This window comes from Malus sylvestris, chromosome 16, assembly GCF_916048215.2.
Source record: "Malus sylvestris chromosome 16, drMalSylv7.2, whole genome shotgun sequence".
NCBI lineage: Eukaryota > Viridiplantae > Streptophyta > Magnoliopsida > Rosales > Rosaceae > Malus > Malus sylvestris.
Genome location: NC_062275.1, coordinates 21,586,545 through 21,658,633, shown reverse-complemented (window position 1 = coordinate 21,658,633; position 72,089 = coordinate 21,586,545). Strand labels below are relative to the sequence as shown.

At 38.1% G+C, this 72,089-nt stretch overlaps 3 protein-coding genes across 4 annotated transcripts; 1 reads left to right on the top strand and 2 right to left on the bottom strand.

The window, feature by feature from the left end:
* Nucleotides 1-7,289: 7,289 nt before the first annotated feature.
* Nucleotides 7,290-9,180, bottom strand: LOC126606829 (uncharacterized). Its single transcript, XM_050274215.1, has 3 exons — nt 8,651-9,180; nt 8,227-8,379; nt 7,290-8,016 (listed from the first exon to the last, which is right to left on the bottom strand). Exons 1-3 carry the CDS (start codon nt 9,081-9,083, stop codon nt 7,334-7,336), a joined length of 1,269 nt encoding a protein of 422 aa, XP_050130172.1. The 5' UTR covers nt 9,084-9,180; the 3' UTR covers nt 7,290-7,333.
* Nucleotides 9,181-43,706: 34,526 nt separating this feature from the next.
* LOC126606830 (uncharacterized) lies at nt 43,707-46,494 on the top strand. 2 transcript variants are annotated; one of them, XM_050274217.1, is made up of 8 exons: nt 43,707-43,917; nt 44,458-44,853; nt 44,950-45,022; nt 45,118-45,198; nt 45,366-45,429; nt 45,863-45,950; nt 46,054-46,138; nt 46,241-46,494. In XM_050274217.1, the coding sequence occupies exons 1-8, from the start codon at nt 43,850-43,852 to the stop codon at nt 46,277-46,279; spliced, it is 894 nt and encodes a 297-aa protein (XP_050130174.1). In that variant the 5' UTR covers nt 43,707-43,849; the 3' UTR covers nt 46,280-46,494. The 2 variants fall into 2 exon arrangements, with proteins under 2 accessions (XP_050130174.1, XP_050130173.1); XM_050274216.1 differs by having other exon boundaries at nt 44,453-44,853.
* An 836-nt stretch (nt 46,495-47,330) lies between these two features.
* LOC126606827 (pre-mRNA-processing factor 19-like) lies at nt 47,331-56,703 on the bottom strand. Its single transcript, XM_050274210.1, has 18 exons — nt 56,548-56,703; nt 56,330-56,415; nt 56,106-56,177; nt 55,823-55,885; nt 55,182-55,268; nt 52,193-52,337; nt 51,985-52,103; nt 51,668-51,784; nt 51,079-51,174; nt 50,932-50,991; nt 50,386-50,460; nt 49,822-49,926; nt 49,243-49,359; nt 49,093-49,170; nt 48,911-49,004; nt 48,541-48,592; nt 47,919-47,989; nt 47,331-47,820 (listed from the first exon to the last, which is right to left on the bottom strand). Exons 1-18 carry the CDS (start codon nt 56,558-56,560, stop codon nt 47,705-47,707), a joined length of 1,566 nt encoding a protein of 521 aa, XP_050130167.1. The 5' UTR covers nt 56,561-56,703; the 3' UTR covers nt 47,331-47,704.
* Nucleotides 56,704-72,089: the final 15,386 nt, after the last annotated feature.

Here is a 72,089-nt window from a genome sequence, read left to right as displayed (position 1 = left end):
GTCTTGATCTCGCTTCTCTTGCACGCCTCCTTTGCACCACATCCTCCTTCTCCGACTGCCAAAAATATTTAGAATTTTGAGACATCCCTTCTAAACGCGTGTTCATAATGTCACGATCTCGTTGCGCAATTCTTTCTTCTCTAAGCAACTCCATTTCTTGCCTAAGTAGCTCTCTTTCCCTCTGTTCAGCTTGAAATGCTTGTTGAATAGCTGCAGCTTTTGCCTCATCTCTATCCTTTTCAGCCTCATATATCGCCAATTCCTGCGCCAACGTCAATTCACCTTGACGAGCAAGTTCTTGCATGTACTTTCCATAATCATTCTTGGAAGCACTCCCTTTCCTCTTTGAAGCCTTCTTACCTTGAGACCTAATTGGATAACGGGTCGACCCCGACGCTTGTTCAGGAATGGGCGTTTCAGTCACTTCTTCTCCATCTTCTTCATCAACATGGGAGCCATGATCGGGTGTAGAGTGTGGAGGGGTGCTGTGTAGAGGGGTGCTGTTCATGCATACTTCTGGACCAACAGGCACAACTTTGAATTTAGGACAATCTTTAACAATATTCCAACATTCCCACCGGTTGAATGATTAGTTTCTTGATTTGATTTTGGCAGCATACCATGCTTGTGCTTGAAGTTGCTACAAATGAATAATAATGAAATTATTAGGTAACAAATAAATAATACAAACAAATAATAATAATGAAATTATTAGGTAACAAATAAATAATACAAACAAATAATAATAATGAAATTAGGTCACAAATAAATAATACAAACAAATAATAATAATGAAATTATTAGGTAACAAATAAATAATAAAAACAAATAATAATAATGAAATTAGGTCACAAATAAATAATACAAACAAATAATAATAATGAAATTATTAGGTAACAAATAAATAATACAAACAAATAATAATAATGAAATTATTAGGTAACAAATAATAATAATGAAATTAGGTCACAAATAAATAATACAAACAAATAATAATAATGAAATTAGGTAACAAATAAATAATACAAACAAATAATTATAATCAAATTAGGTAACAAAATAATAATACAAACAAATAATTATAATATATTCTTACCTCATCCGCATAATTTGCCCCACTTCGAACATTACTACTAGCTTGTGTCAAGGCATCTCTCCACATACTAAAGGAATGGCTAAGTATTTTCCAACGACTGGACATCGATTCTTTGGTTCTTTTCCCACCCATTTGCTCAAGAAATTTGGTATGAATTAAACTCCACATTTCTCACAACTGCATCTCATTACCCGTAAGGGAATTATGAGTAACTTCAACCCAGCTAGTGCACAACGCAACATCTTTCAGAAGCCACCAATTCGTACCTGCAGCAATAGTCATTTTGTGGAAAAAAAATTAGATTGAAACTTTGAGAGAAAGATAGGAATTTGATTGAAAGTAGTTGAGAAAATATGAAATTGTGGTGTAAGGTAGATGGAGAAGAAGTGGTATTTATAGAAAAGTAAAAACAATTTTTTACAAATTTTTTTCAGATTTTTTACAATTTTTTTTTAAATTTTTATTCAAATAATTAATCCCTGCCGTTAGATTTTAAAAAATTTGAATTCAATACTCCAGATTGTGCCATGTGTCACAACGGTAATTTTTCTTAATTTTAAAACTATTTTTTTAAATTTATAAAGCAGATTAATATCAACTGTTGATCTCAGATCGAACGGTTGATATAAAATCAGCTTTTTTTTTTTATTACCGTTGCACATCAGACGACTCGTATTAAAGAGCCGTTGGGATCGAACGGACCGTGGGAAGCCACGTGGCTTCCCAACGGTCATTGGGTTTTCTGAGGCGCGCGGGCCCGTGCCCTGAAATCCAGTCGAGCGACGCGCCCCCACTCGCGAGTGAGGGGCACGCGCCTAACATAAAAAAAATAAAATAAAAAGGCCGGACCCAGGCCTTGCGTCAGCCTGACGTCACAGGCCTCAAGCAGCAGGCCTGTCAATTTTCCACGGGCCTGCAACTCGGGCTCCCACCCTCACTCGAGTCCTCCAACGCTGGACCTCCTCCCACCGGCCCTCGGGTCCTTTCCTGGAGTCTGTCCCCCAAGCAACCACCATGGGTGGAGTTGCTCTAAGACAAAGCTTCCTATATATGAAGAAATAGGTGAAAAGATTACGAATTTGATACAAAAGTACCAGATAAAAGTATCACGACTTACCATGCAACAAATTAAGGGAGGTTAATTATTTTAATATTCCTTTACCCTTGCTATATTTTTGGTCCCTCTCGACTCTTTCATGGTGAATATTTTAGCTGCCAGTTCCGCTACTGTAATGTGTTATAGGCTTCTTAAACGTCGTCGTTCTGATATACAAGACGAAGCCTGCACTTTGAACCCTCAATCCTCGATTCCTCGGTGGTCTCTTCCCATTGAAGCCTACGACACCCAACTAATACAACCACGAAGAGGCTATCGCAGACTACCTCTTTCTGTTTCCAAATGACATGTCAAGTAGATCACGAAAGAATCTAGGAGTACCACATTATCAGGGTTGGCATTTCTCTGCACGTTGAGAACTGAAATGTAGGCACATAAAGCATACTGGTTCTTGCACCAGCTACCATAGTCTTTACACTTTTAGAGGAAGAGGAGTAACACTAACAAAAGAGCTTCATGTGTTTCCTCAACAGACAATCCCCGCATTTAAAACTCCTATACTTGATGGAAGTTTTGGCAGTAATTGAAGCTTGCCACAATTAATCAATTGAGAAAGTTGATAGATGCTTTCCGATATGCTCAGAAAACAATTTCCACTTAAATCTAAATGCTGCAGTGAGCATAAGCAGCCAAGATCATCAGGTATTGCAGACAGATTGCAATCACTTAGATTTAATATCCCCCAAAGAGCATACTGATGGAAACAAGCAACAACTGAAGAGCAAGCACCGCTAATCAGGCTACTTATAGCCTCATACCGTGACTTCGGGCGAGATTGAGCCGTCTACAATCATCAATTATGGCTATGCATCATTGCTTAAGACACCCTTCTTTTGAATATCTTAGGCATTTATTTCCTTCTTTATGTTGTTCATATGATGGGGGTAAGGCTAGCCGACATTCACCTCCATAAATGGGAGCAGCCTCTCCATAAATGGGCCTCTCCATAAATGGGGGTAAGGCTAGCCGACATTCACCTCTCCCAGACCATGCGTAAAGCGGGAGCCTTGTGCACTGGGTACGACCTTTATGTTGTTCATATGATGAGACTTGTTTTAAGTGTGAAATATGTGTATTAGCCAAAAGCCATTGTACTGTTTTTCCCTTGAGTGATAATAAGGCTATTCAGCCATTTGATTTGGTACATGGTCCTGCTAAGATTACTTCAAATGGGTTTCGTTGGTTTATCACATTTTTTACGATTGCACATGTTTAACTTGGGTCTTTCTGATGAAGCCTAGAAGTGATATGACATCTATTGTACAAGAATTTATTGCAATGGTATCTAGCTACTTAGTTTTAGACCAAAGTCAAAGTGCTCCAGTCTGATAACGGAGAGAGATATTTGAATACTACCCTGAGCTTTTTCTTTCATGAACAATGTATTATTCATTAGACGACTACTCCGTTTACAAACCAACAAAATGGTGCGTTTGAGTGGAAAAATCTTCATTTACTTGAAGTTGCTCGCGCTTTGCTCTTGGGAATGTCGGTGCCTAATTACCTTTGGGGACATGCAGTTTTAGCTGTGTGTTATTTGACCAACCGGACTCCCAGCCAAGTCCATGATTTCCGTACTCCTTTTGAAGTTTTACAAGAACACATCTCACCAGTTGCTGTCTCCAAACTTCCTCTCATGGTGTTTGGATGTGTTTTATATGTATATATTTATTCCCATCGATGGAGTAAGCTTGATCCATGTGCTATTCGATGTGTGTTTATTGGTTATTCGAATACCCAAAAAGGTTACAAGTGCTATCATTCTCCTACTCAAAAGATTTATGTTTCCATGGATGTCACGTTCTATGAAGAGGTCCTGTATTTTGCCTCCTCTTCTCTTGTCTTTCCACTTACTTTAGGGGGAGAGGGTGAGAGGTTGAGTGAAGTGTTAAGTCAAAGAGAATAAGAGTACAGTAAATTATAGTGATATTGTAAGTCTGCTCGAGCCGACTGGTCACTCTTCTTCCACCGACCAGTCGCCATGTACCGGTGAAGAAGTAACATGCTCTGATAATGAAATTGTGCCTGACAATGTTGACGGAGACTTAAGCAGTAGTATTCCAACCCCCCCTCTCCCCTACCCATTGTCTCAATCAACTAGTGAAGAAGAAAGTGAAACAAATGAGGTAGTTTATACTAATTTTTTTATATCTACTTATGAGTTGCCCTCACGAGTTAATCGTGGCAAACCTAAAGTACATTATTCTCCTGATATACATGCAAAGTCCAAATATCTCATTAGTAATCATGTATCAACTCATCATCTTTCTCACATTAGTCATATGTATATCAATTACTATTGTATTTGTACTGACTAAGTTACAAGATGCCTTATCTGACACTAAATGGGTGGAAGCCATGGACATTGAGATGAAGGCTCTAAACAAGAATTCCACCTAGAATTTGGTGCCCTTGCCAAGTGGAAGGAAGACGGTTGGTATCGATGGGTGCTTACCTTAAAGCATAAAGCACATGGTTCAATCGATCGCTACAAAGCTCGATTAGTAGCGAAGGGTTATACACAAACGCATGGAGTGGACTACCAAGAGACCATTGGTCCAATTGCTAAGCTTAATACTGTTCATGTCCTTTTATATCTTGATGCTAACTGGATTGGCCCTTGTGGTAGTTTGATGTTAAAAATACTTTCTGCATGGTGATCTCAAAGAAGAAGTGTATATAGATTTACCCCTTGGTACTTCTATTGGTTCTCATAAGGGTGTTGTGTGCAAGTTACGAACAGTTTTGTATGGTTTGAAGCAACCTCCTAGAGCATGGTTTGGGAGGTTTACTGCGTCCATGAGAAAGTTTCATTAAAGTCACTTGGATCATACCTTATTTTTGAAACACCAGAAAGGTAAAGTGATGATATTGATCATATATGTTGATGACATGATAGTGACAGGTGATGGTCATGAAGAGATTAGTTCTTTACAGGAATATCTTGTTTCTGAGTTTAAGATGAAAGAGTTGGAAAGTTGTATTTTCTGGGGATTGAAGTTGCTTGATCCAACCATAGTATATGTCTCTCACAACGAAAGTATGTTTTGGACCTGTTAGCCGAAACTGGTATGGTAGACTATAAACTTGTTGACACTTCTATGTAACAAAATCATAAATTGGGATTAGATTCTGATAAGGTTCCTAAAGGAGCGTTATCGGCGACTTGTAGGAAGATTAATCTATTTATCTCATACGCGTCCAAATATAGCCTATGTTGTAAGTGTTGTGAGTTGGTTTATGCATTTGCCTAGTGAGACTCATATGGATGTTGTTGTCCATATTCTCAGGTATCTTAAATCGGCTCTTGGTAGAGGTTTAATGTTTGCCAAGAATGGTCATTTGAATGTTGAAGGATACATAGATGCGGATTGTGCTGGTTCAGTGACAAATCAACGCTCTACTTTTGGCTACTTTACTTTTGTTGGTGGTGATCTCATCACTTGAAAAAGTAAGAAACAAAAGGTTGGCTGAATTCCGTGGAATGGTGCATGAGGTATGTGAGTTACTTTGGTTATGTAAATTATTGAATGGAATGGGATTCAAATCCAAGAAGGCCATGGGTTTACACTGTGATAATAAATCTGCAATTGAAATTGCTCAGAATCATGTGCAACATAACAGTACAAAACATGTGGAGGTTGATAATGCTAGAGTTATTGCTTTTCCTTTTGTATCGTCTGAAGAACAGTTAGCCGACATGCTCACTACAACTGCCTCTATTAGTGCTTTCTCCAACTCATTCGACAAATTGAGTATGCGAGATATCTTTGCTCCAACTTGAGGGGGACTGTAGCGATTGTTCTACATAGAGATAGCGATTTTATTTGATTAGCATGATATTAGGGATTGTATTTGTTTCCTTGTGTAGTTGATTTACTTGTATAAGACCCCTTGTAAACCTATATATACATTCATTTCCGAGAGGAATAATACACAATATTTGCCCATATACAATTTGACTCGAACATTGTCATATCAAACTCTATAATATCAATCCTTAAACATACATGTTTGGTTGGTGCCACGGGACGGGCTGGTCAACTGGAAGAGGCAGAAAGTGCTGCACTCACAGTTTGACAATGCCGTAAGGATTGTGAAGAACCGGGAAAGCCAATAAGGATTGTGAAGAATTTGAGGATCTGCAGGGATTGCCATGAGGCCCTTAAGGTTTTTTTCTGGAGAGTGTTGGAGAGGGAGATTATTGTGAGGGATTTAAACAGATACCATAGATTTGTAAATGGTAGTTGTACTTGTGGCGATATATGGTAGCCTGGTTAGGCATTTTATGTAACTATTTGAACATGAAACACGGATCACAATGTCTGAACTGCCTCCTTTTACTTCTGTGCATCCTTGTCAATTTTCATACCCAAAAAATCCAATTATACTGGAAACTAAGTATATCATGACAATTCAAGAACCGCACTTGACAAAATTACCATTCATAAACTAGAATTTAACAACAACAAAAAGAAGTGGAGGCAAGGGGACCAACGGAGAAGAGCAAGAGCCTCCGTGAGCGGCTGAACCAGGGCGGAAGTTAGGGTTTTTGTTTTTACTTGAAGGCGGGGGGAGGGGGAGGGGAACCGAGGATGCTGGCCTGCTGCAACTCCAACTCGTTCAACTGCTGCTCCCGATCCATGGCTATGATGCTGCAACTCCAACTCGTTCAACCGAAGATCCTTCCCCGTGCTCTTCGCCAGGACAAAAACACCACCCCCTATCCCATCACCCCTGATTTGTTATGCTAACCTCCATTTTTCTACGGACCAAGACACAAAAACACCCCATACCCCACCATCCCCATCTCACATGTTCCTAATCCGACTTCCCCACACAAGACCCTCTCCCTTCAAAGTCATCCCCAATAGGCTTGCGTACAACCCAAGAAATCTTTTAGCCATTTTTGAAGTTCATACACAATATTTACAGAGTGGGGTGCAAACTCAAATCCTGCATATTTTCTCTTCGTCATGGCATTTTTGAATCCATACATTGAATCTGGTGAGTTATCCCATGTTTAACACCAGGCAAGGCCAAAGTAACGACAAACTGATGAATTGAATCCGGAGGTAAAACTGTGAAGAAATTTAGGTAGGTATAAACTTGTCATGAAATTAATCAACAAGTATAAAACCTCTCTTTATATATTCAAAACAGGAGAATGGTAAGTTTAGTACATTTTCCAATTCAAATGATTTGGATATCAGAGTCTCCATGATCACATCCCTGTTGCAATCCCCACCCGTAACCACAAAACCTCTGCACACGACCAGAGAAGAATTGCACACCCACGGAACTGAAACTGTAAAACCCAAGCCAGAATCTTTCCCTCCCACTACCACGTCCTTGTATGCCTGGCAAACCCTCGAGACGTACTTTCCCATTGGCAAAGTTTGCTGCAGAACGGATGGTGCAGAACCATCAGGGTTCAAGATATCAGAATCTGAATGAAGGTTCACCACAACTGTGCCATGATCCGGGTGAAGCCGGCTGCTGAGGGCTTTTAGAAATGGGGAATGTGGATCCCATAACTTGCGTGGGAATATGTCTTCCCCATCATAAGCATCAATGAAGACCATATCATACTGAATGGTGGTGTTGAGAATGAAATCCTCGGCATCGGATTCATGGAGGAACAGCCTCTCGTGGATGCCTTTCCACATAACGGTATCCATGGTATTGGGTGGCACGGCACGCTTGCCTGATGGAGTCATAATTGAGAAAGCCGGAAATCCCATGGCTCGAACTGAGGCTGAGATGACGAGAGGGTCGATTTCAACTACATCAACAATAGCACCTGAAAAGGAGCAGAACATTCTAGGTTAGGTTCAATACCCAATTATTCAGCTCAGGACTTCTGATAGGATGGCCAAAAACAGATTGGATTCGGAGATCACCAAGAATCAGTATTTGTAAAACAATTTACAAAAAAGGCACATCCTTCATTCCTTCAATTTCCCACAACCATTCACGCTGCCATTAACAGAGAACTAGCAATGCAACCTACCTTGAATTTTACTAGCCAAAAACAACGGTAAGCTTCCGCCACCCTGACCAATGCACAATATACGAATATTTTCGGTCCCAGTCACCGCGTTCATGAGATTGTAATTACAAGATGCTATAGTGGCCAACCCAGCTGCTATCATACTCTTAAGATCTGAAAAAGCAGAATCCATCACACAACAGCTTTAATCTTTTAGAAAAATGAAAGTAACCAAATGTAATGCAATCACTAGTCATACACTCAGAAACACTAGATATAGAAGTTCAATCACCAAACACCATGATTCAAATTTGATTCAACAGTATGCAAATGCTAATTAGAAATTCAATTGGGCATTAAATTAACACAAAACCCACATCAAATTTGATAAAATTTGTAATTAAATGTTGATAGAAATTGAATTGGGAAAAAGGTTTTTGCTTACAAGGAACAGCCAAGCAATGAGGCTGCTGCATTAAGGCGATCGATTCTGGTTCCGATCGCCGATAAGCAGCCAAAACCTTAACGGTGCTCTGGCGGGTGTCATCGTTAAAGCGGAGAGCGCGCCATTGATATCCGAACACTCTGAATCTCTCGTTGTTCTGACGGCACTCCTGTATCTCTTCGTACCTTTGCTGCAGCCATCTCTCTGTCGACGCCCAATGGAGCTCACTGGGTTTTGAGGAAGGATAGGCGATGACTGAGACAACGCCATTGCCTTTGTCGGATGTGGAGCGGAGGACGGTGTGGCCTTCGGATTCTTCCCCCCACCACTCCGAGGCGTAAGACCAGTCGCCTTCGTCCTCGATACGACGTCTTACTGCGGTTGAGAGCTTCCGGAGGTTCAGTCCCCAGCTCAATCCAGGTCTGCGCCACATGGCCGTACCCCGCAGGAAGTGAAAAACCCTAACCGGGCCTTTTGCTGGTTTTCTAACGACTCGGGGCTTTAGAGAATCGATGACTAATCTAAACAAATGACAAAATAATATTTCGTTTTTTAAAATTAAAATCTTGTTAGATAACTAAAAAATAAAAATTCAAACTAAATTTTGAAAAGTCAAAGAATTTTTTTTTAATTTTTTTAAAGCTTAAAAATAAAAGTAGTTATCAAACAAGATTTCATAAAAAAAAAAGCAAAAATCAAAATGATGATCAAATGTCATCTAAATTTAAAATAAAAAAATTGATCTAAATGCACCATATGTAGGGAGAGGATCCTCCTCCTTCCTCTTCTTTCTCTGCACTTTTTTGCCCTCCGGAGTCGGCGTCGTGGGCTCTCCGAAGTTAGTTATCGGCAACGTCATAGTAGTCGTCATCGATTGTGTGGTTTTGAAGTTTTCCGATAACTATTTTTACAGAATCAGTTCAATCAATCTTTGACCATTTTTGCTGAATCAGTTCAACCTGTCTTTGACTATTTTTGCAGAATCAGTTATATCAGTCATCAGCCATTTTTGTAAAATCAGTTCAACCTGTTCTCGACCATTTTTGTAGAATCAGTTCAATCAGTCCTCGATCATTTTTGCAAAATCAGTTCAACCAGTCATCAACCATTTTTGTAGAATCAGTTCAATCCGTCGTTGACTATTTTTGCAGAATCAGTTCAATTAGTCCTTGGCCATTTTTTGCAAAATCAGTTCAACCCGTTCTCGATCATTTTTGCAGAATCAGTTCAATCAGTCTTCGACTATTTTTGCATAATCAATTCAACCCATTCTCGACTATTTTTTGAATCTAAGTAATAATGCCAATTAGCAGAGTCCTGATGCTTCCTTGTACATCTTTGATTTTTCAATTATTATAATTTCAATCAGAGCAATAAAGATGCTCAAGTTTATCTAGTGCATATTTGTTTTGGTACACGTTTGTCTTGGTGGTCTAGATTCTGGATCGGGAGGCTAAAGTTTACCTAGTCGATTGATGCTTGCATAATTAGTGCTTAGTTAAGTTTACTTTGTCGCTGGTTGGTCCTTGGATAAGTTGGTCTTTGTTTTTAGTACTAGCTTGGTTCGTTTTATTTCTAGACATCTTAATTTGATCTTAGTTGTACTCTATCAATGAACGTGTTGGCGATTATTAAGTAATATCAATTTTCTTTCACAATATGCGTATTAAGGGCTTAACAAACTACACTGGTAAGCTAAAACTTTTAAGCAATGCAAGATTCATCATATTTTTCATAAAATATATCTCATTTCATTACACAAAACTCAGATTCATAATACTTACATGCAATTAAAGGATTCGATTCAAAACTGATATTTGACTAGAGTCACCATTCAATAAGAAAACCTCCAACTGGACATGAGGAGAGGTCGGTGATGAACATTTTGCTACCTTGGGCACACTGAAATGCTTGAAGCCTTGGTTGGCTCCCATACGTCAAATATGCGTGACATTGCCACGAATATGATTAGAAATTAAATGTGGGTTTGATCTTAATCACTTGATTCACTTCAAGTACCATCTCATTATTGTAAATATAAAAACTATTAAAAAAAGTGTGGATGTAAGACAAAAGGAGATATAGCTCCTGCTAGAAAATGGTTAAAAACCTGCCTCAACAATTCCTTTTCAAAAAAGTGAGGGACGAGCTCTCTCTCTCTCTCTCTCTCTCTCTCTCTCTCTCTCTCTCTCTCTCTCTCTCTCTCTCTCTCTCTCTATAGAACCTTTCCTCTTTGGCCTTCAGGGAAAAAAAAAAATCCTAGCCGCCGTTTCTTGCTCCGGTTTGGAGTTGGCGCCAACCCGACTCCCACCTCTTTCTAACCTTCCTTCCCTCTTTCTCTTCCTTCTCCATTCTCTGCATATTCTATTTTCTCCCCATCTTTCCCCATCTTTCCCCCTCCTTCCTTTCCCATCCATCTACACTCTTTGCATTTTCTCTCTTCCTCCTCATTTCTTTCATCCTTCCCCATCCTTCCACTTCAAAAGTTTTTTAATTTCTACACTTTTTCTTTTTTGGTCTTTGTTTTGGCTTCCCTTGAGCTTTATTCTTTGAACTTTGTCTCAATTCCCATGAGCTGGTCTCAGATCTGGACCTTCATGGCCCTCTCTTGCTCTGATGCTACTGTACGTCGCCCATCCTCTACTACCAGCCTCTACTACTTGGTCCGTGTGCTTCTTCTCGGGTGTTGGGTGGTTGTTAAAGTACTTTTAGCACTGTTGGGTAGGATTATGGAAGCGCTAACTGCACGGGTGGCTCGCTCACCCCCATTTTCCGTTGATCATGTTGTTCCATTGGTTTGTTCTCTTGGTGGTGATGGTGGCCTTGCGATGGAGGCGTGTAATACCCCGTATTTAAAAAAAAAGTTGGTTATATATAAATATATATATATATATATGGGTGTATGTTGGGTAATTATTTTTACGTAATAATTTTATTTGATTTATTTTTATGCAAGAACCTATTCTCGGTATGTAAAATAGTTTCAATGTAAAATCCTTTTTTCCTACAAATTATTTAAAAAAACTAGCTATTTCATGTTCATAGGTAATTAGGAATATTTTTAGTTTGAATTGGAGAAGGGGATTATGATGAGTTTGGCTAGATTTTTCTCACAAAGGCTAAGTGGCGTTTTGGCAACCATTAGAGAATAAAGGGGAGGGGTTAGTCACTACTCTAAATAGGTTGAGGTGAAGAGTTTGTAGCATTAGGAGTTAATGATTTGGTGATTACTCACCACTCTAAATGTGAAGGTGGAAGTCTACTTAAGGGTGAGTTGGCAAGTTTGTATTCATTAGGAATCTAATAGCTAAATGTTTGGTGATGATTCATCCCTCCAAAGTTCGAAGAGGTGGGATTCATATTCCTTAGAGATGAACGTGGCCTTGGATGCTTGTATCCACCTTGCATGATATTGATTAACTTCACACATGTCTCTTTGCCATTTGAACATATATTAGAGCTAAGGTTTTCCTTAATATTTGTTGTTTGTCTATTGGGCCACATTTCATTGTTAATGATGAGAATAACATTTGTTGCCTTGTGATTGGAACACATTTCATGGTGATGATTAGGTTAACATTTGGTGTGTTTCTATTGGAACACATTTCATGTTTAATGATTAGCACAACACTTGCTTTCTTTCCATTGGCACACTTGTGGAAATTCTTTGGAGAAGAAGATGTCATGCAATCTACATAAAGGAAGGAGAAAAGAAACAACGGAAGGACATAGAGGAAAGAGGAAGAAGAAACGAGAGAGGAAGAAGAAGAAGAAAAAAGAAAAGAAAAAGAACAACTCCAATAAAAAGCCATCCTCCCTTTCATATTATCCAATTACCTTTCTTTTACATATTGTTAAGGCTTTAAGCCATCTTTCATTGTATTTGTAAGTCCCTCATATATAGTGAAATACAATGAAAGCAAACCCTAGTGGATGTAGTCAATTTGGCGAACCACTTAAATCTTGTGTGTTAATGTATTTACATTTTGAGATCTTTTCCATGAGAAGCACTTCCACCAAACTATCGGCAATCTCTATTTATCTCTCTTGAGGATGATGTACAAAGAGTGTGAGACAAATCCCAAAAAAATACATGAGCCTTACCCAACAAATCTCTCAATCAAACTACTATCATTTTCATCTATCAAAAGAAAGATATCCAAGACTAGAAATTCCTCCAGCCTATTTAACAGATCAAAACACCATCATCCATATATTTTATTATAATACTTCCTTCATGAGAGTTGTTCATTTGTCTCTCTACCATGATATATCAAAATTTCAGAAACATCCAATAGTGTGATCATCCATTATGTTTGAAATACCAACTCATGTCTCTAATCCCGCAGAAAACTGGACAGCCATGTTATGAGCACCAAAACCCCATTTTTCGTAACTCGAATCGAAACATTTCCTTCACAAAAGTTGTTTCTTATCATCTCCTCTATAACATATCCAAAAACCACGACAATCGAATATATGTGCTGACTTGTATCCCAGTTCGAACAGCTGATAGTTTCAGCTATATTAAAGAAGTAGAAGTGGTGGGCTAAAATAAAAATAAAATATGATGTTTGGAAAGGGAAAAGCTAGAGACATAATTTCATGCCTTGTGGCATTCGAGACATATATTTCACTCTAACAATTAATTTCTCTAACATGGATGTCTATTCTTTTCTAATAAAAACAGGTTGCCCGACCAAGATGGACGAGACGATGAACAAATATACAAGGAGTGGTCAACGAGCAACATTTTATATGATGTGTTTGTACCATACTTGACCAATCCCGAAACTACTGAGCACTGGTCAACGTTATACTGTCAAGGACCCAGAAGAGTTTCCCTCCAATCAGGAGGCCAATCACAGTGCGACACGTGTCGACATCAGAAGCCAATCACAGCGCGACACATGTCAACATCAGAAGCCAATCACAACACAACACATGTCAATGTTAGAACAAAGATAAAAACTCTTCTATAAAAAGAGATCATTATCCCACAATATTTCCTAATGTCATTTGTACTAAATCATTCACTAGTACTCACTAAAGGAGAGCTTGAATTTATGTACTTGTGTAAACCCTTCACAATTAATGAGAACTCCTCTACTCCGTAGACGTAGCCAATCTGGGTGAACCACGTACATCTTGTGTTTGCTTCCATGTCTCTATCCATTTACATACTCATCCACACTAGTGATCGGAGCAATCTAGCGAAGGTCACAAACTTGACACTTTCTGTTGTACCAAAGTCCTCACTGATTTTGTGCATCAATATTTGGCGCCGTCTGTGGGAACGACACTTATTCCCACTCTCTTCAGCTTTGTTAAGCTGGTTTCCACCATTCGTACACTCTCTTTTAACCAGGCATCCCTTTCTAACATGGGGAGCGAAGGAAGCCACAACATACAAAATGACACCCCTCTTGCACCTGGTTCGAAGCAACGAAATAAGGAACAAAAGAAGTTTGCTCTTCAGGCTAAAGTCGATGAGCTGGAAGCTCAAAACAACAAGATAGCGATGAAGAATGAGATTCTCCAAGAGCAATATGAGAAGGTCTTCAAGATGCTCCACGATGCTAGATATACTAAAACACACGAGCTCATCACCCCTGTGGAAGTCCACCATCAACTAGGTGCCCCCCAACACGGAGGGTCATTTGCCCTCGACATGGGTATTCTTATTGAGGAGCGAGCTACTCATCGAAATGGCGACCAATATGAGACTTCTCTCAACCCAGCTGCTTCGACACGAAGCAAGAGGAGTGGAGGAAAGCTCATCCTTACAGAAAGAGTGGAATGATCGAAAATTATCTTTCACGACTGTCGAGACTTCCTAAAGCAACGTCGAGACAATCCCATCCAGGTACGCTCGAAGATCAATGACCCAAGGGTCTCTGAAAGACTCGATCCCCTCCTATGTCCCTGGCTGGCTACCAATTTGAGGAATGGGCAACAAGTTCTAGAGAAACACGAAGGTATATGGGACTCAGAGATGTTCCGACAGACATACCTTGGAAGTCAGTACGGCGAGTCCAGGGAAAAATCACATGCTTTTGATCAAACCTTTCTACTTCCAAGAGGAGATGGAGATTTACGAAAGAAAGCTCTAGTGGTACATGACTCCACTCAGGACCCTTTTGTCCTACAACTCCTTAGGGAAGTAAACAAGTTGAAGGCTGAACGACAAGCTGAGATACCTGATTGGAACCAACCTAGGCCTGGCCCTCTTATAAGGAGGATCATTGACACCCCCTCCAAGTAAAGACAAAGTAGAAGCTTGGCTTACAACTCTATACTAGAAAAGAGGACCCGATTGAGCACCTTAACCTATTTGAGTCCACCATGGCATACCAGATGCATACCGACGAAGAGTGATGTCTTCTCTTCCCCTCCACTCTCTCTGGCAGAGCTCTAAACTGGTATTGCCATCTTCCACCTGAGACGGTAGACTCATTTGAGGAATTGAGGAAACTGTTTGTTTCTTAACACATTTTCCAGACCGATCGCTTGGACTCTGCAGATGACTTGTACACTATTCGCCAGAAGCCAGACGAGTCATTACGTATGTATGTTAGCCGCTTCAGCCATGAGTACTCCCATTGTACCGAGGTAGACGACAAGATTACCCTCAAAGCCTTCACGGTAGGCCTACGTGACTGTTTCTTTAAGTACATGATCAATGCCAACACTTGGAAGACTTACTCTGAGGTGATGGCGCAGGCTTATAACCATGCCTCCGCCGAGGCAAGGACATATCAAGGGAAACCCCCAACAACCATCCCTTATCAGCAAGTGGACAATGGAAGCCAGACCCACCCAAATGAGAAGACCTCAACCTTCCAAACGACAACAGTGCCTCCCCCTGCCTTACTTAATACTTTGCCAAGTCAACAGACATATCAATCTCAGGGCAAAAGGAAAGATTTTCATCCTCACCAGTCTCATGTTAGTAAAAGGAGTAAGAGACACTATCGCGATAACCAAGGATATTGCCACGATAATGCCCGTCCCCAGGCAGTCAACACAGTGGGTCAAACACGTGTCAGGACAGGCCCTACCTCGAGGTATGAGCCATACACACCTTTGAACATCACATGCGTGGCCATTTACCTCAGCATAGCACACCTGATACTGAAGCCAATGCCGATGCAGTCGGGTTACAAGCCCATGAAGAACACGGGCACGTTTTGCTGTTACAATGAGCATAACGGCCATGACGGCGAGAAGTGTATCACCCTTCGTGATCATATTGAAGCTTTGGCACGTGAAGGAAAAATTGATCAATTCCTCATTCACCCTTCAAGGGGTAACCATAACCAACGCCAGGTGAATGTGATATATGCCATAAGTTGTGGCACACCCATATCTAAGTCTTCTAACATGGCCATGAAAAATAGTGAACGAGCTTTAAGGTCTGGCCACTAAGTGTTTCACATGGAAGACATCAGGGGAGGCAAGTATCAAAAGCCTAACTAGGATCCAATATGTTTCTACCCTGAGGAAGAAAGAGGTATCATCTACCTTCAAAACTACCCACTGATCCTGGAAGCTCATATAGCCAACTTTGAAGTACGACGAATCCTGGTAGACACGGAGGTTTCGGTTAATATCATGTTTTGTTGAAGCTTTCAGGGCACTTAATGTAATTGAACACTTGCTCGATCGCTCGATTTCTCCTCTGATAAACTTCTCCGATGATATCGTGCAACCTTTAGGGAGCATACATTTACCATTCACCATTGGTATAGGCCCTTACACAGCTACCATTACCACTAACTTCTTGGTAGTTGATTGCCCAACAACATACAATGTCATCTTTGAACGCATAGACATTAATGATTTCAAGGCCATGGTATCCACACATATGTTGTTGATGAAATTTCCAACCCCCTATGGCAATGGTTACATCAGAGGAGATCAACTTAGTGCACGGTCATATTACAACACTTCGGTCAAGCAACAATACCTGCCTGTGCCCAAGGAAACCTTTTCTATACATGACTAAGTCATAAAGACCAACCCGAACGAAGCCAACTTGGATTTTCAAGGTGGCAACAGTCAACCTGACGATCCTCGAAATGACTCTTTCACCCAGCAAGCATAACCCACTGAAGAGCTGGAGAAGGTTTCTATATCAAAAGATTATCCAGATCGCAAGGTGAAGATTGGCACCACCTTGTCACCACCCATTCGGTTGGCATTGATATCTTTTTTGCAAGAGAACATTGAGGTCTTTGCCTGGTCATACGAGGACATGCCAAGCATCTCTCCCGATATCATATTTCATCGCTTGTCTATTGACCCTAAGACCAAGCCAATGAGACAGAAGCGAAGATCTTATGACGTTGAATGATACGAAGCAATGAAGGCAGAAGTTGAAAAACTCAAAGGCATAGGCTTCGCCCGTGAAGTCAATTACCCAACATGGGTAGCAAATGTGGTCCTTGTTAAGAAAAATCCGACCAAAGAAAGTATCTTGCTCTAAAAGGTCTTGTGGAGAATGTGTGTCGACTACACCGACCTAAACAAAGGATGCCCGAATGATAGCTTTCCTCTTCCTCTCATTGACAGACTTATAGACTCTATGGCAAGGTGTGAACTCCTGAGCTTCATGGATGCTTACTTAGGATACAACCAAATCCTCATGAACCCTCCGGACCAAGAACACACAGCCTTCACTACTGGTAGGGGACTATATTGTTATAAAGTCATGCCATTCGGCCTAAAGATTGCAGGAGCGACTTATCAAAGACTAGTCAATTCAATGTTCGCTGAACAGATTGGGAAGAGCATGGAAATTTACGTTGATGATATGCTAGTCAAGAGCAAACATTCTGACCAATACATCGCTAACCTATCTGAAACTTTCACCATTCTGAAGAGGTATCAAATGAGGTTGAACCCTAACAAATATGCCTTCGGCGTAGGCTCTGGCAAATTCTTAGGCTTCATGATAAGCCAACAAGGCATTGAGGCTAATCCCAAGAAGATCAAAACAACCCTCGACATGAAGGAACCGGTAACTTCAAAAGACATCTAGAGCCTTACTGGCAAGGTGGTAGCCTAAACTAGGTTCATCTCTAAGGCCACAGACATATGTGCTCATTTCTTCAAAGCACTTAAGGGAAGTAAGAGGTACATTACATGGATTGATGAACGTGTCGAGGCATTCAAGAACCTCAAAGACTACATGAGTAAAGCCCATCTGCTCTCCAAACCTGAGGTTGGTGACACTCTCATTATCTATCTGTCGGTATCGGCTTCAGCAGTAAGTTCTGTTCTCATTCGAAATGATGGTAATGTCGAACGGCCTGTCTACTACGCTAGCAAGGTCTTATAAGATGCAGAGACACAATACTCCAACATTGAGAAATTGGCTCTAGCATTGGTCATGTCTGCTTGAAAACTTCGCCCTTACTTCCAAGCACACTCCATCATCGTGCTTACCAATCATCATCTTCGATAGATACTCCAAAGTCCTGACACTTCGGGACGAATGATAAAATGGGCGATAACATTGGGTGAGTTTGACATCTCCTACCAACCAAAGCCAGCTGATAAGGGCCAAGCAGTGGCGGACTTCATCGCCAACTTCACATATCATGTTGACATTGTTTCTACGCCTAAAGAATTGGTTTCATTACCCTCGGAAGCCCAGAAAATAGAACCAACAGCCCTAGCATGAAGTCTATATGTTGATGGCTCGTCCAACCAACAGGGTTGTGGAGCAGAACTAGTCCTTACAACCCCTGACAAAGTGGCGATGAAGTATGCTCTTCGTTTCAAATTCAAGGCGTCGAACAATGAGGCCGAATATGAAGCCCTTATAGCAGGCTTACGTTTGGACAAACACCTTGAGGTTAAACGAATTGATATCTTCAGTGACTCCCAATTGATGGTTAACCAGGTCACCAACAACTTTGACGCTAAGGATAGCTCTATGGCAGCATATCTGGCACAAACACAATTGTTGCTCAAGCACTTCCACTACCAGATCACCCAAATTCCTCGAGCGGCAAACAATCATGCAAATGCTTTGGCTCGCCTCACCTCAGTGGTGGAAGACAAGATTGGAAGAAAAATTCAAGTCAAATTATTGGCAGCACTAAGAACCATGGATGCGGAAGTGTTCAACTTACAACAAGGGGATAGTTGGATTACCCCGATTTATGGATTCCTTGCTCATGGCACCCTTCCAAATGGCAAAGTCCAAGCTAAGCAGATTCGATACAAGGTTACCCGTTACTTAATCATTAATGACCAACTCTACAAGCGGGGTTTTAACTTACCATACCTAAGATGCCTTATGCCCACAGAGGCGGAAACTGTCCTTCGGGAAATACATGAAGGAGTCTGTAGAGAGCATGTTGGATCTCGATCCCTAGCACACAAGGGTTTTCGCCAAGGATATTACTGGCCAACACTCTACCAAGATGCCATCAGAATATCTCGCTCATGTGATAAGTGTCAACGCTACGCAACTATTCCTTACTCCCCTCCCGAGCCACTCACTCCTATGATCAGCCCTTGGCCCTTCGCCTAATGGTGACTTGATTTGATATGCTTGCAGGGAATGGCAAGGTTCGGTATGCAATCGTTGCAGTTTACTACTTCACAAAGTGGGCTGAAGTAGAACCCTTGGCAACCATTACTGAGGAAAAAATAGAAGACTTCGTATGGAAGAACATCCTTTGCAGATTCGACATTCCTAATGCGATAGTCACTGACAACGGGCGACAGTTCGACAACAATAAGTTTATGATGTTCTGCTCTAAGTTCAACATCAACTTATGTTTTGCCTCTCCAGCTTATCCCCAGTTTAATGGACAAGTCGAAACGATCAACAAAATAAACAAGCAAACTTTGAAAACCAGCTTGGACAAGGCTAAAGGTTGTTGGCCAGAATTTGTACCCCAAGTTCTTTGGTCATACCGCACTTCGTATCGTACATCAACAGGAGAAACCCCATTCTTACTTGCCTTTGGTATAGAGGCAGTTGTCCTAGTTAAGCTTGAGCAAGCAACATTCCGAGTCCAAAACTACGTGTAAAGCGAAAATGACAAATAACTTACCCTCAACTTAGATCTAGTCGAGGAACACAAAAACCAGGCTCACTTGAGGAATGTCGCCTACAAGCAGCGCATCTCCAACTATTATGACTTAAGGGTCAAACCTCGTTCTTTCAAAGTGGGTGACTGGGTATTGAAGAAAAGATTACTCTACGATAGAGCCCTGAGTGATGGAACACTTAGTCCAAACTGGGATGGACCGTTTGAAGTTGTTGGCATCAGTCGCCCTGGCTCCTACAAGCTTAGAAACTCCGATGGCAAGACCCTTGGCCATCCATGGAACACTGATCACTTGAAGTACTATTACAAGTAAACTCACATTGTACAAGTGTTAAGCTTCAGCCGTTCGGCATCCTATGTAACGAAGACTATTTGGCATGAATTCAATACAGAGGTGGTTTAGACAACTCGGTCATAATCATCTTACATTCCTAGCAATGAAACACTCGAGTTCAAAGCTTCAACATGAACGCTTCCAACATGAAACAAAGTCTAAGTATATGTCAACAAGACTATACAAATAAACGAACAGCTTCACAGTATATTCGTTCAATCATACATTCCAACACATTCATACATAAGCCAACTGTGCTTCAAAAGGGTTCAACATACTTTGTGTCATTCGACACTTGCTACAATGTGCCTCGACACCTTGCCCTTATTCTCACCAACCAGGTGATGAAATGTGAAGAAAGAACTTATCTTAATGCCACCAACCAGGTGATGAAATGTACAACCCGTACTCTAATATTATTTGGCAACTTGCCACTCATGCCACCAACCAGGTGATGAAATGTACAACACGTACTCTCCTTCATGCCACCAACCAGGTGATGAAATGTACAACCCGTACTCTAATATCATTTGGCAATTTGCCATTCATGCCACCAACCAGGTGAAGAAGAAACTCATCTTCATGCCACCAACCAGGTGATGAAATATGATGAAAGGTGATGAAGGAACTCACCTTCGTACCACCAACCAAGTAATGAAAGTAACTCACCATTCATTCCACCTACCAGAAGACGAGTGGTACAACTTGTACATGTGAACTCCTAGCATTCACAAATAATCAAAGACCCTCAAGCTTGACAACTCAACTAGGGGAACACTTATGCCTAACAAGAGTTATAGTCACCAACAAAGTCTTATTGCAAGCCAACAACAACTTCAATGCATGGCATATGAAGATCAAGCTATTCAACCCTCTTGCATCTGCTTCAGACATTTCTCCTCTGTAACAATGCAAACACAACAACTCGTAGAAAGTTTCACACACTCTTGATCAAGACAATGTGAAGCAAAACCAATTTATGGTGCCAACATGAGCTTCATCAATGGAGGGCAACCACAATTCTCAAAAGCTTCACACACTCTTGATTAAGACAGTGTGAAGCAAAACCAATTTATGGTGCCAATAAGAGCTTCATCAAAGGAGTTCAACCACAATTCTCAAAAGCTTCACACACTCTTGATCAAGATAATGTGAAGCAAAACCAATTTATGGTGCCAATAAGAGCTTCATCAATGGAGGGCAACCACAATTCTCAAAAGCTTCATACACTCTTGATCAAGATAGTGTGAAGCAAAACCAATTTATGGTGCCAACAAGAGCTTCATCAATGGAGGGCAACCACAATTCTCAAAAGCTTCACACACTCTTGATCAAGACAGTGTGAAGTAAAACCAATTTATGGTGCCAACAAGAGCTTCATCAAAAGAGTTCAACCACAATTCTCAAAAGCTTCACACATTCTTGATCAAGACAGTGTGAAGCAAAACCAATTTATGGTGCCAACAAGAGCTTCATCAATGGAGGGCAACCACAATTCTCAAAAGCTTCACACACTCTTGATCAAGAGAGTGTGAAGCAAAACCAATTTATGATGCCAACAAAAGCTTCATCAATGAAGGATAACTACAACCCGTAGAAAGCTTCACACACTCTTGATCAAGACTGTTCGAAGCAAATACAATTTATATGGTTCATCTAAACTTTCGACTACTACAAGGTGTGGCTTGCATCACAATCTCTTGCTCAACAGTGTGGAAGCAAAATTTGTATATGTTGTCCCTCCCACATTTTCAAATTTCTAATTTTCCCCAAAAAAAAAAATATTGGGAAATTCAACAAATTTCTAGTTTTCCCAAAAAAAAAAGGAAATTGGGAAATTCAACAAAGCTTCATCAATGGATGACAACTACAAATTCTCAAAAGCTTCACACTATCTTGATAAAGATAGTGTGAAGCAAAATCAATTCATGGTACCCAACAAAAGCTTCAACTCCAAAGCTTCACCTACAAAGCTTCAACTCCAAAGCTTTACCTATAAAAGCTTCACCCACAAAACCCACAAAAGTTTGACCCACAAAAGCTTCACCTACAAAAGCACAAAAGATTCACCCACAAAAGCTTGACCCACAAAAGTTTCACCTACAAAAGCTTCACATACAAAAGCTTCACACACTCTTGATCAAGATAGTGTGAAGCAAAATCAATTCATGGTACCCAACAAAGCTTCAACCTCAAAGCTTCACCTACAAATCTTAAATATATATATATATATATTCGGAAATTCAAAAATTCAAAAATTCAGAAATTCGAAAATTTGGAAATTTAGAAATTCGAAAATTAAAAAAAAAATCAAAAAAAAAAAAAACAAAAAAAAGTTGCCTAGGCCTCCTTTTCTTTAGGCCTAACAACTTTCATAACAAATATATATGAAGGAGGAGTTTTGGGCTATCACTTAGAAAGGAAAATGATTTTGTTGCTTTAGAAACTTGGCTACTAGCAAGACACCTTTTTCGTCAACTCCCTCGACCATAGACTTGAGGGACTCCTACCATATGCTACTGCACCTTGATACTCAGAAGTCTCACGACCACTCAGTGACTTGGATTTTTCAAGTCTCCAACCAAGAAGTTTTCCTCACATGGGAAATTAAGGGAACACTACCTTAACCTACATGCTTCACTCACAAAGCTTTAACAAAAGAAAAAATTCAAAGAATTTAGTGAAGAAGGCTTTGGTGTATTTAACACAATACGTTTAAATGAAGCAAAGCTTATTTATTAATATCTCCAATAAGTTACAAATATGTACATATACATGAGTCAAAATAAACAAACAAAAGGGAGCCTTCATAAAGGTTGCTTAGGAGAAATCTCAGCAGTCGGCAGAGCTCCAGAAAGAGAAGGCACCGGAAGGTGATCATTCGGAGCCTCAGTATTAGACAAAACCCCAGAAGGAGGAGGGATCGGAGGTTGATCATTTGAAGCTTCATTACGCGGTACAGCCCTAGAAGACGAAGACAATAAATGTCTTTGGAACAAACCCACAAACCTCTGATGATCAAGTAAAATCTGACCATCAGATTCTTGCATCTGATCAAGCTTCCTCTTCATGTTTGTAGCATAGTCATGTGCGAGCTTGTGCAACTGTTTATTCTCATGCTTGAGCCCTCTAATCTCCTGTTTGAGACTTATCACTTCAGTCGTCAATGATTCAACTTGGCGGTTTTGAGCAAATAGGAGTTGGGCCATAATAGACACAAAACCTGCACACTGAACACTGAGAGCCAGAGCAGCCAACTCATCAGAACGTTTGGAAAGTAGTTTGTTATCTTTGGGAGTGAGAAGGTTCATGGCCACCACCGCAACGGTTATATCATTCTTCATCACATAGTCCTCAACGGTAAGAGGACCTGTAGGGGATAAGAAGGATGAGCGCCATATGTTGTCTTGAGGAGGCATGGCTGCCTCTTCACCAAAGTTCAAGTTAAAACGACGGTCGAATGGGCCAGACATTTTCAGAAATGATGAAGGAGAAATGAGGTCCAATAAATCTCTGAAGTATGAAAATAAAGGGAAAATTCCTACAAGCAATAACTCTCTGACCGTACTTCTTGCACACAATTGGTGCCCTTATAAAAAAAAGGGCGGCAGGGCCATTTGTTCAAAAATCGAAGAGGCACCACTCTCCGAATTTCGAGAAGCAAATTTTCCTGAGTAAAATATGTCGACAATCCCTACACGCAACATCAGCTCCTCGGGTACCACATATAACTTTGCCAAAGATCTCTAACAAAGTTTAGACACATAAATTTTGAAGGTCCAGCTACCCTACCATTACCCACAAGGGTAAAGGAACAACATCACTGCTTGATAACTGGAAAGTCCCTGTGTGTGTCAACCTTCGTGCTTCGTGGCAAGGCAGACTAGCAAAAATGCCCAACCTTTACTCATATTAGAGAAAACACTCCCAACAAGATTTCTTGCTAAAAAATCGAAGAGGCGCCGCTCTCTGAATCTCGAGAGCCAAACTCCCAACATGATTACTTGCTCAAAAATCGAAAAGGCACCGCCCTCCGAATCTCTTGAGCCAGACTCCCACCAGGATTACTTTCTAAAAAATCAAAAAGTCACCGCTCTCCAAATCTCAAGAGCCAAACTCACAACAGGATTGCTTTCTCAAAAATTGAAGAGGCACCGTTTTTCGAATTTCGAGAGCCAGATCCCCGACAGTATTGCTTGTTCGAAAATCGAAGGGGCACCACTCTCCGAACTTCGAGAACCAGATTTCCTTGGATAAAGCTTATTTGTAATCTTCAATCGCAACATCAGTTTTCCAGATACCACATACCACTTTTTCAAAGTGCTTTGACAAAGTTAAAACACGTGAATCTTGTAGCTCCCACTACATTGCTATGACCGAGAAGGGTAAAGGAACAACATTACTACTCGCTGTTGGGACAATTCCTATATATGTCGACCTTCATCCTCCATAGCCAGGCAAACCTGTAAATAAAAAAAAATGCTCAACTTTTCTTCACATCTGAGAAGGTACTCTTAATAGAGTCTCTCGAAATACTCAGCTTATTGCCCCCCCCCCCCGACAATACCTCTGTAAACAAGCCACACCAGAGCCAGAGTATCTTATATCATCAGGGTTAAAAGCAAAAGTATCCCATATCATGTTTTTTCCCTGTCTTTTCCTTTGGCCTTATTCTTACCTGCAAGACAAGGAGAAAGAGAGCAATCAGTTAGCACTTGGAATCAAGCTTCCAATCAGGAACTGACTACCTGGAACTCCTTGCCTAATTACTTACCTGGCATTGCTCTCGAGTACTCATCTTCAACATCTTATACTTTCAGAAAAGATACCACATCTGCCTGAGGAACAGATAGGGCAAGTGAGAAGGACCCAAGGAAGCATGTGGAGACAAGCGCAACAGAACACGTGCCGATTCATCTATTACTTTGTCAACATCAAAAGTATCTCATATCATCAAGGTCGAACGAACTCTTGATTTGATGGACTTGTTTTGACCCTCAAATTCTTGAGTCGACTTTATACTCTAGAGGAAACCAAAAAACCTTCCAGCCCAGTTCAAGAATAAGTATAGGGAAAGTTACTTCTTCAAAAGCAAAAGTATCTCATATCATTTCTTCTCCTTTTTCTTCTCTTTATCCTTCATGCTGCCTGCAAGATAGGGAGAATGAGAACAATTAGCCGGAACTCGAAATCAAACTTCTGATTTGGGGTTGATTGCTATGAGCTTTGATTGCTTACCTTGTCTGTCACCTCTTTCGGCGGATCTCCTAGCTCAGCGACTTGGGAAACTCCTACTACATGGTTTGTATCGCGCTTGACCAAGCCTGAAACTACAAGTAAGCTTCAAGTGAAATTGATACATTACCTTATGCATCTCAACCGGTTAAGGATACCACCCTTGGATGAAGGAAAAGTACTTTCAGAGAAGATGCCACATCTACCTATGAGACAGATAAGGCAAGTGAAAACGATACCACACTTTAGTACTTAGAAGTTTCGTGATTACTCAGCGGCTTGGATCTTGCCAGTCCTCAATAGAGGAGCTTCCCTCACTCGGGAACTTAGGGGAGCACTGTTTGTACCATACTTGACAAATCTTGAAACTACTGAGCACTGGTCAACGTTATACCGTCAAGGACCCAGAAGAGTATCCTTACAATTAGGAGGCCAATCACAGTGTGACACGTGTCGACATCAGAAGCCAAACACAGCGTGACACATGTCAACATCAGAAGCCAATCACAACACGACATATGTCAATGTCAGAACAAAGCTAGAAACTCTTCTATAAAAGGAGATCATTCTCCCACAATATTTCCTAATGTCATTTGTACTAAATCATTCACTAGTACTCACTAAAGGAGAGCTTGAATCTATGTACTTGTGTAAACCTTTCACAATTAATGAGAACTTCCTCTACTCCGCAGACGTAGCCAATTTGGGTGAACCACGTACATCTTATGTTTGCTTCCCTGTCTCTATCCATTTACTTACTTATCCACACTAGTGACCGGAGCAATCTAGCGAAGGTCACAAACTTGACACTTTCTGTTATACCAAAGTCTTCACTGATTTTGTGCATCAACATGATGGATTATAGATTATTATTTTGTTAATATTATGATTATATTACTCTTGTTACTAATCAATTTGATTTATGTTGAAGTTGTTGGCTTGTTGGATAAAGTGTGAGTATTGATATCTATGTGAACATGACATATACATATGCATTGCAAAGCAAGAAAAAGAGTTGTGTTGTGTCAAGTGCTCACTTGTGTAAAGTGTTTAAGTTGGGAGGATATTCAAGGGCTAAAGTTTGCCTTGAATATAAAATAATGAACCGTGTATATGTCAGGCGTAGGGTGCAGGGCTTGAGTATACAATTGTTTGATTATAAAATAATGAAATCTTGTATATGTCAGGCGTAGGGTGCAGGGCTTGAGTATACATTTGGGCGTTGGGGGAAGTGCCTGTTTAATAAAGTGAAAACTGAGAGTTTAATTATAAAAATTGGGTTAAGGGATGAACGGGAGTTAACTCATATTCTAACGTACTCGGAGCAAAGTGGTATAAGTATGGTATGGGATGTGCAGGCTTGGGTGCCTTAGGCATGTGTTGACGGGATTAGAAGGGAGTGAGTACATTCACACATCTCATTGCATACATTTTATGTATTTTCAAGAGCTACTCATTTCAATTATTATTTTAGTTGGTATTTTTGTTATGAATTAATTATGTATACTAATATTTGTTACAATTTAATTATTATTTTGTTAGTAGTTTTTGTTGTGAATTAATTTGTGCATTATTGTTATTCCGATGCGTATTCAATAAATTTTAATTATTTCATTTTATTTTCCACCATATCTTGGTTATAGAATTTATTTCTATAGCTAAGATATGTGTCACAGCCTGTCCCTGGATTTATTGTATTATATTTTCAATGATGTGAATTGACGAGAATACCCCTGAGGAATGTATTGAATCGTTGGAATTGGGCAGATATTCGATTTGTTTTGTTGCCCTAGTTTATTTTGGTCAAGCTTAGACCTAAATAATTTATGATTTGTATGGTGTAATGTTGTTGATGATGTGTGAGTGTGAGGACCGCACACACACCCAAAAAGTACCCTTCTCTCTCTCTTCCATCCCGTGCTCTCTCTCCCTCGGACTCACTCTCTCTCTCTCATCCCCTCACGTACGGACAAGCTTCATGATAGGAGCATATTTGTGCGACTTAGTTAGCTTGTTTTCTTGCATTTTCATAGTTAGTTTGTGTTTATTATAGTGTTTTAAGCTATTTTCGTGTGTTTGTAGGTCCATATGACAAAGTTGGCAAGAAAATGCAATATGGAGCATTTTGAGGCAGTTTTGGGCACCAAATGGATAGTTTATGAATGGAGCAAGATGGATGGACGAATTTGAAGTTCCAGAGGCTAGGAATGTGCTGAAAAGATGAAGAAAATAAATCCAAGACAAAGAAGATAAGGAATCAGCTCAAAAGAATGAACATTATCCAAAACCTTTTCCAACCTTATCTTATCTAAACTAACCTTATCTTATCCTATCCCAATCTTATCATGCCTTAAATCCAGTTGCAAGGGGGACTCCTTATCACATTAGAATGCCTAATATTTGATTCTAGAAGCCTTGAAATAATGCAAATAACTTAATCCTTCTTCCCTCTAGAAATCTGACGAATTTCCTACTCCTTTTCATCCTTGGAATCTGATGAGAATTGTCCTCGTCCTTTGCTGATTTGGAGTCCTAATTCAACCCTTTTTGCTGTGCCTTTTCTCCTTATAAATACATATTTTCTGCCACAATTCAAACCACTACCCTCTACCATCAAATCACCACACCATCCACCATAATTTCGTGCACCACACATACAAGAGCCAAAACATAAGAAAATACATACTTGTGCGCAAATTTGCAAGGAAGGAAGGAGAGGAGACCCTTGGAGTCGTGCCCTGCCATTCAAGCTTTGATTGCTGGACGTTTCTAGGTGTATTCTATCCTTAGTTTTAGTTCAATGTTTGTTTTAATTTGGTTTTATGTTTTCAAAGACATGAGGAACTAATTTCTTTTTAGTTAGAGGTGAATTCAAAGCCATGGACATATGTTTAATATGAATTGATTCTTTTCAGTTTTTGTTTCACAATACATGAATGTGATTTACTTATCTGTTTGATTGATAACTTATTCTTGTATGTTGGTTGAAGGTCGACACTTAATTCACATGCTCGAATCTGATGCTAAATTGTAAAGGACTTTCACCTAATCGTTAGGAACTTATAATTAAAAGTAGTGAAGATTGCTAGTCACAATCGTGTTAAGTAGATTCTTGGTTGGAGTATCATGTAATTCATAGTTACAATAACCTTGTCAATGCTTATGATTTCCATGGAACTTAACGATCTTTGAATGTATCTCGATCATGCTGTTCATATAGGGAACTTGATGAGAATAATTTGGTTGCGATACGTTGTCCATTCAATTCAATGAATTTAGGGAAATCTGAGAGTTAATTAGTGCATTCACGATTAATTTGGGGCATTGTCGTTCATGGTTTAAAGAAACAATACTGAAAATCGATTTATGTTGCATATGTTCATATGTGGAGAATGACCCTCTAACTAGCCTATTTCACCATTCAATTCACCCAATTTCATATCTAGTTTGCTTTAGTTTACAATTTGTTTAATTTAATTAATTTCGTCCAAATCAATCTCCTCTTCAATTAAGTGTTTTAGATTAGTTAAAAAGGTGTTTCAATCTGTCCAAATTAGTGTTTTGAGTCTCATTAGTGTTAAATTTGTCCAAATAGTCCTTAGAACCTGTTTTGAGTCTTTTTAAGTTAGTTTTGCTGTTTTGAGTGTTTTGAGTCAGTTTTGAGTTCTAAAAGTCTAGTCTTGTATTTTTAAGTCTAGTTTAGTGTTTTAGAGTTTAATTTAAGTAGATTAGCAGCCCTAGTTAATTCCCGGTTTAGAACGATCCCTACTTGCTTAATACTACAATTGTTATCAATAGGGTTTAATTTGCGTGTTGGATTATTTCACATCACTTCTAGTATCCATTTCAGGCACATATCGACATTAAAAATGTAATATTCTTGTTCCTTGCAAGCTCCTGAGTACAACTGTACTATTTTTAGAACGTGAAACCTTGAAAAACCCGAGAAACCATAAACTCCGATTTGGTGCACTGTTCATGCACACGTAAATGTGAAGGTTTCAGGTGATTTGAAGCTTGTAGGAAGCTTTAGAACATCCCTACGAAGCTCGAAGAAGAAAAACCAAGCAATTTGGACGTCGGGATCGTTAGTTTCAAGCTTGGCCGGTTTTCTCAAAATTCTCCGGCGAGATTCGGTGAGATTTAGGTCTTAAAACAGGTATGGGAATGTTCTACAAGTTGAGAGCTTTAATTTGGCACTAATTTCATGAAATTTGGATGAAAATCGACCGAGATATCAAGGTTTTAAGTTTTACCCAGTCTCCGGCGCCAGCAACGGTTGTCGGAGGTTCGAGGTTAGGGATGACGGAATATTCCGTCAACTTTGACAGAATATTCCAACGACATTAGTTAACTTTAACGGAATATTCCACGAAATATTCCTAATGGCATCACTGTTGCCGTTGGTGTGCCAAGCACGTGCTCGCGCGTGGGCGGCGCGTTTGGCCGTGCCTTGGCCAGCGTGTGGGTGGTCGGAAATTTTTTCTAAAAATATGGGGATGTTCGTGGAGTTGTGTAGATCACATTGGTATTTTCAAACACCCCATTTGAGCATTGTTTGAGAAGTTATTAGCTAGTTTTGTCTATGTGCTTTAAATAACGTTTTTATAGTTAATTCGCATATAGGTGAGACTTATCCCGAGGATGAGCGCGTTCAAGGGCGACTCAGGGGCTACGACCCTTCGACATACCAGTAAGTGGGCTTTTGGTTTTCAGTATATATTTATATACTTGTTATTTTTCCAGAATCATATGTTTAAATGAGATTATGCCTTGAATGCCATGCATATGAATTTATATTTTGTATATGAATTGGTAGATGATGCATTATATATAGTTGTGGTACTGTGGACGCTCAGGTAAGCTCAGGTGAGTTATGTTTGGTTATGTGAATTATCGATGATGTGATATGTGATTGAATAACATTGACCTCATAAAACTGCACCTAGGGTGATTGTGATTTAGCCAGAGATATGGCACATACCTGTTTATAATGTCACCTCCCACACCAGATGCTCATATTGGATCCAATTTAGGTGCACAGTCTTGTCGTACAGACCTTTACTATGGTTCCGACTCATAGGTGACTAGCGATTTATCGCCCAGCTATTATCTGAAAATAGTATTAAGCATAATTATATTACTCCCAGTATTGTCGTACAGACCTTTTCATTTGGTTCTGACTCTTGGGCAGTATAGTGCCGTATAGGTCATCATAATGACTCCGGCTAGATTGACTTTTGAGTTATGAATTCAGCCATACAGACTACCACAGGGGTTCCAGCTAATATTTCATATTTCTATGAAGTTATTCTCACCTGAATTACTTACTCTGTTATATCTTGGCATGGCATACATATGAATATTATTATGTGAAGCATGATTTGAATTGATATATTTACATATATATTTATGTATATGCTTATATTCTGATTCTAGGAAAAATTATACATGTTTTACAGCGAGGGGTTAGAAATGTTGATAAATGAATTGGTTTTGTAAAACATTTGTTTTTGCCCATTCACGTTTTCTGTTTTACGCCCCTCCAGGTTTTAGGTAAGCTTGTTGTTGGTGGCCTTGAGGACGTCGGCGGTTCTGACATAATAAAATAATTATAGGACATCTTATGGTACTGTATAACTAGAACTTGTCCTACTGGACTGCACCTAGACTTGTTATGTTCTGATTAGGAGTATTTACTTTTGTATCTTACTCCTAACACTTCCTGTTTACTAGTGCACTCTAATAGTTTCGGTTTTTAATTATTCATATATTTCTTATCCTTATTGCTTCCACATTGTGCACATGGCTACGTCACCCTCTCGTGACGGCCAGCATACCTTGATCTCGGTCGGGGTGTGTCAATATGACTCACACCCTAGCTCGTGGATAGTCTTTATTCGCGGGTCAGGGCGTGACAAGGCGCATTTGGTGGCTGCTGGTTTCCATTCCAATCTTAGGATTTTTTTTGTTGTTGTTCAGTTGATCACTTTTGGCCCTATCTACTATATTTTCTTTTTTACTGTTGGGCTTGTATTTAGGTGGTGGGTTGTCTTTTGGGCTGCCTTTTCTTTATACTTGCCTTTTTATTTAATGGAAGCATTTTAGTTTGATTAAAAAAAAAACAATTCCTTTTCGAGGGGCATGAATAGCCAAAACACAAGCACAATTTCACTCTTCGTGGGTTCATGATATCTCAACAATTACCCAATTTATTTTTCTAATGACAGTCAGTTTATCTACATATTGATTTCTATGTTTTTAAATTTTAAAAGAAATGGTTATTAGATATAAAGGGTATTTTGGTAACTTACACTCCAAAAAAGAAAGTCCATGAGGTTTAGGCCTGGCAATTCCTGACACGACCCGATAACCCGACATGACACGACACGAAATTAACAGGTGTTCGGGTCAACACGATAACGAAACGGGTCGTTATCGGGTAACCCGATAAGCACCTGTTAAGATAACGGGTTTGTTCGGGTATACACGTGGGTAACACGATACACGATAAGCAGAATATTAATTTAATAATTTATAACCCTAAAAAAATACTATAATAATTATATATATATTAATTTAACAATTTTATACCCCTAAAAACTATAATAATTATATATATATATATATATATATTAAATTAACTATAATAATTATATATACTATAATAATTATACCCAAAATATTAACTATAATAATTATATATATATATATATATATTAAATTTTATACCCCTAAAAACTATAATAATTATACATACAAAATAAATAGATTTAAATCTACTTAATAAATAAATATATATATATATACACACACACACCATTGAACTTCATGGGATACGAATTATACGAAACTAATTTCAACGATCCAACCGTCAAACATGTTTGTATATACTTCGAGATCGCATACGCCAAAAATTGCAAAAAACAAACATTCAGAGAGCAAGTAACGGGACAAAACTTTTCGACGGTTATAAACGAAAAATCACGATTTAACGGTCATTTTAACTCCGATTTTGATGATTTTTTACAACCACACTCCTTGACCCTATATGAATACAATGATTGAATTCGATCTTCAATTTAAAATATTTACACTAGTGGATACCACAAAATCTTATGTTATACTTAATAAAAGTATGAATAAACTCTTAAGTATTAGTGAATCTATTGTTTTGATGGGATACTCATTCTACGAAACTAGTTTCAATGATCCAACCGTCAAACATGTTTATATATACTTCGAGATCACATACACCAAAAATTGCAAAAAACAAACATTCAGAGATCAAGTAATTGGACAAAAGTTTTCGACGGTTATAAACGAAAAATCACGATTTAACGGTTATTTTAACTCCGATTTTGATGATTTTTTACAACTACACTCCTTGACCCTATATGAATACAAGTAATGAATTCGATCTTCAATTTAAAATATTTACACTAGTGGATACCACAAAATCTTATGTTATACTTAATAAAAGTATGAATAAACTATTAAGTAATAGTGAATCTATTGTTTTGATGGGATACTCATTCTACGAAACTAGTTTCAAAGATCTAACCGTCAAACATGTTTGTATATACTTCGAGATCGCATACGTCAAAAATTACAAAAAACAAACATTCAGAGATCAATTAACGGGACAAAACTTTTCGACGGTTATAAAAAGAAAAATCACGATTTAACGGTCATTTTAACTCTGATTTTGATGATTTTTTGCAGCTACACTCCTTGACCTTATATGAATACAATTATTGAATTCGATCTTCAATTTAAAATATTTATACTAGTGGATACCACAAAATCTTATATTATACTTAATAAAAGTATGAATAAACTATTAAGTATTAGTGAATCTATTGTTTTGATGGGATACTCATTCTACGAAACTAGTTTCAATGATCCAACCGTCAAACATGTTTATATATACTTCGAGATCGCATACGTCAAAAATTGCAAAAAACAAACATTCAGAGATCAAGTAACGGGACAAAACATTTCGACGGTTATAAACGAAAAATCACGATTTAACGGTCATTTTAACTCCAATTTTGATGATTTTTTACAACTACACTCCTTGACCCTATATGAATACAATGATTAAATTCGATCTTCAATTTAAAATATTTACACTAGTGGATACCACAAAATCTTATGTTATACTTGATAAAAGTATGAATAAACTCTTAAGTATTAGTGAATCTATTGTTTTGATGGGATACTCATTCTACGAAACTAGTTTCAATGATCCAACCGTCAAACATGTTTTTATATATTTTGAGATCGCATACGCCAAAAATTGCAAAAAACAAACATTCAGAGAGCAAGTAATGGGACAAAACTTTTTGACGGTTATAAACGAAAAATCACGATTTAATGGTTAACTTAACTCCGATTTTGATGATTTTTTACAACTACACTCCTTGACCTTATATGAATACAATGATTGAATTCAATCTTCAATTTAAAATATTTACACTAGTGGATACCACAAAATCTTATGTTATACTTAATAAAAGTATGAATAAACTATTAAGTATTAGTGAATCTATTGTTTTGATGGGATACTCATTCTACGAAACTAGTTTCAAAGATCCAACCGTCAAACATGTTTGTATATACTTCGAGATCGCATACGTCAAAAATTACAAAAAACAAACATTCAGAGATCAATTAACGGGACAAAACTTTTCGACAGTTATAAAAAAAAAAACCACGATTTAACAGTCATTTGAACTCTGATTTTGATGATTTTTTGCAGCTACACTCCTTGACCTTATATGAATACAATGATTGAATTCGATCTTCAATTTAAAATATTTACACTAGTGGAAACCACAAAATCTTATATTATACTTAATAAAAGTATGAATAAACTATTACGTATTAGTGAATATATTGTTTTGATGGGATACTCATTCTACGAAACTATTTTCAAAGATCCAACCGTCAAACATGTTTGTATATACTTCAAGATCGCATACGTCAAAAATTACAAAAAACAAACATTCAGAGATCAAGTAACGGGACAAAACTTTTCCACGGTTATAAACGAAAAATCACGATTTAACGGTCATTTTAACTCCGATTTTGATGTTTTTTTACAACCACACTCCTTGACCCTATATGAATACAATGATTGAATTCGATCTTCAATTTAAAATATTTACACGAGTGGATACCACAAAATCTTATATTATACTTAATAAAAGTATGAATAAACTATTAAGTATTAGTGAATCTATTGTTTTGATGAGATACTCATTCTACGAAACTAGTTTCAATGATCCAACCGTCAAACATGTTTATATATACTTCGAGATTGCATACGCCAAAAATTGCAAAAAACAAACATTCAGAGATGAAGTAACGGGACAAAACTTTTCGACGGTTATAAACGAAAAATCACGATTTAACGGTCATTTTAACTCCGATTTTGATGATTTTTTACAATTACACTCCTTGACCCTATATGAATACAATGATTGAATTCGATCTTCAATTTAAAATATTTACACTAGTGGAAACCACAAAATCTTATTTTATACTTAATAAAATTATGAATAAACTCTTAAGTATTAGTGAATCTATTGTTTTGATGGGATACTCATTCTACGAAACTATTTTCAATGATCCAACCGTCAAACATGTTTGTATATATTTCGAGATCGCATACGCCAAAAATTGCAAAAAACAAACATTCAGAGAGCACGTAACGGGACAAAACTTTTCGACGGTTATAAACGAAAAATCACGATTTAACGGTTAATTTAACTCCGATTTTGATGATTTTTTACAACTACACTCCTTGACCTTATATGAATACAATGATTGAATTCGATCTTCAATTTAAAATATTTACACTAGTGGATACCACAAAATCTTATGTTTATACTTAATAAAAGTATGGTATAGTACTATTGTTTTATTTTTTTTCATAATCATTTTGGTAAACTTCTCATAATTTGAATGATTTTTAATGTTTGGTTTTTCTATGCTTAGTTTATGCAGAAGATAGTTATGACGTGGAAAACCTTACTGAAAACATCATCAACATAACTCTTGAAGGCAATAGATCAAGCCAAAGTTCCAATGCAATTTCATGATGATCGATGTAAATCGAGGATTTTGTAAATTGAGGTTTAAACTTTTGAGAAAGATTTCACAACCTTGAAAACAAAAACTGTTTCATTTTGCATATCCTTGCACATTTAAAATTTGTAATAGATTAGTAGTGTATGTATTATTTTTTTATTAGGCTCTTATTTTCGAGTGTAGATGTAGTACTTAAACGACAAATGTGTTTTAATGTTTTGAAGTAATATTTATGTGGCAATGTGTGGTATGTGCAAATTTAAGAAAAAAAAAATATTTTTCTTAACGGGTCATAACGGGTCGGGTCACTTTACCCGTTGGGTAAAGTGACACGACCTGTTAAGGACCCGTTAAGATAACGGGTGTGACACGACACGACCCGTTAAGATAACAGGTGTTACACGAAAACGACACGAACACGACTGACACGACCCGTTTGCCAGGCCTAATGAGGTTATCTTCTACATGTATCGATTTTTGTCTCTTCTTGAAATGTTTAAAAAGTATTGTCTCAACATACAATTAAGTATTAAAAGTATGATGTATGTGTAATTTTTCCTTGAAAATAACCTTGTATTGGGAGGAACAAATTTTAGATTACAAAAGAATACACAATGATAGAATTTTAATATCTTGTATATGTCAATTTTCTTCTTAATAGAAAAGTGAAATTTAAATATAGAATTTAAGTTATCTAAAGTCATTAATATATAAATAAGAGGATAATAGCTAAGAAATGTGCTAGTGGTGGTGGTCGTGACAGCAATGATGACTTGACTCAACTTAACCTACTTGATTCAGTGGTGGTGACTTGACTCAGCTTAACCTACTTGATTCAATGGTGGTGACTTGACTTAGCTTGACCTTTTGCAAACTATTCCACCTAAAAACAATATTTCCCTTTAAATGAAAGCGGCTATATTGATCATCTTCTCCTTTGGAATAGTTATTTCTTTGAAGAGTTGCTCCACAACTGAAACCAATTAAGAAAATTTTCTATATATTCACCAACCTCAAAAAGAGGATCCTCAAGATCAAGCTGACGAGTTTTGCTTAAGGCAAATCCTCCAACGCATTCACCATCAATAAAAGATTGGGTTTGCAACCACCATAGACGATCTTTGGTGTGCCACAAATAGCAATCCTCTCACAATCAGTCTTGAAGAAAGGTTTATACCTCCCATGATTGATTTTTATTAGAACAAGGAAAATTCCTGCTCTGATACCAATTAACATAGCATAAGCATAAAAGTAGTGGCGAAGCCACGTGAGGGGGAGGAGTGGCGGCCGCCACTCCCCTCGCTGGAAATGAAGCCCAGGAGCGAGTACCCGCCCCTCCTCTCGCCGGAAATGAAGCCATGTTTTTTGCTGCAGCTGCACAAACGCTGCGCGTGCAGTGGCGAAGCTGTTAAGGCTCGGGAGGGGTCCGCCCCTTCTCTCACAGGAAAACATGCCCAGAAATCATGGTTTGCTGCCCCATAGCACCTCTGGTTTCGCCGGATTGCAACTCACAATTGCTACAACTGCAGCAGTTCTTCATGGCTGCGCAGGGAAGGGAAAACTTGAAAAAAAAAATTAATATTAAAATAAGTGAAACGGTGTGTTTGGGCATTTGGGCTTAATTTGAAAAACAAATATTAAAATATGATGGGAGGACCACCTGTCCCCATTACCTCTCGGCTTCCTCCCCTAAAGTTTTCCTTTTTTTTATGCATGTATGTATGGATGGACCTGTTGGGCAATGCCATTGGAATGGCTAAAGAGCACTTTTAGTTACATCTGCCATAAAAATTTACATCTTTCTAAGTTCTCGAAGTGCTTTTTGTCAGATTATTCTTCAGGAAGTCTTTCACGAAGAAGCATTTAGATATTGAATAAACTAATGAATGCACTTTTAGGCTTTTAGCGTAAACACACTTATAAATGAGCATAACTACTTTTTTACATAGTTCAATTACCAACAAGTCGTATATCGCTAGACTTATGTTGACAAATTAAATCCAAATCAAACGTTTAAAAAAGAATCAACTTAATCAATGATCTAAATTTAAATTATGACAACACATTTTTTTTGTGGTTTGTTAACCCATTTTTCTCTTCTCTTTTCTTTTATTTATTTATTATTTTTGTATGTATTTTTTTTCTCTTTTTAAAACCCCAGCGTATTTATCTTAAACTCTCACATTATCTATAAATGTTGTATTAATTTTTTTTAAAATAATGTAAATATCGTGTAATGCTTATTTTACAATAAAAGACATTTAAATCCATCTAGGTTCCTACCTAAATCTCGCCTAAGCGCCTAATTGGTAGGCCCCAGTCCGCTGCCTGACTAGCGCCTAATGTTTTTTAGAATCTAATTCTTACCAATTTAAGCTTCTTACATGCCTTTGATCTTACCGCTTACAACCGATTTGATGGATAGACTGTTTTCTGTTATGAATATTGATTCAAAACTTTGCCCTCTCCAATGTGAAGGCAACCGTTTCGATTGAACCTTGCACTCTTTTGAATTTAGCCCCTCCCCTCGGCAAATCATGGCTTCGCCACTGCATAAAAGGGTTACAAACTTATGCCTTCGAAGAACCAAGTTTCCTGGAATCCACCAGAGATTGGAATAGAACTGAAATGTCGTTTGATTGTTTCTAAATTGATGCATTACATTGGGAGCCAAATGGCTTAAATAAAATTAAACACAACCTTACAAAGGCTCAAGGGTCTTTGGAAAAAAAACGACATAAATTTGGACAAAAAATTGAAAAGTCTGAAATTTGAAACAAACTGTATTTTGCGGTTTATGAAGTCTAAATGACCTTAGATGGTTAAAATCCATCATACATCATAGCAAAGCAATGAGTTTAAATCTGGACATCACGCTCTTTTTGGAGAGGTGTCATGGACCTAAAACGGGGTTTGGACCCCAAATCTCTAAATTTCTGATGTGGCCTTGTGTGTTCATTCAATCTATTTCTCAAGTAACCCAAAAATCTCAACAAAATATTTTTCTTCCTTATAACGTTGTATTGATATTTGAGTGGAGTTTTTTCTCATGCATCCTAACACACCCTGACCCGGAATGTCTACTAGAACTCCGAATCGAGCTGTGTTGGCCGACACATGGAAGGTGACGAAGTCATAAAGTATGGTGATGTGGAAAATGTGAATAAATTTAAACCTAAAAGTGCCTAAAGACAAGAGTGCGCTGTGAGCGGGAATGAACCCATTTCACACGCGACGTCAGAGCATAAGTAAAGTACAGTAGTGTGGGTAAGGGTCATACCCTCAGAGGTAGCCACCTATACTAAGATTTGCCAAGAATCCTTGTCGATACGAACTTTTAGCAGCTAAAACCTAGAGGGGCGAAAAAAAAACAGAAAAAGTGAATGGGCAAAAATAAAGCTTTTTGAAACCATTTCTCTTTCCAAAAATATAATAACCCCTCACTATAAAACCCGTATAATTTCCCAGAAATTAATAATACATATGTATATAGAAATTAGGCTTAAGAGCAATGAAAACCAAAGTATGTACCATGTCAAGTATCTCAGTAATAAATATGTAAGCCAAGTGTTGTGAATCAATATAAAATGATATGTTAGCTGGAGTCACCTAACGTGACTTGTACGACTGAACCTATAGCTCATCTACCAATTCCTACACACGAGTCGGAACCACTTACTGTGGTCTGTACAACAGGCTGGGTGTAAATAGATACGCTTAAGTGCTATGATCGCGTGAAGGTTGTGCAAAGAATCGCAAGTCACCTACGAGTCGGAACCACCTAATGTGGTCTGTAAGACAGGCTGGCACCTGCCTTGGATCCAAGGTGAGCGTGTGGTGTAAGAGGTGAACAATTACGTGAAGGTTAGGCCCTAGCCTCGGGCAGAGCACTAACACCAAGGTGCAGGATAATGAGCACTAAATGCATCTAAACATAACCATACACACCGCAATCACTATCATCAATATGCACTCACCTAAAACTTACCTGGGCGTCCGCAACGTCATGCAATAATATGCATATCTATACTAATGCATATACTAAAATGTAATGTAATTGACATGGCATTTAAAAACGTAAATCCATTTAAAAGAATTTCTGGGAAAATGGAAAACATATATACGTATATATAGAAAACCAAAAGCACACTCACCTGGAGTCTGCGCTACAACTCCCTAGCACAAGCATCGAGGCATCACGAACGATCGGCGCCTAGAACAATTATCAAACCACATCTCAAAATTCTTATTAATATAACATGCAACTTAACAGATCCCCCAATGACGTTCTAGAATGATTTGTAACCCATTGATCAAAAGTCAACCATTGGTCAATGGTCAACCGGGGGGGGTCCACAACCCTACATAACTCGATCCGGAAGATCTACTACTCAGATTTATGATCCGTATTCCAAAGATCCACATTATGCTTCTATAATAACAGACTAAAATTTCATTATGATCCAACGGTTTGATCTTTGCCAATTGCAAATTCAAGTGTCGGTCAACGTTTTATTTTATGAACTTACAAGTCTAATTCGGAAAGATCCATAAGTCGGATTCCCAATCCGTAAGTTCCTATGGTCTTCAAATATTATGTACTATAATGTATTAAAGTTTGGTGATGATCCAACGGTCGGATCATCGATTACTATTCTAATCAAGTGGCGGACCTTAAAGCTACTTCGCCGGATTTTGCAGATTTTGTAGATTTCCTGAGCAATCTTTAGAGCTCCAAATCTCACTTGTTTCTCAACCAAATTTGAATCATAATATACCAAATTGAAGCTAGAGATGTATATAACAAAATTATAACTGCTTGGAGTCCAAATGGTCGCTGGAGATGGCCAAAAAATGGCCTAAAAGATGGCTATCCGTGGGAAAACAGGGAAATTCGCCAGAATTTCTGGGCAACCTTTCAACGTCCATAACTTTGTCAATACTCAACGGAATCAAGTGATTCGAAAATGAAAATCATAGTTTTCGATGAGATGAAGAGATTGATACCTTGGACGATTGCTATCTCATCGGGATGTGATTGGAAAATGACTCGAAAGTGGCGGAGGTCGCCGGAAACTGGGCAAACTTTAAATTGTTATAACGTTCTCATTTCTTCACCAAATTAAATGATCCAAACATGAAAATTTATCTAATCGACGAGAGGAATCAATTTATACCTGTTTAGAGTTCAAAATATGGCTGGAAGTTATCTGAATCACGCCTAGAAGTCTCGGCCCAAAACCTTGTTCTTTGAACTCGTGTTTCAAGTTTATTTTCAATGAAACAAAACTCAAAATTGGGTTTATGGTAGTGAAGACATGCAGATAATGGTGGTTTTGATTTTTGATGTTCAACAAGCTGAAAGATTTGGTGATGATGGTGGCTTGTTTCACTGGAGAAAGGAAGAGCCAAGAGAGAGAGTTAAGAGAGTAGAGAGGAGCTACGAAAGAAAGAAGAAAAAGAAAGAGAGAGAGTGTTCCAGAAAAGTGGGGGTGGCCCCACGTGGCACTCATCCAACGGTCCGACAAAATACCACATGTTCAATTAATTATCAATTTACCCAAAATATCCTCGACGTTTAAAAGTTCGTAGAATCTTCGTTATAACTCCAAATTACATTATGTTTATGCCCACATGTTCGTAGTGACGAGTACTAATTGAATACGCCAAGAAAATAAACCTTACATGACATGACAAAATGGTCCACAAAAGTCAATATCTTTGCCTCGAAGGGCATTTTTGTAAATTCACATTTAAAAATGATAAAAATCATAATTTTTAGGGATGGGTGGTTACACATCCTTTCTTGTCAATTATAAAGCGCTTACTATTCTTTGCAGTAATTCACACCAATCTTGTCTTACATCAAAATCACTTGTTGATTTTGAGAGAAAGTGGAAGGTTACAACATTTGAGGCATTTTTTGGCTTATATAGTCGGATAGTCAAAGAAATCTTTCGTGTCCTTCCTTTCACACTAGGGGAGAACAGATTTTTCAGTGTAACCATCACACGAGGTGGTATACCACGTGTCCTTATATAAATGGTGGGTTATGTGTGTTAAAAAGTTAATAACTTAAAAATTAAAATTTTCTACCACTTACATAAAAACACGTGGTGTACCATCTGTGTTCCTGTCACAACTAAAAATTTCTCTTAGAGGAGGGAGTGGCTATGGAAGGGATGAGAAAGAAATGGTGATTTTGCCTTTTGGTCTACACCAACTAAGCCACAATGTTAAAATTTCTAAAATTTCGTAAGGATGACATTTGCGTATTTGTACAAAGGCACGTCGCTTAGCCACTTGTTACTTGACGTTTGCAATGGCACATCAAATAACGTATTCAAGGGAACTATTATTTCTCTTTAATTGAGCTGAGGCTATATGAGGAAAATGTCATGTTAGTTAAAGAATTTTTCTCATTGAATCTTGTTTATATGCATCATTTGCCACATCATGTGGTACACAAATGGCAAAAGTAGTACAAAAATGTGGTCTCACTACCTTTATTCTTTATTAAACAAAAGGCCAATTACACACTTAAGGGAAATGACTTACTTACAAGTTCATATAAGATCATTCCTTTTATTGATGTGGAACTCATTCTCAACACACTTTATCATATGTGTCGAATTTCAAGTCAAACACGTGAACAACACAAACAGAGTGACATGAAGTACGTGTGGTCGTTTAACTTTATAACAACTGATGAGTCCATATTATACCATATATTTTACCCTAATCTTATTATTAATTTATTGGTTATTTTGGTAGAACTTTGATACTTTGTTATATATTTTCAATGTAGGATATTCAACTTCCTCTGGAGCAAAAAGTAACCAAACGGATGAATTTTGGAGTGATTCCAATTGGAGGATGTTCGTGAGTCTTTCAAGATGATTGTTCGAAATTCCAAATTTTTCTACCAAGCCATTTGACCGTGGTGAAGAAATAAAGGCCCAGCGCGCAGCTTTTCCAGATTGACGTTTCTGGATGTTTTAGGTATTTTGAAGGTCAAGATGACATATTTTGAGGAAGATTCCTTATGAGGATTTGTAGGGGACGTCTCCAGCTTTCAAAAGAGACATTTTAGGACCAAATCGGAGTTGATTTGGTCAGTCAAAAGACTGATTTTCTAAGAAGTCCGAATTTCAGTTCAAATAGGAAACCTTTTATTTTCTGTTTTATTTTGTTTCCTAGTTTCATTCTAAGACCTTTTAGGGTTTTATTTTGTATTAGTATAAATAAGATATTTAGCCATTAGGGTTAAAAGGGGCGGGGGGAGAGAACGTACATGGAGAATTTAGCTAGGCTTTGATGCTTTGTATTTTCAAGGTGTTTTCTATCCTTTTTCTATTTCTATTAAATTCTTTGTGTTTTATGGTTGTTCGTAACTAATTTACATTTGCTAGGGCGATGCCTTGAGCCTTAACATGAATATGTAGTTTTTATTTAATCGTTTATAATACTATACATGCATACTTTGAATTATTAATCATTGTGCTTTAAATTGTCTCTATATCTTAATGCTTAGCTACCATTAGGATGTTTAGATAAGTAATCGGATGCAATTCAATCGGAATACCACATGTGAATTGAGTATTGCTTCTTGTGATTGATAGTTGTAATTTCACCTAGGATGAATACCACGTCCTAGGGATTGCATGGTTTTTCAAAGGGTTTTCACAAAGTGTAATGAGTCATTCATGTTTATATTTGATCTGAATACCACAAATATATTGCATGTTTGATATACGTTCTAGCTTGAATACCACAAGTAGAATATGTATTAGGAAAACCTAACCTTCAAAGTTGCATGGATAATTCATAAGTAATTAGAAAAATAGCATAGGATTGTTAAGGGGACGGTGGAATCCTAGGCTTTTACAATTTGGTTTTCAAAACTATTTTCTTTTGTTTTCTTTTCTTTGCCAATTTATTTAATTTTTTTTAATTAAATTCGTTTTTATTATTTTTAAATTCAAAATCAAGCTCTTCCCAACTTTGTTTTCAAAAAATAAATTAAGAATTAGTTTAAATACAAATTATTCATTCAATCTCTACAGAAAACGACTTTGTTCTCTTTCAAGTATTTTTAAGTATTTTTATTCCTACTTTTATAGGTGGGAAAAATGCCTATCAACAATCTCTGGCTCTAGTAATATAAAAAAATTTGAAGTTAACTAATTAGCAATATAATAAGTAAAGGAAGGAAGGAATAGAATCCAAGTCACATTGCGGCATTGCCCCACCTCTGATTGCCGTCCTTGCCACCGACGCCACGCGTCCATCTTTTTCCTCCATCACAAAATAATGAAAATCGAAACCCCAAAAGAAAAATGTGAGAGAAAAAAAGGGCCGAGATTCAAACGCCCGCACGTCTGCTTCCTCACGGCAACAATCACACAATGTTTACATTGAAAGACAAAGTTACACAGAAGCTCTCACGTCTCTTTGCCGATGCACCCAACTCGCCGTCTTCTTCTTCTCTTCCTTCCCCACTCGACGACAACGATCATCCTCCTGAGGTAATTTCCTGATCCAATTTTTTATCTTTTTCGTTTTTGTTTATGTGTTTCGTTGGATTGAATGATTGAGCTTGATGGGTGTGCTTGAATTGTTGATGTGATCCTTGTTGTTCAAGAATTTTGAGATCTGGGTTTCTTAGATAACGTAATTTCGGAGTTGGGTTTTTTGGGTAAATTGGTTCTGCTTATAGTTCAGAACTTGAGATCTCATGAAGCGAATTATATTGATACAATTCAAATTTAACTGCCAAAACAACAGAGTTGGAATCATTCAGTTATTGCAGTTATTCTGATGGTAATCTACTCAGAAACTTGGGGAGCTGAGTTTTATGGCCTTTTTGTCTTTGTTTTTACCATGAAGTTATTCAATTGCAGCTTACTCGGGCAGAAGTTTAGCTCCATTTTATAAGTTTGTGCCCTTGTTGGTCCGAAAAATTTATCTTGACCGTGCATGCTTAAATTTACAGTTTTGTTCAGTTGATTTCTTCTTTCATTGTGTATAGTGATTTATCACATTAGGTCTTTCAATGTGTAGGCCAGGCTGTATTCTACAGGGGGTAAATATTTGCCTTCATACTTTTCCTGTCCATCGGTAGGCTTTGGTGGATCCACTTCAAACAAGCATCAATCAACAATTGTTAGTAACGGCAACTTTGAATCCCAAGATGAAACCGTTCATAGATATGAAGAATGTCGTTCCCCACCAGGTGAGAACAAGGAAACAGAAAACAATTATGAAAACGATGACGACCATGCTTCTGGAGGGAGCACCAGCGGTTCTGAGGTATTTGAAGTAGCAGCTGACCAGCAGAGTCTACAGAAGCAACTACCGCTTCTCATGGATGACTCGGTCTTTATTTCCTCAGACCTGCATGAATTCTTACTGTCATCACTTCCTAATATAGTGAAAGGGTGCCAATGGATTTTGCTGTATAGGTAAGCTTCTTGAGGAGTATTCCCTGCATTAGAAGTACTCTGCTATTGTTGCATTTGGATTTCAATTCAGTATCAATTCTTTTGAATGAAGGGCAGTACGGCGAAACATGGTATATCACTCCGCACACTTATCCGCAAAAGCTCTGAGCTTTCTGGTCCTTGTTTGCTGGTATGTTAATGAATATGCCAATGACATTTGAAAATTGATGAATTGATTCGTTTGTAGTCATGTGAAGATAATGTGGACTGTCTTTAAAATTCTAGATTGCTGGAGATAGGCAAGGTGCTGTATTTGGTGGACTTCTAGAGGGGCCCTTGAAACCTACGTCAATGAGAAAATATCAAGTAAACATGCTTTTACCTTAATCAACGTATGTTTACTTTTTGTTTTTTTTATTGATGTTAATGAATATTCGGAAGTTCTCTTGACTATGGTTATTTAAATATCTGAACTTTCTCTTTCTTTATCAGTCCAATATAAGCACATTCTTATGCCTGCCTTTTGGTTATAGGGAACAAACCAAACATTTGTTTTCACGACCATATATGGAGAACCAAGGCTGTTTAGGCCAACAGGTAAGCATTTTCTTCTATTTATTTGTGCTATTTATTTGTGGATGCATGTTTCCTTTTGGAGGATCTGGCAGTCGAATATGGGTGATGTGTAATTTGGGTATAGAGAAGAGATAACTGGTGATGGGCATGCCAAGAACACTGAACACTTGCGTATGTTGCAGAGCTTAAGATAGAGATGCTAAATGATACCTCAGTGGCTGACCTTGCTGCATTGCATGTCAATTCGTTCTTCATATGGACTGGCTTTTTGACATATTTTCTCACAACATATAAAATTGGTACCTTAAATTTGAATGGTAATCGAACAATATGTAACTAAACAGCCTTGTTGATGATTGAAAAGCCATAGATAGATATTCCAAATTTTGTTTTACCTTTTTTCCATTAAGAGAGAAAAAGCCAATGCTGATCCCGGTCTAATTTGTGTGCATAGGAGCCAACCGGTATTATTACATGTGTTTGAATGACTTGCTAGCTCTTGGGGGAGGTGGTAACTATGCTCTATGCCTAGATGGAGATTTGTAAGTTACTCTTACAATGTTATGCTTTGAACATTTTCCCCCTAGTCCGATGGGAAAGTACTTGCAGATTCTTGTCATAATTGTATACTTTTGTTTGAAAAAGGTTAAGCGGAACAAGCGGATCATGTGAAACATTTGGGAACTTATGCTTGGCGCATAACGGAGAATTTGAGTTGAAGAATGTTGAGGTAATCTATTTGAGCAACCCCTTGGGCTTTAAGCTTGACTGCATACTTGCGTATGTTCCTTGCTTGACTGCGTACTCACGTATGTTTCGTTCATATATGCAGCTTTGGGGTTTTACACACGTGTCACGGTACCTTACATGATACAAGACGAAGACGATGTTATGCATTTGTATCTTTGTATCCGTTGGTGATCACATTCTTTATTCTTGTTATAGTTTGCACCATTCAACACAGGAGAGGTTTGATTAACGTGGGATGAAATACTTTTGGAAAGCAATTAAATTTGAAGCTGTAGTTTGGGGTTAAAATTCAATTTGTGCAACAATCAATGTCTTAAAGATCTAATTTTCCCTTAATTATGTAGTTGTACGCATGTAGTTATTGTTTCAGTAGTGAAATACAACACTACGGACAGTTCTACATTTGATCTTTGGGAGGTTTTTACTCGTGGTGGGAGAGAGCAACAATGTGGAGAATTAGATAATTGGTTCCTGGACTTTTGGCACTGTTCTAAAAATCTCCGTCTAGCGCGAGGCTTAGGTGCTATGGAGCTGATTACTGTCCCGATTAATTTATAGGCATTTGAAAAATAAGAAGGGGTCCGTTTAGGTCGCTACTCGTACTTAGACAGAAAATAGATAACTATCATCGTTATGTATCCCACTACAAACTTCCGTTATTATGTATCTCATTGCAATTATGTATCTTTTATAGTATAAGTAGACATTTATTTATAATTTACATATTAAGTTTAATTAAAATTAAAATAAAAACCACCTAGAACCGTCATAGGTGCTAGGGCCTTGCCCGCCGTCCGACTAGCGTCTTGTAAAACCTTACTTTAAGCAACACCGTTTAGGGGTTTAACAGACAAGTAAGGTACTTAAGTTCTAAAACGTTGCTCTCTGTTATGACAAGTTTAAAGATCAATGCTCATGCATTCTTAGTTTGAAGCTCAAAGCTCCAATTGGACTACAGTTGAGAGACTAATGCTCTAATCATCTTGAAAAAAAAACGTGGAAATAGTTGTTCCAGGGACATTGTTTAGTTGGTTCTGAATTAAATCCCTAAAACTTAACAAAACATGCACCATCTCTCATAGCTGTTTGCTTTAGTAAAAAAAATACTGGGATGTGATATCCACACACCGCAAAATATTTAGCTCAAGAAATAAATCTAAACTAGTATGAAATTTCAAAAACCAATATTTCTATAAAATAATAGTAAAGAAAAGATGAAATACCAATATGTTCCATTCTTTTTTCAAGTCTTCATCACCAAAGAAGTTAAGACGAGAGATTTTAAGGCAACATATGAAAATAGTACAACGAAAAGTATGACATGCCAAGATATTCAAAAATCACTTCGGCATTCCTCTATTTTTTTTCCTCGAATATGTTTAACGCTCAGCTGATACTGCACATGGAAACACAAAACTACAGAAATACATTCCGAATGGTAGATTTGCTACAAAGCCGCCAACAAGATGCATTCAAGTAAATGTCGAAATTATCGCTGATTCAGCCAACGGCAGCTACCCAGAGCAAACTGCAGATTATCACCACTTCAGGACTCCATTGCACCATCTACGCCGGGCAGGCCAAAAATGCGAAGGTTTCGGTCCATAGATCCTACTGCAATATAATTTGCATCTGGTCCAAACTTCACACTTGTTGCTTTACCTAAAACGAAACAAGAAAATAATGAGCATCACAGACTAACCCCAAGTCAAGGCCACATGGTCTACAACCAAATTTACAGGCAAGTGAAGATAGATAACCTGTGCCAGACATGTCAGGGAAAGTCTTTATAGTGTTCCATTCACTTTTGACGCTAGCTGTTTGGATGATTCTGCAAAAACACAAGGTCGGTAATCAGTGCTCAAAAGTTTCTTGAAAGCAATACTGACGGAATATTTGTCAAAACTCTGTAGGGCTGACAAAATATACAATGTCATTTCTCACACATTCATTCATGGCAAACTGTGGATACTTGGGGACAACTTCAGCAGTTGACTATTATTATGGGGGATTTCAGTTTTGCTCGGACCACCACACAATGTCCAGTGATTTCATTTCAGTTGACTATAATCTACGCAAGTGATTTCATTTCATTATCTTCATGAATCGAGAAATAGGGGAGGGAGAAGGCAACTGGACACCTTGAGTATTCCATAATTGTCCTTGGAATATTACATTGTATGTTATATCCATCATTAGACGATTGCAACTTGTATACAGCCTCCACAAATACGTTCAGCTTCATGACATTATTAACATAAAAATGAAAATGCATTCTGGTACACCAGATTAGAAAAATGAAAATACAGCATTTTGCTTATATACACTTTTTTTTTTCTTCTGGGTGTCCAATCAGACAAGGTTTAATTTTCAAAAACTGACCTTATATCAGAGCCTGCAGCAGCAAGGTAATTTCCACTGTAGTCAAATTCAACTGCAAGGATCAAAAATAGAGCTTTTCATTATACTCCATTCTACTTTCAAAGACTTCTATCTAGATGTTAAAATTCATTCAAGTACGAATCCTTTTCCAATTTATTATAACTAATTAGAGATTACATAACAATGGAAAATAGTACGCTGGAAGAGAAAGTAAATAGGGTAAACTGGATGGAAATATGACTCAAAATCATCTCTCATCTACCAAAAAAGCCATTTAACTGACTTTGCAAAGTACCGGTATTGGCACTGAAATGCTTGTCATTTTTTTTCCCTAGAAAGAAATCATGAAAATGCTTGGAGATATACATACCACAGTTTGTTGGTTCAGCATCGTAGGGAGTAAATTTCTTGAAGTTCCTCAATTTTCGTAGATCCCACAACTTAATGCCATCACTAGCTGCAGTCTGTTAAATTCAAATGTAAAATAAGAACATGGTATTATCTAATTCTATCTACTTCATGTTTTTCTTAGTAAAAAGGTTCAAAACCTACCGCAAGAAAGTAACCATTCTCAGAGAAGGCGATTGCAGTTATTGCGCCAACATGTCCCTCAAATGTTGCAACATTTGACTGTCAATTAGCAAAAGTAATGAATGTAAGATCAGAAGAACTGAAAAGAGAAGGAAATAAAAACCCACATACCTGACCCTTTACATCCCAAATTTTCACAAGAGCCTCTGAGGTGCCAGTTCCAAGAATGAGACCATCAGGATGAAATGCAACGGATGTATAGCCTTCCGAAGCAGAAGCATCCTCAACCTAGAGAGCCAAATAAACTTCCATTATACCAATATCATCATGGAACATAAAGGTAAATCGAAGTTAAAATAGCTGTTTTAAACCCCCGCCATCCTCTCCAAAAGATTAAAAACTCGTTCTTAAATGCCACAACCCTGCAACCCCCTCCCCTCCTTCCTCCAAAAACCAAAGTTTAAAATATCTTTTAAATGAAGAAGATTTTTACGAACTCAATAAATATAGAAGCACATATGCACCTATATACATGCATCTATTTAAACAGTTTACAGAAACTTTCAACACGATCAATCAGAAATATTTTCCATACAAAATGCAACGAGATTGTTATTAAACACAGTGAAATTCAAGTTCATGCATTTGTAATGTACTGTCGTGTACTAGAAAATGCCTTGAAAGGAATATTACTTGATATAGTATATAGTATATGGCATGTGCACATACACATCAGAGAGCGAGATAGACCTGTGTTAGACATAACCCAGAGGCAATATTGTAAAAGCACCATGTACTATCAAGAGAAGCAGTCACAAAGTAGTCCCCAGTGGCATGCACAGTAACAGCTTGCACCTGAAAATTTTGAGACATGCTACATAAATTCAAATAGAGAGCACATAACTACTATACCAAAAAAATGTTGCATAATAAAGCTCTGTTGCTAAGCAGTACCGTTGAACAAATATCAAAATAAAGTGAAATTTTCAGATAGCAGTTTTTTTATCATGGACATTGGTATAACATTTTGGTTACCAGACATCCTATAACATCAACTATGGATTCCCGAATCCTGAATACAAAGAAACATTACAGAAGTGGACGCAAAAAGTAGACCTGGGGATTGAAGTACATTAATTACAGTCACATTGCTAAAACAGATTAAGTCAAATAGATAAGTGTGTCCGGAGGAGAAACACAGAGGAAGATTCACTGCGGTCCATTTTTGGATTTGCTGCTCATTACATATTTTGTCCACCTAAAAGGGCTTTAACTTTGAACAAATTTTGGAGAACTCAAGTCCAAACCATTTACCTCAGCAGTATGGTCCTTCAAAATGTGCCTACAGTTATAGTTCCCATCATCAGAGCCTTGCCATATGCGAACTGTCTGCAACATTAAAGGGGAAAAATGATGATACAACATCAAAAGATGGAGTACACTACGTTGAATATCTGATTGGTTACACCCTTACAACCTATGCAATAACATCTAAATTGCATGCATGTAAAGTTCTTTATTGACTCCAATTTATCCTCTTTTTTTCCTGATCTCCTTTTTGTGTTGGGTCAGGGAGGTTGATCACCACCCCCAGTTGCATAAAAAGTAACTTCAGAATATAAATTTAAATCCGTGTAGATCCACATAGATGTACATAAAAAGTCCCAAGGTTAAACTTGTAACTGTGAGGTAGGCAGAGTTTAGCAGTGGCCAAGTTAATAATGAATGACAAACAAAGCTAATGACAACTCCAGTAAATAGAGAAGATAAAATAGTAATGAAGAAATAAATAGATCAATGGAGGTATTAAAATTGTCCATGCCAAAGAAACAAGAAGAAAACAAATTTATTGCGGCTTACCTTGTCTGCTGACCCACTTATGAACATATCATCCCGACCTACAAATTTCACGCTTGTAACCTACCAAAGAAAAACATACACAAACTTTAATATGCATTCATGGAAAGAAATCAAGTAAATACTTGCTACAGAATTAATAGTTGAAACCTTCTTTGAATGACCACTAAGAGTAGATATTATTTGCCCTGATGGCTGATCAAAGATTACAGCATTTGTATCAACCCCTCCAGTTGCAATGAGATTCTGCGAGAATAAAGCCAAAAAGTAATACTTGATCAGCAAAATGGAAACATAACTGAGTTCAATGACATAAGGATTTATGACTTTGTCCTTAATCCATAATCCCGTATATACCATGAAGACAAAAGATCAGTGTAAAGTGTGGATTAAGGTAGGAAAAGCATGCAAAAGATCTAAATTCTCATCAAATACCATTACGCAAAAGAACACTAAAACAAGAGAGCTTCAAGGCTCAATAAATTCTAGATTTGTTCCTTCTAAATTCGTTTTCTTCATTTCAAGACATTTGGTTTAGGATCATCCCTAAACCTAAAACTGTAGATATATGAACATTAAAGATCAAAATGCACTTCTAATAGTACAAAGGCAGTATTGAAGAGCAAAATTATGCAACATCCAGTACAAACCTAAGAGTCTTTCACTGGAGTCAAATACCTATATGGAAGTGATGCTTAAACAAAACGATATAATAACAGAGGTAAACACAATCTCATACCTTGTTAGACTGAATATCAATCGATAAAATTCCTGGTTTGCTTGTTCTATGAAGAGGATGACTAGATATCAGAGTATACCTCTCCAACGCATCAACTGGAGCTAATGTTGGGGATATCTGAACACCAAAGCAACAAATAGATAAAAACAATAACTATCAGAACTTATCAAATAAATTCTGTGAAAACAGCTGAACTTTACTAGCAGCTTTTCTCAAGAAAAGATTATGTAAACTACACATGGAAAGTAAACTGTTAAAACTTTGGCATGTGACATCAGACAAATCAGAGAATGCAACACAGCATAAATAAACAGTACCTGCCGCATCTTCCGCTGCTGTGAAAGAGTTACATTACATTCGGTCATTTTCTCTAGGATACTGGCAGATATTCCAGGTCGTATATTGCTCGCACCAGGTCCCTGCTGGTCATCAGCAACTAGAAGAAAAAAAAAAGAGCTCAAATTAATTAGCAAATTAATTTATGAAAATATGGTATATTCTCGGAGAAGCATACAGAGAAAGAACCTGGCGTTCCATTGCTATGGACAGAAGCATTTGCTGCAACTACTGATTGTGCTGCGGGAATTTGTCTCTCAGCTTGAGCAAGTAATGACCTTGCTTCGTCCCTTTCTTTTTTGAGTCTTGCAATAACACGGCATGCAGCATCATGCTGCCAAAATACAGATTACCAAATTAGGTCATTCAACCAAGTCAAATTCCATTTCAGTTCACTAAAATAAGAAAATGAGTATCAAAATGCAAAACACATGTGTTTGTACCATACTTAGGGTCTCCGTATTTAGATCTCGTATAAATACATAGGGGACTCAAATGTAATTATGTAATAAATGAAGGGGTAAACATGTAATAAGTGAGGAGCCCTTATTCTATAAAAGGACTCCTCACTCTCCTCATTAAAGGAGGTCAAGTTTAGGCCATGGGAAGAGAGCACGGAGAAAATAGGCTAGAGAGCACACTGACTCTAGCCTCCTTGTATATTCATCATTCAGAGTGAAACAATATCAACATCAGTGTGGACGTAGCCCAAACATTGGGGTGAACCACGATACATCTTGTGTTCTTTACTTTCTTGCAGATTCATGGTCGGATTTACGTTATTCCAAGACCCCTCCGGTTTTGTACATCAACATTTGACACTGTCTGTGGGAATCGAAAGACTATGTCGGTTCTCTTTCATTTTTTTCATCTCACCACAATCTCCACCTTGAATCTGCAAAACCCAAGAAACCAAAACCCCTCTCTCTGTGGCCAAATTCTCCAAGCAGCCCAGACACAAACCAACACAAACCTTCAGAGACTCCTCCCTCTCTCTCTATCTCTCTCCTTCTCTCTCAAAAAAGCGTGGCGTTCGAAGTGACACTGAGAAAATTATTGGGTTTCTAGATAAATATATAGAAACAGAGAGATATATATATATATATATATATATATATATATATATATATATATATAGGCAGATGGATACATGTGTTTTGGTGGATAAGGACGCAGATTCCGTCTTGAAGCTCTGACTTTCATTCGGGTCCAAAACTGACAACAAGCTCGTCATCACACCATTCCTAGTCAAGGATGATGAACCCTCTCCTCACGCACAGATGCACATACCAGCACCGTCGCCAGCCATCTCCTCCGCCCAAATCCACCATCATGGGTCGCGTCCGCACAAAAACAGTGAAGAAATCCTCCCACCAGGTGATCGAGCGCTACTACTCGCGCATGACCCTGGACTTCCACACCAACCAGAAGATCTTCCCAAATTCCAATTGTTCAAATCTTTCTTCCCCATGAAAACACCCAACCTCCTCCTTATCTCTTTGTCTCCGAGATCAATCAAAAGAATAGGCAAAGCCTAGATCCAACGGCGGAGGACGAATCCCAGGCTGTCAGCCTTCGCATCCAGCAATTGTCCCTGCACCTGACTCCTGATTACACCTAGTGGGGAGTCAAGGATGATGAACCTAGTGGTTTGAACCGGAGCAGTGGGAGATCGAGCACCACGTCCGGGACCCAGTTGGCTTCTGATAGCCTGCGCTTCCGACAGATCCGAAGAGTCCCCAACGACTTCGTCTCAGGGCCGACGGCTTCTGATTGGACGATCGGGTACGATTCCACTGCTGATGAACCTTCTGGAGTGCGGTGATTTTTCGCGGGAAGAAGGACGCGTCAACGGCTCTGTACTCGCTCTGTTCAATCAAAGAGAACACAATTAGAGCCTTACAATCAGAAATCATGAAGCTGCCGGTGGAATTGATGGCGGACTTCGGTTCGAACATGGTGGACAAGTCGGCGTACGTGTTGAGCGTCCTCGTATCGGTATCGGAGGCCCGCGCGGCGTTGCTGGAGGAAGGCGGGATTTCGGTGCTGGTGGAGATCATAGAGGTGGGGTCGCAGCGGGAGAAGGAGATATCGGTTGCGATATTGTTGCAGATTTGCGAGAACAGTGGTGTCCACCATAACTATGCCTTCTGATGCCTTCCCACTGTGGGAGTTTGAGTCAGATATCTTGTTGTCTGGTCTCAGAAGCTCTGACCAAAACTGTATTGATTGGTTTCAAACAGAATGAGCAGGGTAACACCACCAACAACGAAAATGGTGAGAACGTGCTCGAGTTGGAGGACCCCATACTCAAGAAACCAGGGGCGCAGTGGAAAAAGAAAAAGAGAAAGGATGTCTAGAGTGGGAAACAAAAACAAAAGCAAAAGCAGAAAAGAGAAAGGAAAAAGCAAACATAATTACGGTGGTGATGGCATGATTGCACAGAAGGGAATTATGGGCGTGACCCATTGAGCAGGCCCTGCCCCCCGCAACTGCCAGCTGCACATGTTATCCCACTATCCGACCATCTGCCATACCCACCTTCTGCAACAGCTTTTTTGAATGATGTGATTTACTTTTCTTATCTTTTGGAGACGTCTATATAACCACACCAAAGGGTAATCATAAATAAAGAAAGAAGGCAGCATGCCAAAAAAAAAATGTAATTATGTAATAATTAGGGTCTCCGTAAAGAAAGAAGGTATCATACTTAGGGCCTCCGTATTTATATCTCGTATAAATACTGGGGGGACTCAAATGTAACTATGTAATAAATGAAGGGGTAAACATGTAATAAGTGAGGAGCTCTTATTCTATAAAAAGACTCCTCACTCTCCTCATTAAGGGAGGTCAAGTTTAGGCCATGGGAAGAGAGCACAGAGAAAATAGGCTAGAGAGCACACTGCCTCTAACCTCCTTGTATATTCATCATTCAGAGTGAAACAATATCAACATCAGTGTGGACGTAGCCCAAACATTGGGGTGAACCACGATACATCTTGTGTTCTTTGCTTTCTTGCAAATTCACGGTCGGATTTACGTTGTTCCAAGACCCCTCCGGTTTTATGCATCAACAACATGTAAGCTATATATGTAGTTTGAATGAAATGAATAAAACAAAAGAAGAAACTCATAAGAATTATATGTAGTTAGAATATACATTTCCTAGTTACATTACCTGATACAAAGCATGACTCAACTCTTGCCTTGCTGTATGTAGTTGTTTCTCCATTGCAAAGTTGGCTAGCATCAAACTGTCCCATTCCTATAGGTAAGCAAGGGAAAAAACCACTTTGTTAACACTACATATAAAATATACTCACAACAATTAAACAACTTAAAATAAAATAAAATGGTATATCAATCTAAAGAAATTACGCACTATCCAAAAATGTTCTTATTCTCAAGGAAGATTCATAATCAACTTGATATAGAGCCTGAACTGCTATCATGAACAGAATGAATAATAGCTATGTTATGTTGGTAACATAGTAGGAGTCCATTGACGGGGTGATGCTAATGGACTCATCAAAATCTGAATACAAATGCTGAGAATGCTAATGGATCCCTTTTATCATCGGATGCTCTTGGTTGGCTATATAACACATGTATAATAAAGATGGTTTCTCGTTAAATAATTCATAGAACATGACATATTAAGGGCAATCAAAGTTGCATAATGAATGCAACAATTGTTGTAGAGTATAAAGCACAGGTTAATATACAGGATATACGACAACATTCAAAGCTACAATTGTAAGTTCAAACAAAAAAAAGAATAAACTGAATAAAATAAATGAGTATAATCAGAAGACATACAAGCTGGAACATTCCGAGCATTCCAGGAATACTAGCAGCTTGTGCAGGTCGGGGCCTCACTATCTGCATAGGAAGCCATAGAACAAATCAACATAAGAAATTATAGTAATTACAAGACGCCAACTAGCTTATCACAACTCATTGAGACCAATGACTAAGAGGTAATTTTCCATATACCCATAATCGCGTGCACATAAATACGCTTATATAAAGATATAGAAAAATATACCAAAAATTGTACCAGTAATGAAATAAATTAAGTAAATATATTGAAATTCAGTACCTTCCCCGTTTGAACTGGAACGATATCATCAGCGGTAAGTGGTTCACCGGTTACCGGGCATTTCCCATATTCCTAGTGGAATAATTCAACAAGTACAACAACTTAGTCTTCTATCATATGTAGCAATGAAATTGCAACTTAATCAACAAAATTAAGATATCATACATATTGCTAAAACCCAAAGAAAAACCTAGAATGAAGAGAGGAAGAGAGAAGGAACGCACCGAGATATGTCGCTCGATTAAACGCTTCTCGAAGAGCAACCCGGACTTCTTGGAGACCACAGGCTCTTCCGGCACCTCGCCGGATACTGTACAGGCAAAGAGGAAGACAAGGAAGAAAATGAGAGATCAGTTAAAACGAGGCCCTATAGCAACGAATGCTCTAGAGAGGGAGAGATAGATAGATAGAGAAAGAGAGAGAGAGAGAGAGAGAGGCTTACGTGCGCAGTTCATGGTGGCAGAGACCTAGGGTTTTGGTCGGACGGCGGAGCTGCTAGTGACTCGGCCAAGTGAAGAGGGAAGCGCTGTTTCACTGAGCAAGAAGAAGAGAGGGAGAAAGAAACGGAAAGAGGTCGATGGGTTGGATTTTATGATTTCGGGGTACGATCGACAATCAGGCCCACCTTATTTGGGCTTTCTAATAATCTGGCCCAGAAAGTAGATGGACCCGGGCCCATCAATTGCATCGTGATAGATTCTCGTTTACTTAGTGGATGAGGGGATTCAAGTATCGAGATAGAAGAATTTAAAATGCGTTGCATGTTTGGTACAAAATAAAAAACGATTGATTTACAAATGATTTTTTTTCAATTAGTCATCTGCAAATTGTCTTTTTCAATTGTCGATTGTATAAAAAAATCACTTGGGAAACGTGCGGTAAGGTTACTTATTAACATCTTAGCGCAGAAGTCGAGGGTTTCAATCGACTTGATGCCAACCTTCATGCATGATTTCTTCGTGAAAATGACAGATTCTCATGGTTTTTCATAGGGGAGATATCCATGAGCTATACATATGTTTCTGTAAGATTAAACTTATCAAAAATATAAGTTAAGAGATTAAGCTCATGAACCACAAATTTATACAGTATTAAAATCACAATTCGATAAATACAATGACAAACTAACCCGTAAAAGCAGTGGAAGAATAAGCCAAATCAGACTTCAAACAGTGCACCTTCTCCTCTCTTGCAAAACCAAAAGTACTCAAACTAACAATAGGTCTTAGTTCAATATTGAGCGTATGTTTTGTGAGAGCAGTGGCTTATGTTTTTATATTAAACATAGATTGCCCTATTACAATCCTACAAGGAATACAAGACCAAATCCTTGTATAAGCATGAGTTCTATTCTCGAGCCAACAGTAGAGTTTCAATCCAAACCAAAGTTGAATTAACTCTTATAAACACATTAAGACCTCTTTATACCAATCTAAAATAACAATGATTATTACTAAACTGTAAGAATCATACTCATACTCTAACATTCTCCCACTTGAGTATGATTCACAACAGTAAATAATCATCTCAAATTCAATATAAAGGTGATCACAAAAGTCATTCTTCAACCACACTAGTACATAGACACAACCAGCTTACATAAACCAAAATAATGAATTTATAATTGCCTTTGCAACACAATATACAAATTTAACTTACAAATCACAATGTCCAGTTTATGTTCATAGCAATGTATCTAAGCTCAAAAGTAAACCAAGACGTCTACTCCCACTCATATAGCCACCAAATCTTTTGGATAACAAAAGCTTAACCTCACATACAACTTACCTATGCATTTTAAAGTATTGAACTTAAGAATCTTTTCTGTTACATCGCAGAATTAACTCAAAAGTCACAACATACTTAATTTGCACTTTGTAATTATGTGAACCAATATAGCAAAAACCAAACCAATTTGCTCCCACTTATCTAGGCTATACTTAACACAAACAAGTTAAGTATAAGTTAATATCAACTGTATTAACTAATAGTCATTGCAATACACTGAATGTCTTATCAATGTGATCAATTGCCGCAACAAATATGCAAACAAATTCCATGATCACATTCATCCAATTTGTATTTACAACAATGTGATTTTACTTGACCAGAACAAACACATAAATTGATTTGCTCCCACTATATCAAGTTAAGTTTAGTTCCAGCAAATAACACCAAACTTCTCATTACTTAAACAAATTAAGTAACATAAATAATTACCAATTGCTTCAATAAAACCATAATTTGGTTTTCAAGCATCCAAATGAATTATAATGGCCGGCCTAAATAACCTTATGCTTACATTCGAACGTATGATTCTCCCACTTAAGCATAAGCAGAATGTACTGCACAACCAATAAAGAAACCGGAGATATGAACCAATTGATTCCCGATTCCTTACCAATTGCATAATCTCAGTTTAGTCAAATACACCTAAACCATTATGCAAGCAGTCTATGTATCAAAAGATAGTCACAATCCATTCGGAAAAACTTATCTCACATAAACCCAAAATCACTAGTTTCAACAATGATCAAAATCAGAATAGCAAGCACAATATTTTTGCATTCAATTTGATCCTAACTAGTTCAATATCTAGTTCAATATCCATCGAGCAAGATCGACCAAATTTTGATAATGTCTGGATATGTATGACAACAACATGTCTTGATTAAAACGAGATAATCAAGACCACTATTTCTTCTGGAGAACTCGAAGTTCATCTTCCTCCCTATTTGTGATTTCAACCAAAATATAATAGCGGAAGCATGCATCATGAAATCACAAATATACATATACAATAAGCATGCATCGATATATACATGATAAGATTAGTCGACAATAATCCAAATTAAAAATATTCATGCCTTTAATTCATTGTCAACACCGTCATCAATTATATACAGATTCGTAAGCAAGTCCTTGGAGAAAATAACGATAGCCACATATCATTAATCTTATGAATTTCCAATAAGATGACAAAATAATTATTTGCTTTCCGATTCATAATAGAATATATATTTTGTAAATGGCTAAAAGTTTATTTTCACAAGACTCATTATAGGCAGTCAATAAAACATCTACCTTATATTCATCTGTTCATATATTTTCTTGTATGCATGCATGCATCAATATGCATAGAAACTTATGCAAGTTCCATTTGATATATATAAAAACGCATGCCCATAATTACAACGTCTATGCACGAATGCTATCTCCATATATATACAGATTTCATTCAAATATGCTATTATGTATAAATCACAAAGCAATTGGCATCCACTTTATATATGTATTTATTTTTGTCGCTTTATAATACCTCATGACTTGCATATGATATGTAGTCAAATCCATTCCAACCCAAACTTGATATAAATCAAACCAATTGAAAATCAAGAATTGACACTAAGATGTGCATGTGTAGCTCCCCGCAATTTAAATGTATCGAGATTCATACATGAAAAAATGCATACACATTGACTCTTTAATGAAAAATAGAAGAGTATATCTAGACATACACTAATTTATTTATGCAGCAAAGGATGATTCCAGACATCTCACATAAATCACAAGTTGGCATCTACAGGGATTTCGAGTTTAATCATGCCTTCACAATATATATAAATAAACAAGCATACGTGAAATAGCAAAAGCCCTAATTCATTATGCTCCAACTCATCGAACTATAATCACGCATATAGGAGAACAATTAATCATGCATGAAACAGTGAACTGAGTTACCTGAATGCATCATTGGACCCGTGTTCGTCAATCCGATTGCAATTCCTCGGTTCCAAATCAACGAAACAAATTATCCATAAATGCTCGAGACCCATCCATGCAGATTGCCATCACTCCCAATTTCCATGGACCTCATACCATTGCAGATTATCGAAGTAAATCGCCATTGTTACAAATGCGCCGAACCAAAATCATCGCCAAAGCGATGGCCAGAATCCCATCGACACAAATTCACATAAAAAGACAAACCAAGAACATTAAAATCTCTTAGACAAACAAAACTTTTAATGTCGTCAAACCAAGATTTCATCTTTCTTTTATCTTACTAATATTTGGTCTGTACAAGGCATATTTTATGCACATCTTTATAATCAGATTCATTAATTCAAAACAATAAGACCCACAAAAAGCCACGGATTATTGATTACAACAATAATAGCATATGTACTCACATTCCATAACCACCCAATGAATCCTTGATTAATTCTTATAAAAATTCAACATGGAATCCAACGCACAGCAGAAAAATTAATAATTGTACAAGCTTTAATAGATTAATTCTATCAAATTGAGTTCAACATGTAGCCATCATTCGTTTGGCATCTACATGCCAAAGTTACGAGACCGTATGCGGCAAACATGATATTCATTACAAGAAACTCCATTCAAAGTCCAAAATTTCTCACAAACTAAGCCTGAACCTGCTAATTTACCATCACGTATTTTGCACTTTTAATTTAATACTTTCAATTTGAATTCACGAGCAAAAATCTTAGGCTCTGATACCACATGTAAGATTAAACTTATCATAAATATAAGTTAAGAGATTAAGCTCATGAACCACAAATTTATACAGTATTAAAATCACAATTCGATAAATACAATGACAAACTAACCCGTAAAAGCAGTGGAAGAATAAGCCAAATCAGACTTCAAACAGTGCACCTTCTCCTCTCTTGCAAAACCAAAAGTACTCAAACTAACAATAGGTCTTAGTTCAATATTGAGCGTATGTTTTGTGAGAGCAGTGGCTTATGTTTTTATACTAAACATAGATTGCCCTATTACAATCCTACAAGGAATACAAGACAAAATCCTTGTATAAGTATGAGTTCTATTCTCGAGCCAACAGTAGAGTTTCAATCCAAACCAAAGTTGAATTAACTCTTATAAACACATTAAGACCTCTTTATACCAATCTAAAATAACAATGATTATTACTAAACTGTAAGAATCACACTCATACTCTAACAGTTTCGTCATAGAGGATTTCCTTTAATTGCATTGTGTTTCTCACTTAAGTCATTTTGTCACACTTCTATTTATTTGACTATTTATTTGAGAGGTTAACTAGTTTGTATCAAAATTGTCAAAACATATGGAAAAATTGTTAGAAAGACTTAAGTAAGAAACTTAACACAATTGGAGTCATCAAGAAGAAAGCCTTTGGCTTTGGAGGCAGTGGCAATCCTTTTTTACCCCTTCATTCTCTTTCCTTTCCACTTTTCAATAGTGGTCACTTTCTTACTTTGTTGAAGAAAGCATTTATGGTTAAGGTTGTGGTCACTCCTTCTTTCCGACGACGAAGTAAGAACGACTTAGATTGTGAGCGTTCTTGATAATTCCAGTTTGGGGTTTCAACTTGCTTATTTGTTCAATTTGATTTTTTTTCAATTTGATTTGAATTTGTTTTGAAACGCATTTCATGCTTAGAGCATCTTCAGTGGAGTCCATATATAAGGACATCGTATAAAATGAGTATGAAAGTAATATAGGGACAAAATGAATCTCCAATGGATCGGAAAGTGAGTCCTTAAAGTATAGGGACTCGCCAGATACTTGGTGTATGTACCCACATATAGGGATTCGGAAAAGAAGGCGTGGGTCCTAGTCACTTAAAATTGTAAAAACCTCAAATTTAGGGATTCTACTATAAAGACTCCCGTTGGAGGCAATATTCCTTTAGTGACACAAAGATTCCCTTTAAGTCCTTAAATGAGTACTCAAAGGTGATGGTGGGAATCCTTAAATATGGACTCCCATTGGAGATGCTCTCATTGATGTAGGTTTTATGTGGCTATTTCCTCTCTAGTCTCAATCAAGGTATAAATATTTTCTATGTTGAGTCCCAAGTTTAGCTAATTTTGGTAAATGGTTAGTTTCTAGGTTTAATTTGGTTTTCTTTTGGCTGATAACCTTGTTTGGTGCGATTTGGTGTTCTAAATGCTTTTTGTTTAGGAATCGGTTACCCATTGGTTCCAATTTGCAGGTTGAAATTTCACAAGGCTTTCAAGGAGGGCTTCTCGCAGTTCAGACTTCAGTGTTATTAACCTCAAGTCTTCAAACGACAATTTCCTTGTTATTGGAGGCTTATTTGGAACTTCATGGATAGTTTGGTATTTAGTACTAATGTGTTTTTCTTGTTTTGATACATGTGTAGTTATCAATATTTCAAATCGTTTAATTGTTGAAATATTGCTTAATTCCTTTACTCTTCAAACATGGTACTAAAAAAGTGGGTTTTCCGTCATCTCTTTGTGTAGATGGGACGACGGTTTTATGCCAAACTGTAGTTTGGTGATGCTTTGCACGACGGTTTATTTGGAAAACGTCGTCTTGTACATGATTTTTTAGATTTTGATTAGTGGGACAACAGTTTTCTAGAAAGTGTCGTGTGGATGCCTTTGGAAGGATGACCCAAATTTGTCTCGAATCAATATCCGAAGATAACCTCGTCAATATGTGTTACACAAACGACGCATTGAACGAACAATTATTTGTACTTTGTTGATGCACAAAACCGGAGGTCTTGGAACAACATAAATCCGACCGTGAATCTGCAAGAAATGTAAATAACACAAGATGTATCGTGATTCACCCCAAGGTTTGGGCTACGTCCACACTGATATTGTATTTCTGAGGGAGAGAAAGCTCTGAATGAGAGTGAGAGCTTTGAGAGGATGAGGGGGGCTTAAGAAATGGTCTCCTTTAATTGTGAGGGTGAGAAGTCCTTCGATAGAATAAGGGCTCCTCACTTATTACATATTTTCCCCTTCCTTTATTACATAATTACATTTAAGTCCCCCGAGTATTTTGTACGAGATCTAAATACGGAGGCCCTAAGTATGGTATAAACAGTAGCCCCCCCTAAGTCTTCAGTCAAGAGAGTCTTTTGGCTGGAGACTTGAAATTCAGTCCATGTGTGGGCCGAAGTAACTAGATGTCGTCTTGAACTGATCCTCGGTATGCGGCGGTGCCTAATCTGAAATGATGCTCAATTAGAAGTAGCACATGTTGCAAGGCTGCTCGGTTTGTGGCTTATGTTGCCTTGGTTGGCTCGACTTGTGGCGTTGAAGGTGAGGGGGTCCCTTTTATAGAATAAGGGCTCACTCCTTAATACATAAATGATGGGCTAGAGTTGATGCTTGCAGCGAGGCGGTTGCTCAGTAGGCGGCAATGCTTTCTAATGGTGGTGAGGGAGTCCCTTTTATAGAATAAGGGTTCTCTCCTCAATACATAAGTGATGGGTTAAGAGTGATGCTCGCGGCGAGGCGGTTACTCAGCTGGCGGCGTTGCTCTCTAATGAAGATGAGGGAGTCCCTTTTATAAAATAAGGGCTCGCTCCTCAGTACATGAATAATGGGTGCTCTCTAATGAAAGTGAGGGAGTCTTTTTTATAGAATAAGGGCTCGCTCCTCATTACATAAATAATGGGCTAAGTCCCCCAAGTATTTTTTATGAGGCCCAGTTGAGGCCCAATATATGGTACATAATGTAGTCCCCCAAGTCTTCAGTCAATAGAGTATGTTGGCTGGAGACTTCAAATTGAATCCATGTATGGGCCAAAGTGGCGGTTGTTCGGAGGCGGTATTTGTATACCCTGCACTGAAGCTTTGTAGGTGAAGCTTTGCAAGTGAAGCTTTGAAGCTGGAGCTCTGTAAATGAAGCTTTTGAAGCTAGAGCTTTTGTAAATGAAGCTTTTGAAGCTAGAGCTCTGTCAATGAAGCTTTTGAAGCTAGAGCTCTGTAAATGAAGCTTTTGAAGCTAGAGCTTTTGGAAATGAAGCTTTTGAAGCTAGAGCTTTGTAAATGAAGCTTTTGAAGCTAGAGTTTTTGTAAATGAAGTTTTTGAAGCTGGAGCTCTGTAAATGAAGCTTTTTGAAGCTAGAGCTTTTGTAAATGAAGCTTTTGAAGCTGATTGACATGAGTGATGCTCATGAATGTTTATGTTGATTGATATGAGTGATGCTCATGGATGTTGACATGAGTGATGTTATGGATGTTGACATGAGTGATGCTCATGAATGTTGACATGAGTGATGCTCATGAATGTTGACATGAGTGATGCTCATGAATGTTTATATATGATTGATATGAGTAATGCTCATGAATGTTTATGTATGATTGACATGAGTAATGCTCATGTATAATTTGGGAGTACTGGACGTACTTTTGATCACCTGGTTGGTGGTAATAGCGGCAGGTTGCCGAATAATTTTGGAGTACTAGGCGTACTTTTGATCACCTGGTTAGTGGTAATAGCGACAGGTTGCCGAATAATTGTGGAGTACTGGGCGTACTTTTGATTACCTGGTTGGTGATAATAGAAGGCCTAGCTCTTTTGGGCATATGGGCCTTCGCCGTCCACATGACATTGCAGCCCATTTATTTTGGGCTTTGCAATTTTTATATTTAATTTATATTTTTTTATTATTACCCTCTGATGGGGTTTATATAGATGTCTCCAAAAGATAAGAAAAATAAATCACATCATATAAAAACAAGAAAAGTAAATCACATCATTCTGGTGGGATGTTTATTCCTTGCTTTTGCTCTCTCTTTTACTTTCTCTTTTGCTTTCTGCTTTTCTTGATCTCCCCGTTCCAATAAAACTCACCCCTCTCTGACTCATCCCTCCTTCCTGGCCCTGCTCCATTTTCTGAGCACATATAATAAGCTGTGACTCTTCCTTTTGTCTTTTTTTTTTCTTTTTCCAGCAGGTGGCAGACATCTTCTTTTCTCTTTTCTCTTTTCGTCTGGATAACCGTTTTTGAGCCATTACATGCTTCATCTTCTTCCAGTCACGATCAAACAGCTAGAAAGCTTCGAGAAACTTATCGTGCTCCTGCTTCGTCCAGCTCTCTTTCAACTTGGTAATTGTATACGGTTTCCAGATTTTCTTGCTCTGATCATCCGCTGACATCGACGCGGCGTTTGCGGGCGCGGACGAAGACGTGCAGGCAGCAGTGGTACTAGTCGCCGCCGTAGCTGAAACAACACCAGTTGTCGGCGGCGGCATAGGATTGAGACCCGGAGGGCCCATATTGGTATTCATGGGATCGAATAAGTAGAAACCTTGAGCATTTCCAGAAGTTTCTCTCCAATTCCATGGTGGAACTCCACCTGGTGTAATTGCATCAGCTTTTTTCGAAAATTGCACGAAAGAATCGACCTTTGAGAGAGTCGGGCTTTTGTACTGCAGATTCTTGCTTCTAGGCGCTTGCCAAAAACACTTGCAGTGCAAGCACTTATGAGGAAAAATCGTCGTGGGACTTTGACAGAGCCTAAATCGAAAACAACCCAGCTTTTGGAGATCGTCGGAGAACCCAGCTTTTTCGATTCCAAGAACAGATTCTTCCTCCAGCTCCAAAGCCTCCAACTTTCAGCTCTCAAAACCCAACTCCACAAATCGACAAGAAAAGATTCAATCTTTGGGAAAGATCCAAAAGCAGAGACCCTTCAAATTCAATGCAGTGCTTCTTCTTCCTCAGGCATGACATCAATGTCTAAATACCCTTTACTTTTTTCCCTCCATCTTTGCCCTCACCTGGCAGAAAGGACGCTCATTTGATAAGAAAAGTAGGATTTGAGAAGGAGAAAATGAACAAAACGTGGGTTTTGGACGTCGTTTTAGGAGGATCAGAAGGGCAAATTCACTTCAGGTGCTTCATAACTTGTGGTACCTTTTTCTTTATCTTCAGTAACAGCAGGGACAAAGCCGAGCAAGTGGCTGGTAGGGAGGCCAGCATAGGACTCATCTATTTGAGACGGAAACCAAAACGTTGCGTTTTGAGGCTCAGAAAGTTGCTGGGCTTAAGATTCTGAGTTCGAAGGATTCGAGTCGGGAGCTGAAACTGAGTCGGAGATACGAGTCTTAGAAAAGACGTTGCTTTTATCTCTGTCGTTTTCTTTTTCTTCAAAACAGAGAGATGGGCTTTTCTCGGTATTTAGAGAGAGAATCTTAGGATTTTTAGAGAGAGAGTGGTGTTCTTGGTTTTTGTAGAGGTGAAAGAGATCAGAAGCAAGAGAGAGGTAGAGAGAGTTTTGGTCGTCTCTTGGGTTTTGCAAATTCATGGAAGAGGTGAAAAAATGAAAGAGAACCGACACAACTTTTCATGTCGTTTCCCACAGACGGCGCCAAATGTTGATGCACAAAACTGGAGGTCTTGTAACAACGTAAATCCGACCGTGAATCTGCAAGAAATGTAAATAACACAAGATGTATCGTGGTTCACCCCAAGGTTTGGGCTACGTCCACACTGATATTAAATTTCTGAGGGAGAGAGAGCTCTGAATGAGAGTGAGAGCTTTGAGAGGATGAAGGGGGCTTAAGAAATGGCCTCTTCTAATTGTGAGGGTGATGAGTCATTTTATAGAATAAGGGCTCCTCACTTATTACATATTTGCCCCTTCCTTTATTACATAATTACATTTAAGTCCCCCGAGTATTTGTACGAGATCTAAATACGAAAGCCCTAAGTATGGTATAAACATACTTGAAACCCCAATTTTCTTGCTTATTGTTGGGTGGTGGGATGACGGTTTTAGCTAAAAGCCATCGTTTGACACTAAATGAGACATCTCCAGTCATCTAATATAATTAATTGGATGACATTCACATATATGACGTTTTCGAAACACGAAAGATGACACTTTTCCACCGTCATTTTATACTAGTAATTTTGATTTGATTGATTTTTTTTAAACTAATAGTGGAAAAAAGCTTTGTTGTTGTTGTTGTAACTGATGGTGGCCTAAAAATTAAAAGATTTTGATCTTCAAACTATATTGCAAAGATAATTATTAAAATAGATGAGAATATTGAAGGAGAATGTCCAAATAAAGACCAAAAATAAAATTAAATAAAAGATTCTGTAGTATTGGTCTAATCATCCAAAATATTGGTGAGAAATTCTATAAATGGAAATAGAGGAACCTATTGCTTTGGGGAACCAATTGGCTTGTTGGATGATGAAGATGAGTAAGAAGCACTCCAACAGTTCAAGAATGATGTTGTTACATAGCTAGTATTTTAGATAGTTTGAACGCCAAATGAAGAAATTATTGGGTAAGACGTATACAACACTCATCACATAATCAACTATCGCATGCATGCACTGGTTACAGATGATCAATTATCAAGAGAAAGAAATTAAAATTTTATTTTATTTTATACAAGAATCGGTCGTATGTAGAAAGCTCTCTAAGACACGTTCATGTTTCATGACACAAATACGTGATATGGAATCCAAATATATACCTGAACACATGCGCACGCTCATGGAACTACTCCATGCACGCTCACGACTCGATTGTTTGGAGTCACACAATCCCAACTTATCATGTGGATAATCATTTCATCCCAATTTATGGTACATAGACTGATACCACTATTGCTAACTGGCTATGGTAGTGGAATCTTAGAATAATTTTCAAAACCATGTGAAAAAGAAGTGAGTGTGTTTGAGTGGATATTTAATGCTAGGCTTAGTGAGAGTGGAGGCCCAAGAACACAAAAAGAAAAGGGACAAGTCGATAGCCCAAGAGGAATTAAAAATTATTTTTGCCAAGAAATAGGCAATAGGCCTAAGAGAGAAGTGACACTTAGAAGGGCAGCTCATCCCAACAAAAAGTACTTTTCAAGGACATCACCAAAAGGCAAAGCTTGGACAATCGGGCTAAAAAGTCTATAAAAGCAGCAAGGGCTACCAGAGACAAGGACACTCAACCAATCAATCAAAAGACATCCCACTTTGCTCTCAAACAAGTTAGAAACCAGAAAGCTTTAGTTGTCCAGACTATGCTCTTTTAGTCATAGATTCACCATAGAAAGTCATATTTTGTCAAGTTTTAGAAGCTCTGCTACTTTTCCTCACTGTTGTCGTATCAAATCCCTTTTGTAAACTCATTTTACCTTTCATTCCCCAAAGATTACAACCCTTATAAGACACAAAGAGAAATGGTCGCAAGAAATTGAACCTTGCCTGACAAGGTTATAATCTTACCCGAATCTCTTTTGTTTGTGCTTACATAAAGTAGATATATTGTTTAATGCATCTTTCTTTGTGTTTTAAACCACTTTCAACTGTTTTTCAAAGTTCATTTGTGATTAATCTAGCTAAACTAATTAACCTTGCTTCTTTAGTGTTAACTGTAATCAAAGAAATAGTTGGAAAGGCCCTGAACTCCCTTTATTTGGACATATAATAGTATGAGTAAAAGTCCTTATTTACAAGGCAAGAAAAGAACCTTATACATACTTAACTCATTTATAACAATCCAGTAAGATCCAGAAGTCCATGTAACTTGTGGCGCATGTAATCAACGTAGTTAATAACCAAAAAAGAACAATTTGTTATACAAAGATAACAGCGGCACGCTCAAATCCATATTAGTTTTTATTGTGAGCTTCAAGGCCTAACAAAGGCCCCACAAAGGCATCATTCAAATTAATAGCAAACTCATATTGCAGCACACCAAGCAGCAAACCTTGCCTGACAGGCAAGACCCCAAGGAGCTGTGCGAGGGACAGATCTAGCCTGAACATAGTTTTGGCATGCTCGGTGGGATCCATTTTGTGATATTGTATGCCAAGACGAATTGAAGATCAAACGTTTAGGTGGAAGGTCAAATTTGGGCAACCTCTTTGTCTAATAGAAATAGGCATGACAGATCACCCAGAGGATTTTCATTCACTACACGGCCCTGCAATCTTAGAGAGCCCGACCTCTTTTGAGAAGTCGGTTGAAAAAGTCACTAATGAAGATTTGCAAGCCACCATGGTGCAAGTACTAAGAAGTATGGAGAATATCTCTCTAGAGACCAAAGGAGAGGTTAGCAAGCTATGTTCCTTAACAAGAACTCTATAAAGAAAGTTGGAGTTAGAGTACTCTACACCAAAGGATGGTTACACCAGGGAAAGAATCATCGAGCCAAGCCTAAAAAATGAACCAATAATTCCTTTGTTCCCCTTACTTGAAGAAAAGACGAACAAGGGGAAAAGGAAGGAAGAGGCTAAAACTAGTCGGTGAGAAAATGAAGAGTTTCAAGAAACAGGCTTGCCCGATTGTCCACCACCACCAGATGTTAGAAGGCAGGTTGGGTAAGAAGGGATAAAGATTGGTGCGTCTAACTCAGTGGGAGAAACAAGCGGAAATGGCTTATCCACAACTGGGGGAAGTCTCTTCCTTACAGGCCACCACCATTAGCTAATAAGGGAGGATGATAAGTTAGATGAAGACAGCCAGACCCATAAAGGGAAGCTTTCTCGAGCGTCGATCACATCCCGAAGTGAGGGACTCCCTATCCCTCATACAATAATATGGCTAACCAACAATTCAGGAATGAATTGGCAGAATTGAAAATGATGGTAGTATAGAATGCAACCGTATGCCCGCCCAATGTTTAAGATAACATATTAGAAGCCTTATCCTGAGTACATTGATGAGCATAATCATTTCCTTTTCAATTTCAAGATGTTTGTGTTCCCAACTTTTAATGGAGAAGACTGTAATGTGTCTTTCAGATATCACATCTTCAAATTTTCAAATCATTGTTTGGCGTTCGAGGACAACCCCAACTAAAAACTGGGATTTTTTAGAAGTTCACTGGTAGGCTTCCCAATGGCACTCTCTGTTACCCCTCCCCCCCCTTAAATTCCATTGCCAACTTGGGGGTAGATGGATATGGCCTTTCATGAGTAGTTTTATAGGATGGAACATGAAATGACCATCAATGATCTGGTGGAAGTGAAGTAATATGAAAATGAGTCTACTGAGTATTTTATGATGAGTTTCAAGAAGACCAGGATGAGATGCCAGTTCCCAATCAACCATGCTCAACTCATAGCCATCACCCATAAGTCTCTGAGACTACCCCTGAGGAAGAAGTTCTATGATGTACAGTTTAACGAGCTTCAAGAGCTGGTGATTACGGCCACGAAGTATGAAAAGTTGGCAGAAGAACACAAGTGAAGCACTCATCCAAAGTGCCCCCATTTTATAAAAGCAAAACACCAATACATTAACTGGAGTTTGAAGGCCTAGAGGCGAGAGAAAATGATAATAGCCTAGGGGAAGGGATAAAGTTATGTGCTGCAGAAATGACCACTTCTTTCAAGCTTTTGATGGTGAAGGGATTAGTTCAACCCATCAAAGACCAGAAGATCGTACCTATGAAGCCTCTAAAGTATTAGTCATATGCCTTTGACATAACCAAAGCCATAGACATTTAAGAGGAACTGGTGAGGGCTCGAATAATCTTGCTCGACAACACCAAAAAGATGCCTAAACTTGAAGAACTTAGAGGGAATAAGTATTGCAAGCTCCACTATACCTTCAACCACTTCATTGCCAATTGTGTGCAATTCAGATATTAGATCCAAGACCTTATAGTCAAAGGAAAATTATTACTGGCGAAACCCCAGGGCAACATGATGGTTGGCATAGATCCATTCCCAGAAGCCCCAATAAACATGATAAATCTTAATTGGGTTGAAATGGGGAAATGAAAAGTTACCTTGGATGAAAGAGGAGAAAGAAAGCAAGCATGTAGGCTTACAAAATGTGTCAGGAGGTTGCCCGATAAGGCCCAAGCAATTGTTATCAAATGAGTAGTTTTGTATAGCAAATGTCAATGTGAGTGTGAGCTTGAGGTACCATCATCAAGTGCCATCATTAATCGAGAATTGGTCAGAATTAGAGAGATAGAGGAACATAACACCCGCATGAGTATTCTTCAGACTACTGTGACAATCAAGGAGATTACTAAGAATGTGTTCCAGAGGTTGGGAGGAGATTCAAAGCTTAAGGGTTTGTCTGAAGTGTTTAGAAATTTTGAAGCTTATGAAGAAGTAGAAGATAAAGAGGCGAGGTTGCCACGCTGGGTGAATGTTAAGGCTTCCCAACCAACCAACTATGGTAGCATGAGACAAGAAAGGCTTGAAAGAACCATGAGCTCGTTACCACCAGTTACAAAGGTGAATTCAGCCCAACTAGGTTGAAATTGGTACGTAGTGGGCAAAGACGGAAATGCCTGTTCGAGAAATGGGGGCATCCATGATAAGAAGGGTTCAAAGGCAACACAAAGCTTATATGAACTCACTAAGAATGCTTATTGTTTTAGAAGCTTCTGAAAATGTTAAGTTTGAGATGTTTACCCAGGGAAGAGATAAACGACTCAATTAAAGAAGCAAGAAAAAAAAATAGAGAGGGCTAATAGCAAGGCTAGGCTAAAGGCGTAGGGGATCGTGTTCCTCAAAACCTTCATCTAGGGAAGTACAAAATATTAAGAAGAGCCCAAGAGATCATGGTGATGGTACCTACACCAGGTTAGAATCCATAGTCTATTTGTTTTGAAACCATTTCTCCTAAAAGAGGGATGCCTCCACTACCACAAGAGGATATTCCATTTGGAACTTTAAGGCAACTGCATGATTTTAACGCCATAGGAGATGATGAAGTGCCCGAGTTGATGTTAACCAAAGATACTCAAGCATGGATGGATCAGTTTTTGTGCTAGATTGGGGAGAAAAAAGAATGAACACTTGGACCTAGCAACTTTCATGTGAACATGACCTATGTACTGCCAGCCATGTTCTGTGCAGAACCAAATCAACCAGAAGTAATGAAGGATGATTATGTAGCATAAGAGCCAACGATGGCATTTGTAAACATTGAATAAGTTAGTAAGGAAGAATCAAGCTTGGCAAACTCACCTGATCCCATGTAAAGAGAACCCCAAGAAGGTTTATTTTGACAAGATGGTGTTCAAAAAGCCAAATCTAGCCTTAACAAACCATCTAAAGCCCATATACGTGACAACTCATCAGGAATGAGTTCCTTTCAAAAGGGTGTTGATAGATGGGGGAGGCAGCAGTTAATGTGCTACCACTTAAACAGATAAAGAGACTTTGCAGAGGTGAAGAAAACCTTATACCTACTGATCTCACATTGTCTAGTTTTTA

Bases quoted from the DNA above. Each gene is read 5' to 3' on its own strand.
- LOC126606829 (XM_050274215.1), bottom strand. From the start codon at position 9,083: ATGTGGCGCAGACCTGGATTGAGCTGGGGACTGAACCTCCGGAAGCTC. The intron at 8,380-8,650 runs GTAAGCAAAAAC...CTGCTTTTTCAG, and splicing joins TCATTGCTTGGCTGTTCCTT to ATCTTAAGAGTATGATAGCA. The intron at 8,017-8,226 runs GTAGGTTGCATT...GCTCCTTTTCAG, and splicing joins TTTGGCTAGTAAAATTCAAG to GTGCTATTGTTGATGTAGTT.
- LOC126606830 (XM_050274216.1), top strand. From the start codon at position 43,798: ATGTTTACATTGAAAGACAAAGTTACACAGAAGCTCTCACGTCTCTTT. The intron at 43,918-44,452 runs GTAATTTCCTGA...TTCAATGTGTAG, and splicing joins ACAACGATCATCCTCCTGAG to GCCAGGCTGTATTCTACAGG. The intron at 46,139-46,240 runs GTAATCTATTTG...TCATATATGCAG, and splicing joins TTGAGTTGAAGAATGTTGAG to CTTTGGGGTTTTACACACGT.
- LOC126606827 (XM_050274210.1), bottom strand. The intron at 50,992-51,078 runs GTTTCAACTATT...TTTCTTTGGTAG, and splicing joins TTAGTGGTCATTCAAAGAAG to GTTACAAGCGTGAAATTTGT. The intron at 48,593-48,910 runs GTATGTATATCT...TGATCCTTGCAG, and splicing joins TGCTGAACCAACAAACTGTG to TTGAATTTGACTACAGTGGA.